A 72,089-nucleotide genomic window follows, 5' to 3' on the forward strand; every position below is an offset into this window, starting at 1 on the left:
ATTGGTTATATCCTTGTGAAATGGACTACGTACTGACCAAGGAATTACCTAATGTTAAGGAATGAAGTCACTAAGACTAATATGAGAAGTGAACATTTTCTAACCAGCAAACCACTTCTAAAAATTTGGTCACCCATAATGACAAGCAAGGTTTTGTTAGATCAACTTATTTTTTTAGGACATCTTCATCAAGATGGGAAGTTTGTATTGTTACAGTAAATACAAAAAGCTACGGAATGGGAATAGGTTTATGGTTAGCCATGGAGATGAAGGTAGTTTTCTATTCTGTAGAGGACCAAAACTGAGAACAATACCCATGAAGATCTGGCTCCTCTCCACACCGTTTATTCATAAAGAACCATTTATCTAAAGAGTAGAGTGTCATAAAATTTTCATTTCTTCATTCAAGTCATTGAAAATTTAGTTACTTCATTTGAAGGGTTACAATTATTACCTGCATATATAAAATATAAATTTGACTAGATAATTTTAACTGCTGAAACCTATATCATTTTTTAAGCATTTATAGCAACTGCCTAATAGTTCAAGTAATTTTATATAAAAATATGAAAATAAAACTGATAAAATTATCAAATCTAGGTCATTTTGTGCTAAATGGGAGCAGTCACAGACAAACAAAACAAAAAATATATAGATCAATATGCATTTCATCCATTCTACTTGCATTCCCTAGTTCCTAAAATCTTATTAAGGAAACTAAACCACTACATGGATACCAACAGTTCCTATATAGCCTTTCCTATTTCCATATTCTAAAAGGGATCTCTAAATCAATATCAATTACTAATCAACAAGAAGAGTAACATATACTAACCAAAAATATTTGAAGAAATGGGACGTGAATTTAAATTATAGACATAAAAAAAAAAATAACAAAAACTTTAGCACCCATCAACCATCAATATCATAAAAAACCCAAAAAGCTGAGTAATTTGGAATCTAAAAATCACCATTTCAAAAGCACTTATTTCGATCTCAAAAGAAATACATCCTCCTGAAAAAGTGTTCTTTTTGGTAATCCACTGCAAAGCCCAATCCAAAAACACAATCCAATAAATGGGTTTCACTAAAAAATGCATTGTTTCCCAACACCCAAAAATAGGAAGGAAAAAAAGGTTCATTTTTGGCAAATCAGTTCAAAATCCGTTTTTCCCAGTTCAAAACCACAACAAAAAAAAATGGGTTTTTCAGCAAAACGATTCCCAACCCATATTCTTGCCTTCATTTGATATCAAAACAGAAAAGTTTTGGGAATTTTCCAATCCAAATAAAACCGTAGAAACTGATAAAAACGCATGGAATTGAGAAAATGGATGATGATTCATTACGAATAGATTTAAAAACTGATTATGAACTCCTAGATGCCAAAATTTGAGTCACACCTAATTGAGAAAAAACCCAGACAAACATGAGATTTTTGTGATGTGAATGCAAATGCAAAAGAAAGAAGGAATGGGTTACCTTGGGAGAAAAAATCTAAGATGAGACAAATGGGATTAAGGGCTTTTGAACTGAAGTGAGAGAAATTTTTGAAAACTATACATGGTTCTCAGCTTCGCCTCAGTGATGGAGTGAAGAAACATGAGAGAAATGGGTATCAAATGAGAGAGAGGAAAGAAAGAATCATCGGCTACGGTGTTTTTGTGGGAATGTCAAATTTTGATTTTTGAGTTTTCAAGCGGTTCAGTTTCGGCCCGTGATGACATGGACTCAAAGATGTTGTTGACCTGGAGACCTGGGGGGCAATCTCGGCCTAAAATATGCACCCGACTCAGAGTGCATAAAAAATATATAACTTTCCACATTAAAGCTAGTTTTCATATTTCATAAATATGGTTTTGAAAACCATATATGTCCCAAATGGCCCCATCAACACACAAGTTTCCCAAGAAGAAAACATCTTTCCAATTAGCATTCACACTATGGTTTTCAAATAGGTTTCAGTATGCCATTATATCCTATGTCAATAATTCACCATTAGTGGGTATACCAAAAGATTCTTCCTATGAATCATACCTTCTTTAAAAAAATATAAACTTGACTTTTTTCATGCCTCTATTGATTCTACACAACATTCTGTTTGGATCAGTTGTCATATTTCTCTTGCATTCCTATGTTTCTGATACCAAGTATATCAGATAAGAGTTTTTTTTTTTAAAAAAAAAAAAAAAAAAAAAAAAGAAACCTCAAACTACCCTTGATTTCATGAGGGAAGAAGATTAAGGATGAAAATAGACCACAGTGTATTGCATAAAAAATTTTATGACTCTGAAGTGTTTGATTTCAATAATGCGCAGAACACTCATGTTCTATCAACAACTCCTAGTGGCTCAAGTAGTGGATCAACTATATTAACAGCAGCAAAATTAGCAGTAATGTCACCAGGGACGGAGACTGATGGATCCATCTTATGTCTATCTGATAGTAATTCAATAGTTGGTATCAAACCAACACTTGGTCTTACCAGCTGAGCTGGGGTGGTTCCAATCTCTCCTAGGCAGGACACAGTTGGGTAGGTAATGTTTCATCTTCCTCAATCCAAATACAAGACTATCATTTGTTGAGCAACCAAATAGAGCAGACTGGTCCATCTTATTGACGAACATAGAAAAGAAGAAATAACAATGAAAAGTTGGGATCTTACAATTATTTAAATTTCAAATGATGATTTTTAGTAGTGAATTTTGTGTTTATACTCTTCATCCAGACCGAAGCCAATCAAGCATCAATGAATGTAACTAGATTTTATTATATGCAATACAAGATCTTCACATGGTTCTGTCAATTTGTTAGGCTTTGATATAAATCTGCTTGCTTTATGATCATCGGCATGTGCTTCACTACTTTGTTTTTAACTGGAGAACTTCATAGTTTTGTTATATCCATTGATCTCAGAACTCAATGGTGTTAATTCTAGTAAGAACTCCTAACATGTTGGATGCAACAGGCCTATCTTAGGACAACCTTCTATTCTATAGAGATATTGGATGTCATTGTTGGTTTTGACTATAGGGATGAAGCAACTAGGACAACATCCAAGTACAAACCATAAGGTAGCTATAAGCAATTTCTCAATGCAAATGAGATCAGGGAGAAGAGATTGTAATAAGTACAAATGCTAAGAAACAAAACAGATCATGATCAGAATTCTTCCAAAAAAGAATAGAGAAAAAAAATGAAAAATATTGGAGAAAGCATTTCGCACGATCTTGCTTTGGATATTGAAATGAAAAACAATAGAGTCCCAACAGTTCACAAAACCTAAAAAACTCCAATGTAAATCTATAGCATTTCACATAATATTGCTTAAAATATTGAAAGATCGTGACCTTCTCTCAAAAGAAGTCCTTCAATAAATATGGATTAAGGGTTTTCCTCCCTCCTTTAGAGAAAATAGTGTTAGACCATAGGGTAGGGCAGGGCAAATGAAAGAGAAAACAAATCAGGGTTTTGATTAAAAGAAAAGGAAACCCATTGGAATCTTAGAATGCAAATCTTACCCCACTTCCAGTTGGTAGCTAGACTCCTTACTTGAGCTACTCCTCTAATCCCGACTACATCGACTGAATCTTTCACTTTTGAAATGAAAACCTCCAGATCTCAGTTCGTTTCTGGTTACTTCATGGAAGAGAAGGCCAAATAGCTCTATCTATGGAGCACTAGTGCATCATTAGGAAGTGAAGCTTAGAGTGTATGCTCTCAAATATTCCTACCACCATGAGATTCCAAGACTTTTGGAGGGAAATCCTGTAGAAGGAATGAAACTTTTAGCTAAATATATTCACTGTGTAACACTTTTAAGAAGTGATGAGGATAAAAAAAAAAATTTATATATATCAATGACACCTTTCAGAAGAGCCAAGGATGCAAAAAATGACGCTTAAAATAAGCGCCAAGATTTTTAACCTCTACCGTTCCATGACGCTTGTAGAGCGCCATAGTAAAGGAGCGTCAACGTCTAGGCATGATAAGCTAAATAGAAACTTTTCTAATAGCATCCAGAAAGAAAAAGTCATTGTTTTTGTGTTTTTTTTTTTTTTAGTAGTGCTAGTGATTATATTTGCATCCTTCAAATATCGTTACACATCTAATTAAATTTTTAAAAATTTAGGATAAAAATGGCCTTCTCCTTTAAAGTTAGCATTATGTGGAACTATACTTTAACATCCTTAAGGTTGTGTTTAGTTCCAGAAAATACTAAGGAAATAAAAAATATATAAAGAAAAATAATTTTTTCATATTTGGTTGTCATATGAAAAATATAGAAAAAAATAAAATATAATTAAAATTTCATGTATGTTTAAATTATTTAAATCTTTATATCGATGAGTTAAAATAAATAACATTAGTTTAAAGTAACAAATAAAAATAATTTATCGACTTTTAATTTATTTTTTATTTTTCTTCACTTTTTCTTTATATTTTCTTTCATTTGTATTTTCCCTCAAATTTTCCGGGAACCAAATATAACCTAAGGGAATCTAGAATATTATAAACATTCTTAAAGGTGTCCATAGCTAAACTTTTGAACACCATTAAAAACGTGAAAAACTATATTTTGGACATACTTCAGATGTCGAATCTTACTTTCAAGTTTGAATGCCATGAAATTGTTTCAAGATTGGGAACAATAAGACTAACTCATCATGTCATGGATCCTTGCATCCATATCAGATGCTCTTCTAACACGTATGGTAAATTGTGATACTTCAGCTCAGGTATAGAGGACTCTTGAACAACATTTTGCCACTGAAGTACGAGCCAAAATAACTCACTTCAAGACTCAACTTCACAACACAAAGAAAGGTGACCCATCCATAAGTGACTACTTTCTCAAGATCAAAAACATTGTTGATCACCTTGCACTAGTTGGCCATAATCTTTCTGATAAAGACCATATAGATGCAGTCTTTGAAGGATTACATCAAGAATATGGAACCTTCATCATCTCACTAAGCTCAAGAATTGACCCATATACAGTTGAAGAGATTGAAGCACTCCTTCTTGCCCAAGAAGCTTGTACTGAGAAAAACATCAAGATTCATGAATTCTCGGGTGATACTCGGGTTTTTAATGACATGTCAAATTCAGATATTAGAAAAGTTTTCATAAAATTGTTAATCAAATGGTAAAAATAAAAAAAATAAAAAAATTGTGAAGATCCGCATCTTAATTGAGAGAGATTTTAGAAAAGTTAGTTAAAAGTGAATAGTTTAAAAATCTTGCCACGTCATATGTAAAGAGTAGGAATTAAAAAAATTATTAAATAATTGAGATTAGGTTTTTGTAATTTTGAATATTAAGTATATTGTGAGAATTAATTTAATAATTATTAGATAATTATTAGAGAATTGTGGAGAAAAACTTGGTAAAAATTTATATTATATTGAATTGTTATAATGAATAATTAAACAGAAATTGAATTTAATTCTAAAACGAATCAATTTAACTCTTATACTTGGAATTAAACCTTATGGGATTATAAAACATCAAATAGAATTGAATTGAAATTAAGTTTAGATTAAATTATGATATATGAATTTAAGAAAATGTATAAAAGGGTAAATTAATTAAATGCGAATTTAATGAATTTAACTTTTGCAATTTTGATTCAATTGAGGAATTTGACAAATGAAATAAATTAAATGAAAGTTAAACTAAAGGTTGATAATTTGATTATTATATAAATTTAATGACTAAATAATTGATGAAATTAAGTTTTAAAATATTGCTTAATTTTTTGTTGGTGAATAAATATTGGTAAAATTAACGAGTTAAAGGTTATCATGAATCTCAACTTCTTGTATGTTGAAGAATTATTTTATATTTAAGACATTTTATAAAATTGATTTTTATTTTTATTTTTTATTCTTTTTAATAGTTAATGGAATCATGTCCTTAATGAATTTCAAAGTAAAAATGCGTTAGGTAATTAAATTCAAATTATATTTTTTGAAGAGTAGACTTGTAGTAAATTTAATAAAGAATACAATGGTATTTTTCATAAGAAAGAAAATCATAAGTTGAGTATAATTTATAATTGTGGAATGTGAAATAAAAACTAGTATTTTAATTTATTAAAAAAAATATGTGTGGTATTTCAAATTTGTTTAATAATAATAATAATAATAATAAAAATAATAATAATATAGAAGGAATGGAGAACATAATAGGGGCGTTCGTAGAGAGGAAAGTGTCATTGGCCTTCGACCGATCATTTGGTGGCCAAACGACTTTCATTTTGTGTGAGATTTTAGAAGAACACTCTATTCAACACGAGAAACATATGAACGTAGTCAGATTTTGATTTCAACAGTTAGATTTTCTAATTTGAGGTAAGATGGTTTAATCCTAAAACTTTGATTTAATATTTTATTTTGAAAAAAATTTATATATTGTGTTGTTGGGAGATAATAGATGTTATTTGTATTATTTGAAGTATGATTATGATTATTGATAATTTTATTTTGTGATTTACAGATTTTTTTTTTGGAATAATGATAATATTTAAAATGATTTAAATATAGAAAAATAGTTGTATTGAGTGTTACGAATTATATATTGAGACTGTTGAGAATAAATAAAATTAAAGTATAAATTGTGTTTCATTGATATTTGAATTATTGAGAATTTTCTTTGATATTTGGGATGAGATAATTGAAGAAAAATTGTTATGTTGGTTGTTGGAAATTATTAAGCTATTGGGAATAAATAAAATTTATGTGACTAAGGTTTAACCCATGTTTCGATAATATACGAATTATTTGTGAATTTTCTTTGATGTTTGTAGTGATTAAAGTGAAGAAAAATTGTTGTGTGAATTATTGAAAATTATAAAACATAATTGGAGTAAATGTAATTATGTCTTGGAAGAAAAAGAAAAATTGAAGAAATGGTTGAATTAGTAACTTTAATTTTATAGGGTACTTAAAACATTTCCAAGTTCACAATCTAAAAAGCTCAATCTGATCATTGACATTCAAAATATAAAGTGAAAGAACATTTTTTTAAACAATTTTCAAAATAATTGGTTTATATTGACTTATGCTAGTGTTTTATGAAAGAAAATACTAAATTATTGTAATATCATAAACAATATTTATCTCAATAATTTGAGTCATTACACTCTCAACGGGAAAATAATATATCCAACTCATAAGCAGATTGTTTTGGCACCTCTAGAGAATAAGTTCAGAATTTATTGTAATGCCATCTTCACACATCAGAGATGGACATGGATGAAGACCCTCAATGAAGAACTCAAGGCCATTTACAATACTAACATTGAGTAGTTGCATTTTTCACAAAAGATAGTTTGATCTATCTCATCGTATAGTTAGGACTTGGTTCAATGATGGAAGTGGTAGTGCATGGTAATTTTGAGAAATTGAAGATGAGGTTCTGATCAAGATTGAGGATGACGAAACCATTGCCACCATTGTTGAAGAGGTAAAAGTTTCAACAAAGGGCATGGTTGACCATTGCAGCGATATATTGTGTATCGGAAGGTATCGACACGATATTTCATGGAGAAATATGGATCGATATTTCGGGATAAATCCCGAGAAATCGGCGATTTTAACGATAAATCGTCAATTTTTCCCGATATATCGCATAGTCAACGAAAGTCAAATGCGCTAAAATGCTTTCTCCTTTTGCTTCTGAGGGGATTTGAACCCCAAACCTTTTGGTTTGGGGTACACCCCACTTGCCTTTGGTATATATTGTGCACTAAACTTATATATACTTAAACTCATTATATAAAGAAAATATTAAAAGGATATTTTAAAGAGCAAATTAATTATAATTATTTTATAATTAAATGCAAAATTTTCTTTTAATTGATTACCAAAAATATAAAAATTATATAATTTTCTTCATAATGTTTTTCATATCATTAATAATTAATTAAATATTTAAAAATTATATATATATATATATATATCATAATTTATTTTATATTGTTTAGTACAATTGAATTAAATGAATCATAATTTTAATATTAATATATATTTTAAAATTAGACATATTATAATCAAATATCATAATATTAAATGTAATTTAATAATAAATGTACACTTATAAAATTCATATTTTTATCGATGCATACGATATTATTATCAAATATGATAAATCATGTTATACATATATCAAATTTTTCAATAAAATAACTTTAAAATGTCTATTATACTTCTAATTATATTATTATGAGGTTTTCCTTACATTTTCATGAGTTTTTAACAATTTTAAGCTTACCGATTTTTTTTTTTCCAAAATATCTACCGATATATTCGATATATCCGTAAAATTGAAGTACCGATATATCCGTGATTACCGATATTTTCATTCTTGATTATACCATGTAAAATAAAAGTACAGTGGTTTTGGAAAATACAATGAAACAGAGTGAGTTTGATTTTTTATTTTTTAACAAAATAAAATGTTGAAAAAAAGAAGTAAATAAAGAAAGATATATTAAGAGTCAGTTTGACATTACTTTTAATGAAAGTGTTTTTATTGTAAGTGTTTTCTTCTACAACACTTCTGTAAAAAACACTTTTATAAGAATTTAAAAAAGTGATTCTAATAGTATTTTTAATAATATATTGCATAAGTATAAAAACATTTTTAATAATAATAAATTACTAAAAAAAGATATTTATTACAAAAAAAATTATAATAAATAAAAAATTTTATTAAAAAAATATATATAAATATTTAATTGTTAAAAAAACTCAAATTTATTTTTATGAAAATGAAGTGAAAAGGGAAGAGGAGAGTAAGAAGAAAAAAGAAAGTTAAAGGGAAATGGAGGATAGCGAGAAAATTTATTTTAGGAATATATAAAAAAAATTTGAAGTATTTTTTTTTTTAAAGAAACACCTCTCAAGTGCTTCTCTAAAAAACACTTCAAATGTTTTTTAAAATTTTCATAAGTGTTTTTCAAAATATTATAAAACATATATATATTTTATCTTAAAAAAACATTTAAGTGTTTTTAGGGCTAATTACACTTCTAAAAAACATTGTCAAACGGGCTCTAAATTCATATTTCCTTGAATTTATATTTTTATTTTCTCTCTATGAATTTTCCTTTATTTCAAATATAAACTATATTTTAAAAGGGTAATTTTATTTACTTGCCTTAAGGTTTTTGTTAGATACACTTAATTATCATTTATTTGAAATTTTATTAAATATCTTTCTTATCATTTTCGTTTCTTAATTGCCATGTACTCGATAAAATCAACTTGAAGGGAATTAAGCCAAATTCCCAACCTGTGAGAAACAAAAAATAGAGAAAACACACGCCAAAGAAAAACAATCACACGCACAAGACAGTATTTACGTGGTTTGGCAATTTGCCCACTACATCCACGGAGTTGTAGGGATACCATTATTATTATGGAAGAATACAGAGTACATCTTGCGGCTACAATATTTTCTCTCTATATATAACACAACAACCACACTACACTAAAAATCCCTAATTACAAAAGGTGGTTCCACAATGGGTTAAACGGGCCTATCAGCCCAAGCCTTCGCTCCATGGACTAAGCCTCAGTAAATCTCCCATTAAAAAACCACGCAATATTATTCGGGTCGGGTCGTCAAACCGGATCAAACAAAACTAGGCTCCACAAAGCCCAACAAATCTCCCACTTGGAGACTAGTTCAATCACCAACATCAAACCATTATCCTCCAAGAAACAATCCCTCATCCCTGCAACTCATCCTCCTATCCTCAAGCTAGAAGACCAATTGAAGTTGCGCACAACTTCAACTTCTCAACAGTGATACCCTTAGTCAACATGTCTGTCGGGTTCTTAGATCCACAAATCTTCTCAAGTATTACTAGTTTATCTTCAACAAGGTAACGGATAAAGTGGTATTTTGTTTGTATATGCTTCGACTTTGAATGAAAAACCGAATTTTTGACAAGAAAAATTGCACTATGACTGTCACTGTGTAGAATGCCCATCTCCTACTTCTTATCCAATTCATCTAAGAAACTATGTAGCCAAATCATCTCCTTTCCAACTTCAGTTGCTGCAACATACTCAGCTTCTGTAGTAGACAAAGTAACAATCTTCTATAGATTTGAAGCCCATGATATAGCTGTACCACCTAGAGTAAAAACAAACTCAGTAGTACTCTTTCTACTATCAATATCACCAGCAAAATCAGCATCTACATAACCCTGCAGTTTCAAACTTACACTTGTGAAGCAAAGACATGTATCTAATGAACCCTTCAGATATCTTGAAATCCACTTGACTACCTCCCAATGTTGCTTTCCAGGCCTACTCATGAATCTGCTCACAACTCCCACTGCATGTGCAATGTCTAGCCTTGTACACACCATAGCATACATCAAGTTGTCAATAGCTGAGGCATAGGGCACCTTGCTCATATGGTCTCTTTCTTCTTCTGTCTTCGGTGACTGTTCTTTGCTTAGTTTGAAATGACTACCCAAGGGTGTGCTCACTAGTTTAGCTTCATTCATGTTGAACCTGCTGAGAACTTTCTTCACATACTCTGACTGTGAAAGCTTCAATGTACTATTAGTCTTGTCTCTAATGATTCTCATACCAAGGATTTGCTTTGCAGCTCCCAAATCCTTCATCGTAAACTTTTTGGACAATTGCTTCTTCAGATTATTAATCTTCTCAATGTCAGACCCTGTAATAAGCATATCATCCATATACAACAGTAATATGATGTAAGAATTGTCAAAAGACTTAACATAGCAATAGTGATCAACTTCACATCTCTTGAACCCAATTCTATGCATAACATTGTCAAACTTCTTGTACCACTGTCTAGGAGCTTGTTTAAGGCCATACAAGCTCTTTCTTAGTTTGCAAACTAGATTCTCTTGTTCCTTAACAATGAACTCTTCTGGCTGAATCATGTAAAGGTCTTCTTGCAAGTCACCATGAAGGAATGCTGTCTTCACATCTAATTGCTCAAGATGTAAGTTTTCTGTAGCCACCATTCCCAGTACAAGTCTGATTATTGACATCTTCACAACTGGAGAAAATATCTCTGTGTAGTCAATGCCCTCCTTCTTCTGGAACCCTTTAACAACTAATCTGGCCTTGTAACGTTTGCTACCATCATGCTCATTCTTTGTTCTGTATACCCACTTGTTGTGCAAAGCCTTCTTTCCTACTGACAATTCAGTCAGTTCCCATGTCTGATTTCCCAACAAGGAATCCATCTCATCCTTCATGGCTAACTCCCACTTGCTTGAATTCTCATCTTGTAAGGCTTCATCATAACACTTTGGCTCACCACCATCAGTCAACATGAGATAATTTAAAACAGGTGAATAACACTGTGGAGGTCTAATGTTCCTGGAAGATTTACGAACTTCAGCTATAGGTGTACTCAAATCTACCTGTGAATTTATATTCTCCTTATCTTCTTCACCCCCTTTTTGGACAGTACTTTCAGTCAATTCATCTAAGTTGACAAACTCAGATTTCTTTTTATCTATCTCTGTAACATCTGACACTATAGTTGGCCTGTCCTTGTACACAACCTATTCATTAAATATCACATTTCTACTTCTGATGATTTTCTTGTTTGTTCATCCCAAAACCTATAGCCAAATTTCTCATCACCATAGCCAATGAAAAAACATATTTTAGACTTTACATCAAGTTTACTACGAGCATTAGAATCAATATGAACATAAAAAACACAACCAAAAACTTTTAAACGTGAAAATTTTACCTCTTTACCACTCCAAACCTCCTCGGGAAGTCTAAACTCCATGGGAACTAATGGTCCTCGGTTTATCAAGTAAGCCGCAGTGCTAACAGCATCAGCCCAAAAAGTTTTTAGTAGTCCAGCATGCAACCTCATACTTCTAGCACGCTCACTAAGAGTTCTATTCATGCGCTTAGCCACACCATTCTGTTGTGGTGTCCTAGGAATGGTCTTCTCCATCCTAATTCCCTCTACAACACAATACTCATTGAACCCTCCATCTATGTACTCTCCTTCATTATCTGACCTCAAACATTTTACTTTCAAACCTGTTTCTATCTCAACCATGACTTCCACTTCTTAAAAGTTTCAAATGCATCAGATTTATTTTTCAGAAAATAAACTCATACCTTTCTTCTTGAGTCATCAATAAAAGTGATGTAGTACCTTGAACCTCCAAGGGATGCAATCGGAGAAGGCCCCACCAAATCAGTGTGTACTAGTTCCAATTTTTCAGCCTTCAGTGTCCTGCGAGTTTTCAAGAAGCTCACATTTTTTTGCTTTTCTAAGATGCAACTTTCACACATGTCAAAATCAATGGACTTCAATTCTGGTAGTTTTCCTTTTGACAACAGCATCTTCATCCATTTCTCACTCATGTGATCAAGTTTGCAATGCCATAAGCTTGTATCAGTCTTTGCATCAGCAACTGCAATTGTGTCTCTTGGACATGAGGTCATATACAGAGTACCGGTCTTCTTTCCACGAGCCAATACCCTAGCTCCCTTTGTAACCTTCCAAGTACCACCAACAAATAGTATTGCATGTCTTTCATCATCAAGTTGTCCAACAGAAATCAGATTCCTCCTCAGGTCAGGAATATGTCGAACTTTCTCCAGTAACCAAACAGACCCATTGGGCAACGATATCCGGACGTCTCCCAAACCCACAACATCCAAGGCTGAACCATCAGCCAAATACACCTTACCAAATTCACTTGCAGCATAATTCTGTATGATTTCTCGGTGTGGAGTGGTATGAAAAGAAGCTCTTGAATCCAAAACCCAATCATCAAGTGGACTGTCTACTGCAAGAAGTAATGCATCTTGTACCTCTTCTGTTACAACATTAGCAAAATCATCTTCATTATTCTTCTTATGACTTTTGCATTGCCTTCTAAAGTGACCTATTTTCCCACAATTCCAGCATTGTACTTGTTGGCCTAATCTAGATTTGTTTCTATTCCGATTAGAATTTTTGGATTTTCATCTACCCCGATTTGAATTTCTGTCATTACCTTTGCCTCTTATCTCAAGGTTTAGGGCAGAACCAGATCCTGAGGTTTCGCCTGCATCTCTTCTGCGAATCTCCTCAGCCAGAATTAAATCTCGTATATCATTGTACTTGAGTTTTTCCTTTCCCGTAGAATTGCTTACTGTCATCCTCATTGCCTCCCAACTGTTTGGCAAAGAAGCCAAGACGATTAAGGCGCGAATCTCATCATCAAAATCAATTTCTACAGACGACAATTGATTTGTGATTGTATTAAATTCATTTAGATGTTGTGCTACTGATGCATTCTCTACCATCTTCAAATTGAACAATTTCTTCATTAGATGCACCTTATTGTTTGCGGACGGCTTTTCATACATACCGGACAAAGCCTTCATCAGATCTGCTGTGGTCTTCTCATTTACAATATTGTGTGCAACAGACCTAGACAGAGTTAACCTAATAACTCCTAGAACCTGTCTGTCAAGAAGCGCCCATTCCTCAGCCTTCATACTCTCAGGTTTTGTCCCCAAAAGAGGCAGATGCAATTTCCTCCCATAGAGATAATCTTCAATCTGCATCCTCCAATACGCAAAGTCTGTGCCATCAAACTTTTCTATTCTAGACGTCTTTTCTGCTTCCTCTGCCATTGCTCCCACTTAAACCTAACCCTAGGCTCTGATACCAGTTGAAGGGAATTAAGTCAAATTCCCAACCTATGAGATCCAAAAAATAGAGAAAACACACGCCAAAGAAAAACAATCACACGCACAAGACAGTATTTACATGGTTCGACAATTTGCCTACGTCCACGGAGTTGCAGGGATATCACTATTATCAAGGAAGAATACAGAGTACATCTTGCGGCTACAATATTTTCTCTCTATATATAACACAACAACCACACCACATTAAAAAACCCTAATTACAAAAGGCGGTTCCACAATAGGCTAAACGGGCCTATTGGCCCAAGCCTTCGCTCCATGGATTAAGCCTTAGTAAATCTCCCATTAAAAAACCATGCAATATTATTCGGGTCGGGTCGTCAAACCAGATCAAACAAAACTAGGCTCCACAAAGCCTAACAAAATCAACCTTATTATCATCCTTACTTCTTGAACCTTGGCTTAAAACTCCAACTTCACACAACATATGGTATAAATTAAGAAAAGACTTATTAAAAGTAGTAACGTTCTACTTTAGTTTAAAAATGTTAACAAAAATTAGAGGAGAATGAACTAAAATATACTGAATTTAAAATCAAGCTAACATATTAGAAACCATTTGAAATCTCACGTGATTAAATAGATTTCTTGTAGTTTGACAAAGGAAAGAAATTACTTGAAAAGAATGGCAAAATCGAACTGCATCTTATGACCTACAATCACATGATTTCCAGACTTAGTGCATCCATTGCCAAGAAAGATGACGATCATATCACCTTTTGTAATAATTCAATGCCTCTTTTTGTAAAGCCATATCATAAATATAATGAAATTAAAAGACAAATTAATCAATCAAATAATTAAAATTTAAAATTTACATGGCAGTAGGTGAGGGAATTGTTTAGTTAAGAATGAAGAGAGACCACACTCGAGGAAATATTATTGAGGGCATTGATGTTGACTTCCCATATTCACACCTAATTAAAAAGGTGATTAAGAAAATAAACAAAAACAACCCAAAAAGAGTGAAAGATATATTGCTAGGAAAGATTGTTCAAAATGATCCCAAGTTATAAAAATGAACTCTTTCATTAAGATGACCTTTTTGAATACTTTTATCCTTTTTTGTTTTTTGTTTGCCTTCAAAATTATAATCTTTCCTTTATTTATGTTATTTTATTTACTTTATCATTTTTTTTTTCTAATTTCTCATTTATTTCTTCTACTTACTTTTTCTCTTCTATGAAGTCTCATTATAACTTCATCTTTAACTTAATCTCTCTCTTACCCCATAATTTCATCTTTAGTTTAGTCATGTCTTATGAAGCTAATTGTATTTCCCTCCCTAGCTTACTCTCTAAGTTGTTAGTAATCCTCGATCTCAATTCTTTCTCGTAGTCCATTTTTATTTTCATTCAAGGTGATCATTAAAATTACACAAGGGCTAAATTTAAATTATAAGAGTTAATTTCAATTACATTCCCTCAAGTTTTGGCTTAGATACACCTTACCTCAACTGGTTTGAAATTTCATCAATTATCTCCCTTATTTTAAGTGAAAGGGGAGGTGAGTAAAATTAATAAATGAAAAGGTAAGGGATGTATTTGATGAAATTTCAAATCAATGAGCGAAAGTGTATTTAGCTGAAACATCATGGAAAATGAATTAAATTAACTTTATACAAAACTTAACTGAGATTAAATTCTTGTAAAGTTTCTCACTTAATCTATCATGAGATTAAGTTCAAAATCATAATAGTGATGAGATCTCAAACTTCATATCTTAACACAGTCAATTGAACTTATCTTGATGAGTTTGAAGTCTCAAAATTGTTTTGAGATCCCTAGCTAGAAATAATTGCTAAAGCCCTTAATTTTTTTATTAAAATGCCTGTGAGCTTGATTGAGATCAATTTGGATTACTTTTAGAGATTCTAGAGGAATTTAGAAGAATATATAAAGGAAAAAACTTAGGGAAGAAGAAAAGTGCTAGTTAGAGCAGCCTTCTATTGCACCAGAAGAAGTGGGCGCACCCTTCTACTATGCCAAAAGGACTTGACGCATCTGTATAAGTACGCTAGGAAGGAAAATAAAGCAACAAGCCGGCCTTTGACTTGAGAGATGGAGAACCCTCTCCCAGACTTAACTGGCGCACCTTTTAAGTGCGCCAAGGAAAAGAAAGAGTTGTGGCTCAACCCCATCAAGGATTGATAGGCATACTCTGTCCACTAAAGATTAAATGTGTTAGCACATCTCTTATCTCCCTCTATGAACAAATGGCGCATTTAATTATACATACACTGTAAGCATTGGGCTGCCTATCCGATGGTGCAATTCAAAAGCTGTGGCACGCTTGGTCAACGTATGAGAAGCATCCACTTGCATCCAACAATCTTGCATGGGTGGGGCACACCCAACCTAAGTGTTCTCGAAGTTTGGATGGTGTTGGAGCTGTTCTTTCCAAACTTCCAGCTTCTTCTTGTCTCACGTTCACCTGCAATGCAAGGTTTACCCGGTGAAGCCCCGGGCAGACCCCTCCGATGGTTAAGTCTGTTGGAGTGTGATAAGCCAACTTCTTTTTAATTTTTCTTCTTAGCTGTGTTCTTATACATCTCTTCACTTACCGCCGGGACCGGAGATAATGGGGGCATTTTCACCACATCACTACCCACTTTGCCCCCTTCTCATGGCAGCAACCTTTTGGGCTAACCGCTCCCACCATTTTTGGCGTCTAACCCCCTCAAGACCTTTCACATAAGTTCCCATATTTCTTTCTGGGCCAGAGACTCTGTCTAGTCCTCCAAATTCAGCTCTTAATTTTAAATGCTTGGGCCCAGGCCCATTGCTCCAAATCTGTGAGGGGTACCCACAGATGGCTACCACCATACATTCTACTGCAACCTTATTCATCAAGATGTGAACCAATCATGAAAACAAGGGAAGCAATTTAGAAAAAGGAATGGGGCCTCACAAGATATTTGGTGGAGAATTTGTTCTGCTACCATCTCTGAAAGGATCAAAGGTTGACTAATTTTAGGCTGGCAACCAGTAGTATTCTAGAAATAGAGAAGGGAAATTTGAGGAAAAGTCATCATTTTCCTTCTCAAATTTCCTTGGAGGGGTGTTCTAGAATATAGAATATAGAAGATATTTTTTCTTATCCCTTGGAGGGGTGTTTTTAGTTTTTCTTCTTGAAATACTTTGCAGGTACAAAACTGTATGAGCTTTTTGTTCATGGAGTTCTATGGGATTCTTCGAAAATGAATGAAATTCAATTTTAAAAGAAGTCTTTTGTTTCTTTGCTTGAGTAATTTTTTACCTTAAGTTTAATTTCCCTCGCATGTTCTATCCATGAAGCACTAATTTCAACTAAATCTTTGTATAATGGTTATGGGAGTAACTTTAAACCTTAAAATTCTCATTCAAGCTTTTCCAAATGAAATATATTAATATCAAGTTTCATTTAAATAATCTATTTTTCCGCAGATATAACGATGAGTTGAAATTTAGACTTATTTAATTTGTTTATGTCAAACATTCAAATCTAAAATACATATAACAAAAGATCATGGGAATTTGTAATATAAACAATTTTTATGCAAAGGGCCAAATTGTAAAGAATAGAATACTATTTTCAAAAGAGATCCAAATCAAGTCGTTGTTTTTAATAAATAAATAAATAAATACATTTTTTGTTTCATTTGGAAGATGGTGTTAAAGAGCGACTGAATCAAATAACTTGCTCAACCGGCAAAGCTGAGCTGGTCAACTGGACTTGCTTATATATACGTAATTGGGGAAAAAAATGTCAGATGAGGGGGCGGATTAGGTCACTTGGGGGGTGCCGGGTGTAGATGGAAGAAAGAAGTACGTATATAATAATAATAATTGGAGGGTTGACGTTGTCTGTGAGGCAGCTCGGGCTTTCCTTAAAACCCTAGACATTAATTTCTCGAACCGCCCGCCTAATGCCGGTGCAACACACTTGGCCTATGATGCCCAAGACATGGTTTTTGCGGATTATGGGCCAAGGTGGAAGCTCCTGAGAAAGCTAAGCAACTTACACATGCTTGGTGTGAAGGCTCTTGAGGACTGGTCTCGGGTTCGAACTGTTGAGCTAGGTCACATGCTTCGAGCCATGCTTGAGTTGAGCCAGCGAGAGGAGCCGGTGGTGGTGCCGGAGATGTTATCTTTTTCCGTGGCCAACATGATAGGGCAAGTGATACTAAGCCGCCGGGTGTTTGAAACAAAAGGGTCGGAGTCAAATGAGTTCAAGGACATGGTGGTGGAGCTCATGACCAGTGCTGGGTACTTAAATATTGGCGATTTTATTCCGTCCATCGCATGGCTGGACATCCAAGGGATCGAGCGCGGGATGAAGCATTTACATAAGAAGTTCGACAAGTTATTGACAAGGATGATAGAGGAGCACACGGCATCAGCCCATGAGCGCAAGGGAAACCCAGATTTTCTGGACGTAGTCATGGGCCATCAAGGAAATTCTACAGGGGAGAAGCTCACCCTTACCAACATTAAGGCGCTCCTCCTGGTATGCATAGTTAAAGCTCCTCCTGGTACGTTTTTATCAGGTAGCCATTTTAGGGGCACATCACTGTTCTTTATTTGGATTTTTTTTTGTCTTTTTCCACTTGCATGGCACAGGAAAATTGGGGAAAATGATTGGTTCTCTGATCAGACCTTCTGCACCAAAACACACTTCTCTCTATTTTATAAAATCAAGAACATTTATGGTTTACATGATTTTTCGAACTTGAACTTTTGCTAGGGCTAATCCATGGATCTCAATTTTCAATTGCGTTTGATTACATAAATTTCAAGTATGTCACCATATTTTTGTTTCCTTGGCTAGAATTTATTTACTGCAGGAACAGACACTTCATCAAGCGTAATCGAGTGGTCTCTGGCTGAGATGTTGAAAAACCCGAGCATCCTCAAGCGTGCTCACGAAGAAATGGATCAAGTGATTGGAAGGAGCCGGCGGCTCGTGGAGTCTGACTTACCAAAACTTCCATACCTACAAGCCATATGCAAGGAAAGCTTCCGGAAGCACCCATCCACCCCATTGAACCTTCCTCGTGTCTCAAACGAGGCATGTGAAGTGAACGGCTACTACATCCCAAAGAACACTAGACTTAGCGTGAACATATGGGCAATCGGGCGAGACCCTGATGTCTGGGAAAGCCCGGAAGAATTCAGTCCAGAAAGGTTTCTAAGTGGAAGAAATGCAAAAATTGATCCTCGTGGAAATGATTTTGAGTTGATCCCGTTTGGGGCTGGACGAAGGATTTGCGCTGGCACTAGAATGGGAATAGTGCTGGTTGAGTACATTTTAGGGACGTTGGTACATTCATTTGACTGGAAAATGCCGGATGGAGTTGAGATCAACATGGACGAAGCTTTCGGGCTTGCACTGCAGAAGGCAGTTTCTCTTTCGGCTATGGTGACACCAAGGCTTCACCAGAGTGCGTATGCAGTCTGAGCTCAAACCGCTCAGACCAAAACCCAGGCCTCGTTGCTATATGGCATGGATGCAGTTATGAAGAAAATATTTTCGGATGTTGTTTTAGTTTCCTGTGGCTTATAATAAGATGTATTAGCTCAAAGATTGTAGTTTCATTCTAACACCAAGCCATATGCATCTATGCATAATCTATTAATTTATGCTTGATTTGGTTATAGTTTTTGGTTTTTTTGTCTTCCAAATCAGTAAATAGTAGTAACCTTTATATAAAATATAACTCATACAAAATTTTGCATTGAGAAAGTAATAGTGTATAACTCATATGCATCTATGCATAATCGCTTGACCCCACCTCTTTTAATTTCTTTTTAAAATTTAATTTTAAAAAAATGTTTAATTACATTAAAAATAAATATATTTTATAAATAAAGAAAATAATAGGAAGCCGACATGCATGATTAAATAGTTGTGTTGGAGTCCAGCAACAAAAGGCAACAAGGTCCTTGATCAGAGCCATCATCTCTTTTCGATCACTTCTTGTGCATGAGTTGGCCTGCAGAATGGGATTGGCTTAGATGATCGTTACTGATGTTTCCTTTTCAACATCATAATTCAGCGCAAACCAAGTTGAATATTCAACAACAAATAAGTACAGAAAAATAAAGGAAGAAAAAAATCCCACTTTATCTCCGTAAAGTAATGCCATATTTTTCTTCAGACTTATCTTCTAGCTAGATTTTTGTTGGAGCTCTGAGCCCGTGATCCATTAGATGACCTTTAAAAAAATCCCATCAGCTATGGAAAAAGTTTTCATTAAATCTAATGATAAAAAACAAGAAACAAAAGGAGGCACATCTTCCAGGAACTTTCACCCAGAAAAAAATAAAAGACAATGAATCTTAATCAGCCATTAGCCGCTTTCAATTATTTATCATAATTAATGGCGTGCGATGAAAGCCTAGGAACCAGTCCCAAACAAAAATTCATAAAGCAAACCCTCGGTACGATCGGGGCGGACTGAAGTGAAGGTGGAACTTAGAAGAAGTCGATAAATAAATAGTCGGGTACCAGATCTGACCGCTACAATAAATTGGGGAGTAAGGATGAAAATATCGGTAATCACGGATATATCGGTACTTCGAATTTACGGATATATCGGGGATATATCGACGGATATTTTGGAAAAAAAATATCGATAGGCTTAAAATTGTTAAAACTCATGGAAATATAAGAGAAACCTCATAATAATATAATTAAAAGCATAATAGATATTTAAAGTTGTTTTATTGAAGAATTTGATATACATATGATATAATTTGCGATATTAGATGTAATTATATTATGTAGAACTATAAGAAATGTTAATTTTGTAATTGTTCTCATTATAAAGTCACATAAAATACTTCATTTCATTTAATATCAATAATTTGTACACATTACATTACAATGTCCCTTTTGTACCAAAATGAGGATCGATGTGGTTCAATGGGATTGATAGATGAAGGAACCCCGCCTTGTTGTTGGAGACAATATTAGTACTAACTCAATGAATCTCGATAATATTGGTTAAAAATTCTAACATGCCATGCATATATCTCTTGAGTCCTGCCCACTACCGCTACATGGATAGGGTACTCAAAGTTCACCCATGTGTTAATGTCAAATCCTCCTTCCATCTGATATGGAACTTGGTATGGCATTTGTCTGGAAAGGGAACAATGCGACATACCATACTCTTCATCGGTTGAACTTGAAGGTTGACCATAACTCATTACATGAGGAAGGTAGATGTTAGCCTCATTTGAGGAATCACTAAATTGAGTCCCTATACTCATAGATTCAAAACTCCCTGAAAGTAACTCTTCGTTATATGGTTCCATCGTTCATTCTCTTCCTCTATAGGGCTTCCTAATAGCTCCTATGCTTGGACCAGCTCTTCTAGAGCCATGGTCTTCATCCTGTGTGTAGTGTGTGAAATCATTTTCATAGGTAAATTGGCTGATTAGATATTGACTATGTTGATGTTCATAAATATCTCCTCCCGTATTATCACCTCCATCATTAGTTTCACCTCTTGAACCATAGTAACTAAAAGCAGAAGTACCTGCAGCACTAGGTCTACTGCTATGGCCAGCACTTGTGGAGTCAATCTCTTGGTGGGAATTCAATGCCGCTTGAACTAAATCATTAGTATCTTTGCTAAAACTTTCAGAGTGAACTTCTTCAGATAACACACGTTCAACATTAACTCCAAATTATTGAGCATGAGCGGCAATTCATGGATTAGGATTTCCAACTTCGTCATCCAAGTGTATAGGCCTAACCCATTGGAACAACTGATTATCTTCTTCTTCACCTACCTTAGCTGAAATGTCAAGAAGATCAAAGTAATCTTTTTCAACAACTCGATCATTTTCTGCCTCCATATCGCGTAACTTTAGCCTCATATTATAGTAACAAAAAACTAATTGCTCCAATCTAGGGTAAGCCAAACGATTTCGTTGCTTTGTGTGGATGAGAGCAAACGTGCTCCAATTTCTCTCACGGGCAAAAGATGACGCAGTTTGTGAGAGAACTTTGATGGCTAACTTTCTCAATGTAGGTGTTTGATTCCCATACATAAACCACCATTCAGTTGCAACCAATTTGATAATCATATAAATACTTATGTGGTGAATTTACAATAATGATAATCAATTTTTTCTTATAAAGACTCACCGGGTACCATGGTTGACCTTGTTGCAATCGCTGCTCGATTACTGAATCATTTTTTTGCATCTCGAAAAAGCACAAGCTATGTATTCAACATTTAATTTGTTAATATCATATTTGTTAGTAAACGTTCAAATAAATTGATAATTGAAATAATTGTTTTATCAACAAAAATAACAATTTTCTATTTACCTCATTTCCAAATTGACCAAGCGACTTAGTAGTTGGATCAAATTTTGCAAAAACATCATGGACCGCTTGAAGTAGTTCCGGATCACTACCAACTCCATGCCTATATTGAAATCTTGGATTTAAGAAGTATGTTACAATAAAATTAAGTAGAGCTAGTATATTTTTAAAGAAAATTAAATACAAAGTAAAAACTTATAAAGATAGATAGTACTTAAGTACCTGTTGCATGAAGTGGATGTTTTAGTGTTTTCTCCCAATGATCTTTTATTATTTTGAAGATCTAATCTCCAGCTCCTTGATGAATAAGGTTTCCTTTCATCACTTGCATAAACTCGTACACAAATGGCATTGTGGGAACAACTTTAGAATCCACAAGTTGAAGCACCACGTATAATGGCTCATATAATGAAACTATATTTGTCAATCTGTCCCAATACGTATGGTCAAACAATAATTGCTCCAATTCTCAGCTAAGTTTTGTTCGACTGAGTTTGTGGTGTGCCCATTCATCACTCATAAACATTTTTTTCAAATCAACCCTTTTTTTAAGAAGACTGTTAAGAACAATATAATTGGTAAAAAACCTTATAGCTCCTGGTCGAACAATGTCTCCACCACAATACTTTCTCATTTGTGCAAGTAACCAATCATGATTGTAAATGAAGTTAGTTATCTTGCGAGCATTGTTTATCACATCGATAACATTAGGTCTTTTACCAATGTCTTCAAAGATTAAGTCGATACAGTGCGCCGCACACGGAGTTCAATATAAGTTATACTTCTTCATCAATTGTTTCCCTGCTTTCATGAACGCCGACCCATTATCTGTGACAATTTGGACCACATTTTCTTTACTGACTTCTTTGATAATAGTCTTCAATAGCTCGTAAATATACTTGTGGTCTTTGATATAGTTTGATGCATCGATTGACTTAAGGAACACCGTGGTCCCTTTAAAATAAACCATGAAATTAATAATACTTAATTTCGTGGGCCTTGTCCATCAATCTGACATTATTGTGCACTCATATGTCTTCCATTTTTCTCTTTGCTGGTTCACATAAGCTTCCATTTCTTTGTACTCCATTTCCAAGTACTTGTTCTTTATTTCATATGGAGATGGAGGTTCGATTCCCATTCCTACACTTCATATATAAAAAATATGTAAAACATGTCACAAAAGACCATGCTTACTAAAAATGTGACACAATATAACATTTCAAAAATTAGTAATTAGTTGCTTGTTGTGCACCAATAATCATATTCTTGAAGTGATGAGACTTTGCTTTTGCGGGTGCGACGCTCTCATAAATGAAGAATTAGCTAATTAAGCGTCCCATCGTTTCTTTAATTGCACCACGCTTGAATATTTCTTTAATATTTTTTTGTCTTGCTGCAAAAGACTTATAAAGCGAAGGGGCAACAAGGGGTGATTGGTGCGAATGTCGCATACTTTGTGATTTTCACATCGTCGTCGGTATACCAGCAGACCGTGAAGACTTCCCCGTTTTGTGTTTGCTTCCTACAATATTCTCATGTTGTTCATGTTCCCATTCTGATGATTTTGAGGCACGAACTGCAGATCGATATGCATCCCGCTCATCTGGGTACATATCTGTTAGATACATATACACATCTTCATCCTCAACATCTTCATCATCATCATTTTCGTCTACCAAATGTGTATCATGAGTCCCCATTGTGCCACGTAATTGAGCACAGATGTCTTGAATATCAGCAACTTTCTTTGCTTTTGCTTTTTTTTTTTTTTTTTTGTCATACACCAACAAACATATCTTTTCTTTCACTTCGGGAGGCACTCTCGGACACTTTTTGGTGTTGTTATGCGAGTCGTTATGCGTTAAATGGAACTTGAATCGTGTGATGCCTCCACTTTTCATCAATAACCTACAGAAATTACAAATTGTTCCATTTATGTTCCCCCTCAATTGGTGAACAATACTTCCAAGCCGGATCTCGCCCTGGCATGACAGAACCACCTTCACTAGCCATGCTAAATCTATTGCAAAAGAAATACACTTGAATGTAATTTCAATGTAAACAAAAATTAAGTCAACATTTAAATTTAAATCTATGAGAAATCTACAAAATAATCATAAAAAATGAACATATTTGATATTCCAAATATCTAGTTCATGTTAATTAAACTAATTAAATAATTTAGCTAAGTTAATTTTTTGAATCTAAATGTAATTCTATGAAAAATTTAGTAAATATAAAAATTAATCATAATTGAATATGAAAATAAATCCCAATAATCATAAAAATGAACATATTTGATATTCCAAATATACTAGTTCATGTTCATTAAATTAATTAAATAATTTAGTTAAGTTAATTTTTTGAATCTAAATGTAATTCTATGAAAAATTTAGTAAATATAAAAATTAATCATAATTGAATATGAAAATATATAGCAATAATCATAAAAAAAAGTTCATATTTGATATTCCAAATATACTAGTTCATGTTAATTAAACTAATTAAATAATTTAGCTAAGTTAATTTTTTGAATCTAAATGTAATTCTATGAAAAACTTAGTAAATATAAAAATTAATCATAATTGAATATGAAAATAAATCACAATAATCATAAAAATTAACATATTTGATATTCCAAATATACTAGTTCATGTTAATTAAATTAATTAAATAATTTGTCTAAGTTAACTAGTTGAATCTAATTCTAACTAGAATGAATGTGAAAAAAAAAATCACAAAAAATCATCTAAAATAAACATATCAATTTATAATTAAATAATCAAATTAACCTAAGTTAATTCAATAAAAATATACAAATTAGTTACAATTGAATGTAAAAATAAAATTAAATCATCCATATTGCAAATATACTAATTAATTGAACATACATGAATTAATTACAATTGAAAACAAAATTAATTACAAGTTAAAACAAACATACCTTAAAATGATTGAATAATTGAGCAACCTTCGAAAAAATTGGAATAATGAGAGAGCAAATCAATAATGAAATCAAATATGAATGAAATGGATGCAAAATGGGCTATTTATAGGAGAAATTTGGGCCACAATAGCCGTTGGAAGATTATTTTACCATTGAAAAACAATTTTGGCTGTTGGATCAAAATCTGGGCAAAATCTGACCGTTGGATCATGATATTACTGTTGGAATCTCATCCTAACCGTTGGATCAAACCTAGATTCAATTTGGAGCATTGGATATATGACTGTTGCAAGCAGACGTGGCGGGCAACATTTGGACCATCGGATCAACATGGGTGTGATTTGGGCTGTTAGATCATGTTGGAGATATGAGTAGACATGTCACCAAAAAATCGGCGATTTATTGCCGAAATATCGACGATTTTCCTCCGTCTGGGCTGACTTTTCGCCGATATATCGCCGACAAATTGGCGATATTTTGACAATTTTTTAGTGAAATTTCTCATTCTTGATTTTTCTCCACATAATATCGTGTCGACACCTCCTGATACATGATATATCACTGATATATCCCGACATTTTCCTCTTTGTTGGGGAGTAGGTGATCTCGATATTAATTCAATAAATAAATAAATAAATAAAATCAGAGTGGTGTGTGATTGAGATTAATTGTATGATCACCGAATTATGATGGATCGGACGTACAATATCAAAAAGTTTTGATATCGTTTTGATATTATTTTTTTAATAAAAATAATTATTTTTAAAAAAATATGTTATAAATATTTAAAATAATTAAAAATATTTAGATCAAAAATCGACTATTTTTCAAACAAAAATATGGAAGTGATAAATGTGCAAATATGGGGAATATTTAATCCTTTTAATCCATTATTTCATTAATAAAGTGGGTATAATTAATGATGAACGCAAACTTGGTTTTGCTAGGGCATGCAAAGGTTTTGCAAGAGAGAGAGATCATTTCTCGACTTTAAGAAATCAATCTCCTTTTGGCCTGGAGGCAGACTCCAAGTTAAGCCTTGAAAGAGCATTGCTAATAGCATCACTGCTATTGCAGACCCGAATGCGATCCCTGTGCACCCACACCTTCCAGCACTGAAGGAAATGAAACGAAGGTTTGGCTCGTTCAACTCCACTGCTTGACTGTACTAGCATTCAGATGCTACCCTGGATTGAAATTTAATGGTTCTTCCCATATTCTAAGGTTCCGGCCAAGCCCCAAACGGCTCAGAAGGACATGACTGCCTTTGGGGATAAAGTAGCCAGCAACACTAGTCAGATTCTTGAGCTAGTCTATCCTTTCCAACCACTCCATCAATTTCTTCACTGCTTTGCTCAAAACCCCTAGTTGATTGACCATTGCCTACTCAATTGCATTTGATGGACTATCCACGCCTGCAAGCATCAACTCCTGTAAATTATGGAAGGATCATAATCTGATGATTGATCAAGTTATTTGCTGGCTAGGAAATGATCAACACATAATATAGATCAAAATGTAAACACAACACTACTAAAAAATAATTTATGGTGTTACTATTTATGGTGTCACTTTTAAAATAATGACACCATAGGGTTTATAATTAATAAAGGTGATACATCATATAAAAATTCTTCAATTGAGATAGTTAGATGATGTTAGTTTTATTTTTATAATGTCATTTTTTGGTAAGTTACATCATATAAAATAAAAAAATTTAAGTATTATAACTCAATGAGCCTATTTGAGCCCACTTTTAAAATTAATAATGAGGGACAATGTATAAAAAGCCAATTGTTTCCACATGCCACCCACAATCCAAAAAATCTCAGTATACAAACCTTATATATCAAACCATAATCTTTTTCTACCTTTTCTCTCACCCATTGTCAACACACTCACAACTGACATTCTCCACTTTGTGAACTCCCAGGTAACCCAAATTCTCTTAGATCTATCATATTTTTTCCTTTATTAATATCATTATATCGATTGTTTCAGCATCTTTGCATTATGATTTTTGTGAAATGCATTTTCTTGAGTTGTAGGGAAGAAAAACTTAAGTTTAAACTTCTAGCATAGAAGAAGAAACCTATAGATTAATTGATTTTTTAATCTGAACCAAACACATGGTCGAATCCTTAGAAACAAGTGAAAAATAAGAAAAAATGAATGATTTTTAATATATATTTGTGTGAGAATGACATGTACATAATTTTGTTGAGATATACTGTCACATAATCTTCATCCCTTCCCAAAAATGAGAGAGAGAGAAAAAAAAAAAGGAATAATTTTTTTGTGTGTATCTAAGTGGGAATGAGAGATATAGAATTTCGTTGAGATGCAATGCTATCACATGATCTTTATCCTCCATTAAACCCAACACATTAAATCCACTAACTCTCTCCTCAAAAACGAGTAAAAAAAAAAAAAAAAGAATGAGTTAAAAAAGAGGAAAAAAATGATTTTTTTAATGTGTTTCTAAGGAGAATGAGAGATACAGATTTTTGTTAAGATGCACTGCCACATGTTCTTCATCCTCTCCATTAAGCCTAACATATTAAACCTAATAGCTCACTCTTTTAAGCATTCCAATGAAGTGCCTACAGTATCCAACTCAAAATAAGACAGACAACTTAAGCCCCATTAGCCAACAACCCATATTTTGTGCACATCTTCATGAGATTATTTTGTGAGAAAATGTCATGAAACAATCCCAATTTGATAATCTAGGCATGTATTTGACTTAAAAATAAATTTCTATTCTATATATTAAAGAATAAAATCATGATTGAAAATTATTCTTAAAAACTTATTTAGAGCAAAAATTGTTTTCTAACATAAAAATATTTTTTTAACTTAGAAAATATATTTGAAATTATTTGATAGAAAACTGGGCATGTATTTGACTTAAAAATAAATTTCTATTCTATAGCTCAAATAATAAAATCATGTTTGAAAATTATTCTTAAAAACTTATTTAGAGCAAAAATGGTTTTCTAACATAAAAATATATTTTTTAATTTAGAAAATATATTTGGAAACATTTGATAGAAAACTGGGCATGTATTAAACTTAAAAATAAATTTCTATTCTATAGATCAAAGGATAAAATCATGTTTGAAAATTACTCTTAAAAACTTATTTAGAGTAAAAACGGTTTTCTAACATAAAAATAAATTTTTAACTTAGAAAATATATTTGAAAACATTTGATAGAAACCTTTTTTTTTCTAATGTCAATAAGTTGTCTTTTTCTTAATTTAATTGCAATCAATTTGCCTATATGCATTTAAAAATATATATTATCATATTTAGCAATATTTTGATTGTTAGGCAAATTATCATTTTTGAGAGGAATTTTTGTAGCTCTCATAATTATAATTGTATTTTAATAACCATTTCCAATATAAAAAAAAAAGAAAAAGAAAATAAAGTTAGACAATTATCAAAATCTGATTTTTAGGATTTTTAAAAAATCTACAAGCCAAAACTATTTATAATTTTGACCATGTGAGAACAATTCTTTTTCTATACTTTGAGTTATTTTGTTTTTTTTTTCTTAGCATTTGAAAGTATAAAAGAATTTCTTTTATCATATTATATATGTGCATATGTGTTCTTATGGTTGTTTATGTCATGTTTTATCAAAGAATATAGTGAAATTTCCTTTGAGTGGAAGGTTTTAGTCCACGCTAGTGAGTGGACATGGTATGAATAGTTTGGGTGGGTTGTATCTATGGTAAAAAATAATAAGACACACCTTTTGCAAGTCTCCAAGTTGGTTGAGACCTACAGACATGGCATCATGTTGACTAGACCTTGACTTTTGCAAGTCTCCAAGTTTCCAACTTTTTTTTTTTTAATATTAAGGTGTGGGGTCATGAACACCTTTATTTCCTTTTTAAATAACAAAAAGGAAGAGAATTTGATCGTGAGAAGGCTATTGCTATCAATTGTGTTCACCTGGAGAATTTTTTAATGTATAGAGGCCATATATATATATATATATATTTATGTCTAATTTAGGAGGGTAATTTGGGTTTGTCTAATCTATTCCATTTAATCTTACTATACAATCATTTTTATTATTTGAATTATTCTTGTATTAAATTTCTTCAACCCAAATTTAATTAATTGATAGGATGAAAGAAAATGTGAGAATGTGAGACTAGAGGTGGCCTTTGTTTGATTGATAATTAATCATTTTTTTATTTTACATATATCTATCGACATATAAAGAGCCATAAAGTTAATATCATAATGGAATTTCATAAAACCCATTATAGAATTTCATGCTTGAAGTCATTACTTTTGAAAGTATTTATTATAATGAAAGCTACTTTTTGTAAAAATTATTATTTTATGGTTGATAATTCATTAAGTGTCTTCTTATTCAACTAGTTGACTTCTTGCCATGGAAAAGTATACCCAAAAAAAGGTGACTTCTTGTAGTAGAAAAGTATACCCAAAAAATGACTTGTTGGAGTGCACCCAATGTGTATGTAAATTTTGTGGGTGAAAAATTTAGAGGTAAATTATTGGGTACTTGTATACATAGATAACTATGAAAACATAATTTTTGTTAAGTGAAATAAATTAATTTTAAAATAACAAACAAACTGCCAATAAATTAAGTTAAACATGTTGATTAAAGTTAAGAGAAAAATATTAAAACATAAAATGATGAAAATGATAATAATTATGATAATGGTGAACATAGTAAATGATAACAATAATTGTGGTTGGTAAATGATAAAAATAGTTGCCGGAAAATTTGTTTAGATAATAGGTTAATTTTATAATAAATTTATGGCATTTTAAGGTTTTTTTTTATAACATATTCTTTTAGATTTTAAAATTTCAAAGGATACTATTTGTTTTTATTACTTATAACTTTTAGTATTTATAAATTAAAATTTTAGTACTTAAATTTAATATTTGTAAGTTATATGAATGACTTGAAGCATGTAATATATATAAATACACATATTCATACTTGAAATATTGCATTTTTTTGGATTATTAGTTTAATTTAATGGAGATGAGTATTTTGTTGAAAAGTTACAATGTATTATTGAAAATATGACTTGATAGTTGATTATGAATATGTGTCATTTTTAGTAAAAATAAATAAAATTAAATCTATAACATTTTATATTGATAGTATATTATTCTTGTAATAGGTTCAAATAATAAGCAAGTCATTATCAAAGAAGTTATTGGAAGTGTAAGGGTACGTTTATTTATTGCATGCTCTTATATAGTATCAATTGTAAGGAAGATAAAATTACTGATTACTACTCAAAAAGTGCTATTTGATAGCCTATAATTAATCCTTTTAAACACTTTTGAGTAGTAGTTTAGGCCTTTTAACTCAATTGGCATGTTAAGGACCCTTGAAAGCAATTTTAATTACTTTGTGTAAGTTTTGGTGTTTTTGTTAGTATTTTGATCACCAAAGCAAGTCAAGACTGAGGAGAGTTATGAGGAATCTTGGGCAAAGCTTAGAAGTCATTTGCCAAGAGTGAATCCAGAATGCAAGGAGAAAAAGTAAAGAGAATCTGCCATGAAGCATATTCTTGATGACAGTCATAGCAGCCACTTTAGGAGCACTTTCTGAAGTCCAATTGATACATGCTATATACCATTTCAAAGCTCAGGAAGTCAACAATCCACTGCTTCAAACGGTGTGCAATTCGGAGTTGAAACGAAGAAGTTGCAGCCATTGCAAGCCAATCACTCCAAGCTGAAGGAAGCATTTTTGCAAAGTGTTGCGAAATCACCCTTTTGTTGCGAAGTGATTCCACAGCCTTTTTGTACAGTAGGGTGTATTTCCTCCTGAAGATGCCCGACATATACCGCGAGAGGGAAGCTGGGAACCTCAAGGTGGAAGCCAACTTCGCAGCCCTGCGAAGATAGCATGTTGTTGCGAAATGATTTCGCAGCCCTCTTGAGTGTCTGCGAAATCTCGCAGACACCATTTTCTCTTGCGAAATGGTTCCTGGAGCATCCCGATATCTGCTACCGATATTGGGAGATATTTTACATTAGATTTTTGTTGTCTAAATACCAAAATACTCCTTGTAAGCCACCAATTACAAGATTCCTTAGCTTTTAAGTTAGTAAAAAAGAGAAAAATATCTATGTAATAATTAGTTTTATATTATGTTCATATATACCTCTCGGGAGCCTGTTCTCAGAAGGATCCTTTTGTAAAGTTTTGGGTAAGCAAGTAAAGTTCAGTTCTTTGTTTTGCCTTACCTTCTCACTTTGTATTTTTCTATTTATTACTAAGTTATGAACTCTCTGAGGAGTTTTCCCCAGAGAATGAGTAACTAAACCTCTAGTTCCTTGGAGCTAAGGTTGCCGGGGAAGGTTCCAAGTGCAAGAATGCAAAGCTTTGTGGTTTTAGCTAATAATGAAAAGGAAGTGAAATCCTTTAGTGATTTCTATGTTTTTAGTTAACTTAAAACACCTTAGAGTCACCTGGGCCAACACTTGGTAAGGCAAGTGATTTCCAACCATGGAAATGCACTAGTTTACCCCTTGCGAGCCTCTGGGAGGTGACTTTAGGGTAGGATTTTCTAGAATAGCCAACACTTGGTAAGCTTTTGGACTCCAAGGAGACATCCATTAGTTATCTCTTGCGAGCTTTTGACGGGTAATCCAAGGTTAAAGATCACCTTGAATGGTTACGGCTTAGTGAGAAGCTTAAATCATTGCAAGTTGCATCAGTGAGAGAATTAAAGTGAAATCTAATTGAAGGATGTATCTATACAACACCGGTTAGAGAATTGACTATAGGTTGAATCTCTAACGCGAAGAAATGAACCATCTGACCGGAGCTATGTCTTTTGCATGAGGAACCACCCCAGTGAACCTAACTCTCCAAGGAATGTTTTTCTTCCTAAGTTATTCCCATTACCTGTTGTGTTAGTTAGTTTAAGTCTAAATCTTTACAAATCAAAGTTTGGGTTTTATTTCTTAAGCTAACCTTGAAATGAAACAAGACCAATTCACTTTGAATTGGTATCATTGATAGCTTGTTAATCCTTCCCAGTGAACGATCCTAGAGCCACTATACTATAGTAGTTTTTTCTTTGCTACCCTAGTATATGGTGTTATAGGTTATAAATTTTGTTGATTACTCCCTCAATCAAGGAGCACCAGCTGGACACGAATCAACTGAGACACCAACTGGGCATGAATCAAATTACCTTGTAAAGGTAATTAAATATTTATATATTTTAAAAACTTTTTTCCTATATACTATGCTTTTGAAACTTGTTTAATTAAACATATTAGTTATTTGACAAACTTTTCACAAATGTTTTGTATACTTATGTGTTCTATTTCGTTCCATAGTTTTATTGCATAATACTTATGTATATTTTTTCACAAACTTTTTACAACTATTTTGTGTACTAATGCATATTAAGTTTTGTTCTTGCCTATATAAGCTACATTTAGTTATTTAAATATATCCAATATTATGTTGAAGAAAGATGTATTTACTTAACTTTTTTTATTCTTCATATTAACAAGTTTTTTAGTTCTCTTGTCTCGAGATTGGATGTCAAAAGATAGAAGGTCAGTTGAGTATGATGAAAGAGTTGAAAACTTTATCAATTTTGCATTAGCACATTCAATCAACCATACCTCTATAAAATGTCCATGCTTATGTTGTGCAAATCTGTTATGTCAAACTCTTCAAGTCATTAGAGAGCATTTGTTCTTTAATGGAATAGATCTCAGTTATTGAGTATGGTATTGGCATGGAGAAAAGGGACCCAATGGAGGATTTTCAAATGTCTCACCACAACATTATGACAAATGCAACTATAATGATGTTGTTGACACAATAGATATGGTTAATGCTGCACAAGTTAATTATATGAATAATCCCCAAGTGTTTGGAAGGTTACTTGAAGATGCAGAAAAACCTTTATATCTCGGATACATGAAATACACAAAGTTGCCAGCATTGGTAAAACTTTACGACTTAAAAGCACGTTATGGTTAGTCTGACAAAGGATTCTCATAATTGCTTCAGTTGCTTGGAGATATGTTGCCATTGAATAATGAGATGTTGTTGTCCATGTATGAAGCTAAAAAGGCTTTCAGTGCACTTGGGATGGAATATAAAAAAATTCATGCATGTTCTAATGATTGTATTTTGTATAGAAACCAGTATAAGGATGGTATTACATGCCTAACTTGTGGAAAGTCAAGGTGGAAGATAAACGATGAGGGGAAAAAGATTAAGAAGGGGGGTTCCTTCAAAGGTTTTTTGGTATTTCCCACCAATCCCTAGATTCAAAAGGATGTTCCAATCCTCAAAAACCACTAAACATCTTATATGGCATGCCAAGGATAAAGAATATGATGGTAAACTACGCCACCCATCAGACTCCTCAGCATGGAAACTAGTTGACCATATGTGGCTTGATTTTGCTTCTAAACCGAGGAACCTTAGACTAGTACTCTCAATAGATGGTATAAATCTTCATAAGTCTATGAGCAGTAGACATAGTTGTTGGTCTGTTATACTGATCATATACAACCTTCCTCCTTGGTTGTGCATAAAAAAGAAGTTTATGATGCTATCATTATTGATCTCAGGACCACGACAACCTAGTAAAAATATAGATGTTTACTTGAGTCCATTGGTGGATGACCTTAAAACTTTGTGGTAAAAAAAAGTTGAGACTTATGATGCACACTTGCGTGAGGTTTTTTACTTTAAAGGCCATCCTTTTATGGACAATCAATGATTTCCCTGAATATGGAAGCTTGGCCAATTGCATTGTGAAAGGATATTATGCATGTCCAATATGTGGAGGAGGAACATATTCCGAAAGATTAAAGCATGGTAGGAAGAACTCGTATATGGGTCACCAACGATTTCTTCCACATAACCATCCCTATTGGAGACAAAAGAAGGCATTCAATGGTGAAGAAGATTTTAGAATTCCTCCTAAAATTTTGAGTGGGGAAGAAATACTTGAAAAAGTTGATCTCATTCCTATTTCTTGGGAAAAAATGAAGATAAAATCTCTTGAATCTAATGTGAACACAAATTGTTGGAAAAAAAAAAGTCCATATTTTTTGAGTTAGAATATTGGAAATATCTTCATGTCCTTCACAACCTGGATGTTATGCACATCGAAAAGAATGTCTGTGAGAGTATTATTGGTACTTTGTTTAACATCCCAGGAAAAAAAAAGATGGACTTAATGCTCAACTTGACCTAGTTGAAATGGGTTTAAGGTCTGAACTTTTCCCAAGAGTTGACTTAAAGCAGACCTATCTTCCCCCTGCATGTTATTCACTATCCAAACATGAGAAAAAAATTAGTTTGTCAAACATTGTCTAATTTGAAGGTCCCGGAGGGGTATTGCTCAAATTTTAGAAATCTTGTCTCCTTAGAGGAATTGAAGTTATTTGGTTTAAGATCCCATGACTATCATGCACTTATGCAACAACTGTTGCTAGTGGCATTACGTTTTGTTTTGCCAAAGCATGTGAGATATACTATATCAAGATTGTGTATCTTCTTCAATCAATTACATACAAAAGTGGTTGAAGTGTCAAAATTGGATGAAGTACACAATGAGTTAGTGGTCATGTTGTGCTTACTTGAAAAATATTTTTCACCTTTATTTTTTTGATATTATGCTTCATCTAGCAGTGCATTTGATAAAGGAGGTGTGACTATGTGGTCTAGTTTACTTTAGTGGATCTACCCATTTGAGAGGTATATGAAAGTTCTTAAAGGATATGTTCACAATCATAATCAGCCTGAATGATGCATTACTAAGTGCTATTTAGCAGAGAAAGCTGTCGAATTTTGTACTAAATATTTATTAAGGATTCATGCAATTGGAATTCCAAAAAGTAACAATTATGACAACAAATTTGGTAGACCTATAATTGGTGGTCATTCTACCAACATTGATCATAAATCGTGGTTACAAACACATCATTATGTGTTAGAGAATACAACTATTGTCCAACCATACACTGAGTAAAAAAAAACATACCTTTATCTTTTTATAATTTTATAACATAATGATGAAATCCTAAGTTTGCATTCCTTGTCTATAATGTCATAGGGAACACATGAATTGGTTGAAGTCTCAATACCCTTGACAATCTAATAGACAAATTTGGTTGCAAGAAGAACATATGTGTTGTTTTACATATTGACTGAAAGAAAAGGTAATCTCTTAGTTTTTAGAAAAATTTTCAATATGTTGAAAACATCACAAGTTTCCAATATGTTTTGATTATACACAGGTTGAAGAGGCTATCCATAATGGGCAAGATATTACCGACACGCTTAGGTGGTTAGCACATGGCCCTACTCTCCAGGTAGTCAAATATCCTGGATATATCGTTAATGGGTGTCGTTAACATATTAATGAACACGATATGACATGCATCACCCAAAATAGTGGTGTTAGCATTTTAGTAAGGACTATGCAAATTCCCAGTTCTAAGGATAAGAACCCAGTTTTTGGTGAACTTTGCTTTTATGGGGTCATTATTGAGATATGGGATCTTGATTACAACATGTTCACAATTCCAATTTTCAAGTGTGATTGGGTTGACAACAAGAATGGTATAAAAGTTGATGAACTCGGGTTCACATTAGTTGACTTCTCCTAAATATGTCACAAATCGGATCCATTTATTTTAGCATCACAAGCCAAGCAAGTCTTCTATGTTGAAGACCAACTTGATCCTAAATGGTCAATAGTTCTCTCAATTCCTCCAAAATATTTCAAGAACATAGAAGGACTAGATGACTTCACCGATAATTGCATGGAACATCACCCCTTTATAAGTTCAATGCCAAAAGTTGAATCATTTGATGCTATGGATGAATCAGAGGCAATATACATGAGGGAAGACTATGAGGGCATATGGATTGAAAATAATTAAATAATATATTGTACCCTTGACATGAGATATAATAAGGCATTTCACTTATTAGTTTTCATGAGTTGCATATTACCTTAGCTTCTATATATTGCTCATGATATATATATATATATTGATCATCCTAAATTTCTTTCATGCATCATAAACATATGTTATTCAAAGGTACCACTTCAATCTTCATTCAACTATCTTTTTGTTGTCCATGGAACTAGATTTATATTATTTTTTATTATCATGTTTTGATTTTATGCTCACATAACTTGAAACTCTCATTCCTAAATTTCTTTTTCATTAAAACTATAAATCATAATTGAAACTATGCACTAATTTATTTTATTATTATCCTCACAAATAAATTCTTCATTATTGATAAGAAATCAAAAAACAAGACAAACTTTGAAAGAAAATTTCAAAAAATGTATTTGTGAATGACCAATTTAATTATAGAAAATATATGCAAGGCTATACTAATCTTGCTTTTAAGTCATTTTACAGGTTTGTTGGTGAAGTACTAGTTTGCACATTTACTTGATATCTTCCACACAAATATGGATCTGAAAGAAGAATAAATGCCAAAAATAAAGCATAGAGGTAGTACATTGAAACCAAAGATTGCAAAAAATCAAAGTAAAGGGATAAAGCTCAAGATTGAATACAATAGCCTTGGTAGTCACATTGAGGAAAATTCAGTTGAACTAAGTAGTTATCTTAGTACAATAACTAGAACCCATGTGCCAATAATTATTGAGAGTTGGAGGAAAGTCCCTAAAGAGACTAAGGAGAAGTTATGTGATTTGATCACGGTAAGTCTATCTATAGCTTTAATATATAATTATTGTATACATTCATTAACATGAGTTAACATGGGTTACTATTTTGTAGACAAGCTTTAATGTGAATAAAAAATCCAAGAGGAATTGTTTCATACTAATGGACATAAGGTTTTGAACCTTTAAGACAAAGAAATATATATTGTCTTTCAAGAATGACCAGAAAAGCTGAAAAAGTCACCTCCTATCTACCCATTCATACAAGAGGATCATTGGAGACAGTTTGTTAAAGATAGACTTTCTGAACATTTTAATGTTAAGCATTATTCTTATTACATCTTCAATTTTCACATTTACGTAGTTTCACCATGTACTAATTTTGTGTCTATATTTTGTAGGAATATTGCAAGGTTCAGAAATCAAGAAAAGATAAACACATTTACAATCATTATCTTAGAAGAAAAAGAAAATGATATGCACGTTTTGAGCAGGATATAGTAAGTTATCAACATTCATAAAAAAAAATGAAGTATATGTTTTGTTTATAGGAAAATGATTCCAATTTTTAAATATCATTTATGAACTTGATCATATTGAACTAATGAGTTTTATTGTTAACAATTTTATAGCTACAAGCAGAAGGGGCAATTGGTAGGGTTGATAGAAGTGTTTTATGGAAGAAAGCATGTGAGAAGAAAGGAAAGTTTAATAAGATTACAAAACCAATGATTAACATGATAGTAAGTTAGCATATTTATTCCTTTTAGAGCCTATAGTGTTAGTATGTCCATGTGATTATGGTTTGTGATGATATCGTTAGGTGTTAATAGGCAAGAGGCTTAATGCTATCATTTTTATGAGTAGTCATGTTAGACTAGTGCAAATATAGTAGCCTAATTTGAAAATTAATTTTGAAACAATATACATTAATTTATCTATTATTCTTTATATTAAAACAATTCATTTTCTAGCTACCTTGAATTGGTTGTCTTTGATTGATATGTTAATCATCTTCATCAAATTATTACTAATATATGTTTTGTTGTAGGATGAATTACTAGAAAAGGCAAGGAGACTGGACTACCTCCACTTGGTCCAAATGACATATTATGTCAAGCATTGGGTAAACTTGATCATCTAGGACATGTGGTAGGTCAGGACCGTTTGGTTAGGCCCAACTCATACTTTTATCAAACATTTGATGACATGAAAAAAATCAAAGAAGAAATATGGGAAATGGTGTGAAAGAAGATGCAAGATGCTGCAACAAGACAAGCTATGTCTCCCCCCACACCCCATTCTGATATGGGTAGTAATAACATGAGACAACAGCTTGTTTTACAACTAGTTGTAGCAAAAAAACTGATGTTTGAAATGATGGAAGAGCCCCAACCACCAGAACCACCACTAAAACGTAAAGTATACATTTACTTACTAATAATACAAGATTAATATAAGTGATATATAGCCTATGTAAATGATATTATTTGTTGTATTGAAGGTAATTAAATATAAATTAGCAGTGGAAAGAAAATGAAATGTTGTTGCAACCGGTACACTAATGAAATGCTGAGCTTTCCATTGCTTTGCCATGGATTCCCAAGAACTCTCCTCAATCTCGGATTGCTTTGGTGATAAAAAAGTTATCAAAACACCAAAACTTGACAAAATTTGATTAGAATTGATTGCAAGGATCCTTAATATGTTAATTGGGTTAAAAGGTGATAACTACTACTCAAAAGTGTTTAAAAAAGTTAATTACAAGCTATGAAATAACACTTTTTGAGTAGTAATTACTCCCCCCAACCAACATATTGCTAGTCCCTTAGCAATGAAGGAGAGAAAAATAAAAATAAAAAGTATTATAATTTATAACATCATGCTGATCAAAAACCAATTTCCAAGTGGCATGATGATTTAACTCTCACATGGAACATTAAAGAAATAAAACTCAAATTTCAACAAGAGTTATCAAATAACTTGTCTAATCACAATTCTTAAAGAGAAGACATTATGTAAATTTAAGCTTTAAAAGAGTTTCCACTCCCAAAGGGCCAAACCTTACTTTTCCACAAAAATCTAAGTGTTATTTATTAGCTTCCGAATATAGTATGTTGAACTAATCTCTCCCCCTAACCTAGTTCTTTTTCAAAGCTTAGCAAACTAATCAACCTCAAATAGGTTAAGAACGCACCTCTTTTCTCACAATTTTTTTTTTCATTGTAGGAGTACAAGGCTTAAAGGTATTCTTTTTTTAAATTGTCCATGTAATGGGGGTCCATTGATGACTCCCAACCAATTAAGGTTTAGGGCATCAAGCTTTAAAGATCTTTCAACCACTAACTCCTCGGATTTTACCCCGGACTTTTGAGAATGAATTTTAATACCCAAGCACCTACAGTATGTTAGACTCCACCTTTTCACCCTTGTAACGAGCATTGAGGTCGGTGACTCCCAACCAATTAAGGCTTAGGGCACCAGGTTTTAAAGATTTTCACCATATACCCCTCAGACCTTGCTCGAGTTTCAAGGCAAGTAAACATTTTTTCTTTTTTCTTTTTTTTTTTTTCCAAAGGCTCATTGGCCTTTTATAAGGTGTCCCAACACTATTAAATGAGGTCAAAGGTACCAAGTCTAAATTTTCCTAAGTCAAGAGGGAAATAGTTTTTCATCTTATAATCGGAACCTATTGTACACAGTGTGTGAATAGCTTAAAGTGGAAGAACTGAGGTTGAATTCAATAGAAGTTTCAACAATTCATCAACTTTAGTAAGCATAATACAAAATCTAAGTCAAGTAAAAAGACAAAAATTCAATTTCTCCCTTTTCATTTTGAAAATTTTTCCTTAATAACCATGGAGAGTAGAATAAAAAACTTTAAAAAATTTTAAAATTAAGCAAAAAGCAACTAAATTACCAAAATAACTTAGCATTATTAACAAAACTTACTTCCTCAACTCTCCCCCCAACCAAGCTGAACATTGTTCTCAATGTGACAAAAGCGATTGAAAAATAGGGAGGAAGTGGTACCTCCTGTGTGACATGGAGTCTGAGTCATATAAGAGAAACCACATGTTTAAAAAAAAAACATAAGAGTTAGTGAGTAGAGGAAATAGGCTGATCAACAAAAGGAGGGGCCTGTGATGGCTCTGATGAGCTGGGAATGGCATGCTCAGGAGCTGATGTAATGCCGAGATGATGCTGGATCTGCCTCAGGATGGCAGTGTGTTGGGCCTGACTGGTAAGCCATTTGATCTAGCCTAACAACCTGGGGAAAAGGAGTGGAATGGCATCAGCTCGGAGTAGCTTCTTTCGATTTTCTTGCAATTCCTCCTGATTTTAATCATTAAAAAAAAATAAAAACTATATTACATCAAAACAAAGTAAAATTAAAGCATTAAAATCAAAATTAAAGCATTGAAATCAAAATTAAAACAAGTAATAAATAAAACAAAAAGGTATGGACTAGCTAGTCTTTAAAAAGACTAAGTCCATTAAAAAAAATTTGATCCTGATTTAGCTTGCCCGGATCCCATATGAAGCTTGCATCCCTCACTTGAGACTTGCTCTGTATGATTTTTCCATACAAAGCTCGGGGGAAAAGTGGATGCATGTGTTTCTTCATCATTTCTTCCTTGATGACTATTTTCAGTGGTTCTTCATCTATATAGTCATCTTTCTCTATGCTTTTCCCCTTTTTCTTTCCTTTGATTTCCTCCCTCTTTTCTTTCTCTGTTTCACTCTCTTCATCATGCTCTAGCTTGCATGTGGGCAGATCAACCTCTTTATCACTCTCCTTAGCCTCCATTTCATGGATACCCTTTTGATTTTGATGAGGTTGAGAAGGAGAGTTTTCTTTCTCTTGCATTGTTTTGAGGTTGGCAAACCTTGAGATTGAATCTTGGAGATTATCTATCTTCTGAGATAGATCATTTTGCACTCCATCCATCCTGTCAATTTTTTGACTGAGCTGAGCATTGATGGATTTCTGAGCTCCAACAAAGTCTCCCACGACCTTGCTAAGATTCACCATAACTTGTTCAAGGTTTGAGGCTTGCTGTGGTGCTTGAGCAGGTTGCTTGTACTGAGGTGGCTGTGGTTTCTAAGAGAAATTTGGATGGTCCTTCCAATTGGAATTGTAGGTGTTGCAATCACCAAACATTTCCCTCATGACTGGAATGGTAGGACACTCTTCCACCAAGTGCTCATAAGATAGACAAATGGCACAAGACATAGCTTGCAATGGTGTTTGAGAGATGGCTTGCACTTTTTGCATCTTTTTCATTTCTAACTCTTCCAATCTCCTTGCCATAGCTGTAATCTTTGCCTTCATGTCTATGCCGTCATTCAAAATATACATCTCACCCTTAGCATTAGGTTGAGACGTCATTCTTCCCATATCTCTAGCATTTGGTTCATCCCATTCTCTTGAAACTTCAGCCAGATAACTCATGAAATTCATGGCTTCCTCTGCTATCTTGTATTCAATATGGCATGCACAACTAGCAATTTGTGAATTAAAAACAGAGAAAACAAAAGAAAATAAAAGAAAAACAATTCTAAGAAAAAAAATAAGGTAAACTAAAAACTAAATAAAATGTATTCTAAAATATGAACAAAGGAAAATAAACAAATAAAAAGAGTTAGTAAAAGGAAAAGAAAAGTCACCAAACTTGTGATGAAGATCACAAGTACTCTAAAAAGGTCATATCACTGTAAAGTGGCACCATCCCCGGAAACGGCGCCATTTGATTCGTGCCCAATTGGTGTCTCAACTGATTCATGTCCAGCTGGTGCTCCTTGATTGGGGGAGTAATCAACAAAATTTATAACCTATTACACCATGAACTAGGATAGCAAAGACAAAGCTACTATAGCATAGTGGCTCTAGGATCGTTCACTGGGATGGGTTTTCACTTCACAATTGATATTAATTCAAAGATGAATTGGTGCCTTTTCATTTCAAGGTTAGCTTTAAAGGAAAACATAAAGATGTTTGAATGAAAAAGGTTTGGTTTTAAACTAACCAAAAATAGTAACTGATTTTACTTACAAAGAAAAGTGTTTCTTGGAGTTTAGATCACTAGGCTCAGGTTCCTTATACAAAAAGGGAGTTCCGGTCACTTATTTCTTTTCCTCGCATTGGGGATTTAACATATAGTTATTTCCCGAACCGGTGTGGTACAGATGCTTCCCATTAATGGGTTCAAACACTAAATCCCTCTCACTGATGCATCTTGCAATGGCTCGGGCCTCTCACCTAGCATTTGCCATTCAAGGTGATCTTTAACCTTGGACTTCCCGTCAAAACTCGCAAGAGATAACTAATGGATGTCTCCGTGGATCCAAAAGCTTACCAAGTGTTGGCTATTCTAGAAAATCCTACCTTCAAACCACCTCCCAAAGGCTCGCAAGAGATAAACTAGTGCATCTCAACGGATGGAGATCACTTGCCTTACCAAGTGTTGGCCCAGGTGATTTAAAGACGTTTTAAGTTAACTAAAAAGATAAAAACCATTAACGGGTCACACTTTCTCTTCATTAAAAACTAAAACAACAAAACTTCCAATTCTTGCATTTGGAAACTTACCTAGCTTTCTTCATTCCAAGAGATGAAGAGCCTAGCCTCTCATCCTCTGAGGAAAAATCCTCAGAGTTTGGTTGGCTAGAAATAAAAAGAACGAGAAAACAAAAATATGTATGAAAAGCAGAGCAAGTGCTCTGTATTTTACTTCCTTCCAAAATTGTACAAAGGATGCGTCGTCTTTGAGAACAAGCTCCCGAGATTCTACATATATATTTTTTATGAAAATTACAAAACTATATATAAGAGGTTATTCACCCTTTTTTCTTACTTAAAGACTAAGGAATCCTATGATAGGTGGGTTACAAGGAGACTTTGGGGATTTAGACATCAAATATCTAAAGCAAAATATCTCAAAATGTCGGTCGCACATTGGGGATTTAGACATCAAATATCTAAAGCAAAATATCTCAAAATGTCGGTCGCACATATCAGGAAGCTTCAGGAGAACACTACGGCACTGTGTAGAAAAATATCTCAAAATGTCGGTCGGACATATAGGGAAGCTTCAGGAGAACACCGTGGCACTGTGCAAAATGGATGCGAAACTCTCTGGGTAAGCGCTATCAGAGGATCCGGATATGTCTGACCGGGGAAGTTGAAACGCCCTCTTCTCCCATCCGGCATCAAGCGTCGGATGCGAAATATCCGGATGGAATGTCGGCAGAGCAAAATTCCGAATGTGAGACATCCGGGTGGAATGTCGGCGGAGCAGAATTCCGAATGTGAGACATCCGGGTGAAATGTCGACGGAGCAAAATTTCGAATGTGAGACATCCGGGTGGAATGTGCGATGCCACAGCCCACATTTTGCCGCCCTTCGATGGTGTGTCCGGACGGATCCCATACTCCTTGCATTCCGGATTTGCTTATGGCAAAGGACTTCAAAGCTTCGGTTCTTTTTGTTTTTGAGCTTTCCATTTCTTTACCATGGATTCCAAAGAACTCTCCTCAATCTCGGATTGCTTTGGTGATAAAAAAGCTATCAAAACACCAAAACTTGACAAAATTTGATTAGAATTGATTACAAGGGTCCTTAATATGTTAATTGGGTTAAAAGGTGATAACTACTACTCAAAAGTATTTAAAAGAGTTAATTACAAGCTATGAAATAGCACTTTTTGAGTAGTAATCAACTTGTTAATGGTGTTCATAGCCTTCCATACAGTCTTTTCATGGCCATCTAAATTCAGCACTCTTAGCCATGGGAAGTAATAAGATAAAGACAATACATATAGATGAGAAAGTACAGTAAAGAAGGATTCAACATGTTGCTCCTCTTCAACTATAGGGCTTCCATCTTTTTTTCGTTGGCCAAAGTATCTTGTGTTGAGGATCATCTTCTAGATGACATTCCCGCTATATTGACAGACTGTATTTCTATCACACCCCAAATACTGGGCAACGCAGAACTTGACTCATGACCCCAGGTCAAAGGTTTGACCCTAAGAGTTACAATTATCCATGTTGGCAATCAATCAAAACATCCTGAATTTTTTTTTTCAATAAAGCGTTTAATCCTAAATAAATTTATTAAGTTAAGATTTACTGTAACATATTATTTTATTTTTCCAAAACCAACCATCACATTATCTCCTATTCACAAGTATTAAAAAAAATAAAATTCCACCGATCATCTTCCTACCCAAAAGCTCAAATATTTACAATAATCTCTAAGTCAAAAAGAATATTTCCAAAAATGTTTTACAAACTAATAAAATATAATTTAACTTACAAAAGTCCATATAACTCAAATTAGTGGATGTCAAAAAGGTATTAAAAAAAAACAACCATTATTATGGTTTTTTTTTTTTTTTTGCTTTTTGAAACACTTCATGATCTTCCTATGGTCCCTCAGAAACTATATCTGCATCTAAAAATTTTATAAAATAAAGGGATGCACATTTCCACGTTACTCTTTAGACCTAAATGGGTTAGAAATTCTAGGTCAATAAAACACAACCATATGCCAAAATATAATATTACATTTACATTATACACACTAAAAGAACCTCAACCATACATATTTAAATCAATCAAAATTATCATTTTCCTTATTTAATCATATGTCTAGCATATCAATAATTTTAAATTTACAAAATAAATAAGTCACTTTAGTCTTGAATAATATATTCAAACATACACTTGATAAATAATACAAATTCTTCTTCCAAATGCAACCATGATGCAAATGATTACACACAATCACACAATGCATTGTCATTCTCGGGTTTTCACTGAAGGATACACGTTTGTACCTAAATACACTTCCCATTCGGAGTCTTCCTAGGGTAAACTTTTGAGTTTTTCACCCTAAGGATCTCACTTCCTTCTTAATTCGCCCTCTCTAGGGTCATTCAATTTCTTATTTTTCTTTTCTTTTCATTTTTGCCATTTTCGGGTCTTTTTATTCTCATTTCTATTTCACACAACCGTTTCTTTAATTTTTCTTTTTCTTCACACAATCATGATGCATATGAAATGCAACTGAATCATATTTTAACATCCATAATTTTCCAAGACATAATTCTATTTACTCCCATTATGTTTCATAATTTCCAATAATCCACACAATGATTTTTCTTCACTTTAATCGTCACAAACATAAAAGAAAATTCATAATTAATTTGTATAGTATTAAAACATAGTTTTAAACATTGACCACATAAATTCTATTTATTCCCAACATGCTTAGTAATTTCCAAATCCAATATAACCATTTTTTTTTCAATTAAATAACCAAACATATCCAAGAAAATTCCCACTAATACAAATATCAACAAAAATGTAATTTATGTCATAATTTATTTGTCTCCAATAATTTCAAAAATTTTAACACCCATATGACAATTTTCCACAATTAAGCCACCCTAACATTCGGGAAATTTTTTTCAATAATTCAAATATCAACAAAAACCCAATTTATATCATCATCTTATTTATTTATAAAAACATTAATAATTTTAATAATCAATACGACACTTTTCCACAATTAAGCCACCGCAACATTCTGGGAAAATTTTCCAATAATTCATATATTAACAAAACACAATTATACCTTAATTTTTCTTATCTCCAACAACATCAATAATTCTTAGTACTCAATATAACTATTTTTATTTTTTCATATTTAATATTCTCAAGCACTACCAAAATTCCAAGAAAAATCCATAAATCACGAAATAAAATTATTCACAACAATAATCACACTTCAAATACCACAAATAACATCTATTATCTTTCAACAACACAATATATAATTTTTTTTCAAAGAAAATATTAAATCAAAGTTTTAGGGTTAAATCACCCTACCTTAAATGTGAAAAATTTAACCGTTAAAACTAAAATGGGACACCGTAGGAGTATTCCTCGCATTGAATAGAATATCTTTCTAAAATTTCACGTGAAATGGATGTCATTTGGTAGGTCCACCAGCGTCCTAAAGCTGGCGACCCATTTTTCCCACTCTCTATCGACGACTCCCCTACATCTCTCACTCAATTTCCTTTCTTCATTTTTTTTTTCTTCTTTTAAACTCCCACGCCAATTTCACTTTATATATATATATATATATGTGTGTGTGTGTGTGTGTGTGTGTGTGTGTGTGTGTGTGTGTATTATTAAAACAAATCCTAAAATACCACGCACATCCCTTTCTCAATAAATTAAAACCATTATTCTTAAATTCACCTTCCGTAATTATGAATTATACCAAACTTATGATTTTCCATCTCACGAAAAATACCACCGTATTCGTAATTTAATTTACTACAAGCCTACTCTTCAAAAAGTATAATTTGATTATAATTACATGAAACATTTTTTTTTACTCTGAAATTCATTTAAAACATGATATAATTAACTATTAACAAAATTCAATTCCATAAAATATTAAAAACATAAAATAATTTTTTGGCAATCAAGAAGTTGAAATTTGTAATAACCCTTAACCTGTTAATTTTACCCATATTTATTTACCAACAAAAATTTAAATAATATTCTAAAATTTAATTCCATAAATTAATTAGTCATTCAATTTATAAAAATCAAATTCTCTACCATTTGGTATAACTTTTATTTAATTTAATTCATTTGTCAAATTATTCAATCGCATCAAAATTTCAAAAGTTAAATTCACTAAATTCACATTTAATTAATTTATCATTTTGTATTTTTTTCTTCTAAATTCACATATCATAATTTAATCTTAATTTAATTTTGATTCAATTCTGTTTGATGTTTTGTAATTTTATGAGGTTTAATTCCAATTATAAAAATTAAATTCAATTTCCTTTTAATTATCCATTATCACAATTTGATATAATATAAATTTTTATCAAGTTTTTCTTACTACGATTTTTCTGATAATTATCCAATAATAATTAAATTAATTCTTGTAACATACTTAATATTCAAATTTTCAAAACTTAATATCAATTATTTGATAGTTAATTTTTTTCTCCAAATCTAAATTTAATTTATGAAATTCTCACTCCTTACATCTAATGTGGCAAAATTTTCAAACTATTGACTTTTGACCAACTTTTCCTAAATTTCTCCTAATTAAATACTAACATGTGGATTTTCACCACTCTTTTTGACCTTTTGACCCACAAATTTATGAAAGACTTTATGCTTGGAGAATCTACAAAAACGTGGGTATTACAATTTCTCGGGTTGATAACAGTCGTGGTTAAGAAGCCACCACTTGAATACTCAGTCGCCATTGTAATGGGTGTGGATGCAAATAGTACATCATGTTTCTTCAAAAGTTCTCTGCTAATCTCTAGGGAAGTCACGAGAACGAGATGAAATATTGCCTAATTGAATACATGCAATTTCATTGTTCATTTCTTTCATAAAGCCATGTATCCACCGGAAAGTTGGCTTGTTGTTGAGTAAATGAGGTAGATTTCGCACTAGTGGCCATGGAGCTAATCCTGGAGGAAGTTGTATTGGCTTGCTTTTGGTACTTGTTTTGGATTTTAATTTAGTGAAGATGAGAAAGATTGATGTGATGAAGAGTAGCAAGAGGAAGTTGAGATGAGACAACACATCGTCTATGGTAGTAGAAGAAAATAAGGCTGAGTTGCTGCTACTACTCTCTACAACAAAACCATTTACACGTTTTTTTATTGCAAAACCATGTTTGTCCTGTCTTGGGTCTGGATGCACATTTTTAATAATGGGGAAATCATGCAACCAAACGTCACATACAAAGAGAGAGAGAAAAAAAATATTACCCATTCTTGAACTCTAAAAGTAAAGTTATAAAAAGCTTAGTTTTTTTTTTTGGTTATGTATGATTGCATGATTTCCCCCTTTTAAGGTTTTATCTCATAATTTTTTTTTCTAGAAGGTTCAAATAAGTTTGATGAATATTGTTTATTTTAGTAATTTGATGAAGATTTTTTATTTTAGTAATTTTAATTTTATGGGGTACTTAAAACATTAGAAGGTCACAAAAAGCAACATTTATAAGCTACCTGTCTAAAAATCTTGGCCTAATCATTGAAATTCAAAATATAAAGTGACAACACACTTTTTAAAGCAATTTTCAAAATAGTTTTTAAAAACACATTTATGATATTTTTAAAATAAAAATCTCAAAAATAACTTGTTTATATAGCGTTTTATTAGACAAATAGTTGATCTTTACAAGATCACCCTAATTATAGATTTATGAACATGTAACACAACAATTATCTATATATATATACTTAAAATTATTATATTTTAAGTTTTTAACTACATAGGACATCATGAGTTCTTCCACCATTTATCTTATAATAAGTTTATTTAAATATGATAAAGGATATATTATCTCATTTTTTATTATATCTAATGTTATATATATATATATATATATATAACAAATCAAATACAATTTAAAGATTTTAATTAACCATCTATTAGCAACAAAGCAATCTCTTAATCTCATTCATAATATTAGGATAATTTAGTATTCCCTTTTATAAAACACTAGCATATAAATCAACACAAATCATATTAAGGGTGTATTTGGTATTGATTTTAGAAAACATTTTTAGTATTTCTAATACTTGAAAGATAAAAAAATTCAAGTTTTAGAAAAATCAAAAACGTTTTTTAGAATGACTATCAAATACACGCTAAATATTACTTTTGAATATTTATATTTTTAAATAACTTTTAAATCTTTTAAGGCAAGTCTCTACTATTTCTATAAATCCCCTATTATTTTTAATTTTTAGAAACAAAAAATAAAGAATAGGAACTCCATTTAAACATCACCTTATTATTTCCTATTATAAAATAGCACAAATCAAATGAATTATTTAAAAATAAATAAATATAAAATCAAAGTTGAAGAGAAAAAACTCTTGTGCATTAAAAAAACATCAAAATAAATAAATAAATAAAACATCATCAAATAAATGTAAAAACAAAATAATGTTATGGAAAAATGAGAATAGACAACAAGAAAATAAGAACACGTAGATTTACATGAAAAGTCCTAGACGGGAAAAACCATGGATAGAGGAGAAGAAATTCCACTATATTAAAATTTTGGTATAAAATGTGAGAGAATCAAGCGAGTATTGTATAGGCATAATCACTACGACCCTAAATCCTATACATCATCGCATAGGTATGGTGTATGCGATAATATTTGTGATAATAAAAATATTGTCACATAAAATAACTATGGAATGTAATATTTGTAATAATATTCTTTACAAAAAAATATTTTTTCTTTACTTTATTCACTTTGATCACAACTTGAAATAAGACAATAAAAATATTTTCTTAATTTTTGAAAATTAATTGAGGACTTAGAGCAGCTTGTTACTGAGTGAATTTGCTGAATGGTGAAGAATGCGAGTATAGTAGTTTTGCAATTTTTTAGCCTTGTAGACATATTTTGTGAAGTCTTTTTCTCTTTGTAAAGCCCCATTTTCTATGTGAAGTTATTTTTTTAATATTCTCTTTGGAAGTAATTTATCATTAGTTATATAGGTAAGATTAAGGAATTAAATTTGGAATTCTTAAGATTTGGTTGCTTAATTCAAAGAATTTGGTTCAAGGGAAATTTGCCAACAAAATAATATTTATTTTTAATTCTATGATGACTTTAATTATTTGATATAATTTTATTTTGAAAGACTTGATGTGGGGGACTCATCACTTATTGAGTCCAAATTTTGTTGCACCCAAATTTTTATGAGCTAAGAAACCATAATTTTAAAGACCAATTCAATGGTAAGTGAATCCGCTAAAATCTTCTATGTACAAATGACCTCACTTCAAGGTGCAACACATACATGTATTATTATGTGTATGGGATGAGTCTTGAAGTTAGTCTTCATTCCTCTTTGATTTTTTTTTCTTCAAATAAATAAATAAAACATCATCAAATAAATGTAAAAATAAAATATGTATCGGTTAATTGGAGAGGAGAGCTTTAAGGGCATTTCTTCCATGAAATTCTATGCTCCGCGTACCATAAATTCGTACTCAACCAACAAAATTGCAGAATGGGCCCATGCACAAACAAAAATAGCCCAAATGTAAATATCTAAAAATGTATAAAGTTCACAATAGATGATCAAGCCCAAATTTAAATTTAAAATTAGTCCAACAGGTTTCATCAATCAAAATGGGCCCAAATTAGCAAATATAACCCAACAAAAATATCTCATATGTCATAGGCCCTAATCTAAAATTTTCAAATTAATAGCCAAAATATAAGTTCAATTAATCAAACCTAAAACATAATAAATTAAAATAAATCTCATTAGGCCTAAACTTAATATTCCATAATTCAAACCTAATTTAATATATAAACCTAAATCCACAATCAAAATCAACCCAATTTATGCTAATCCCAATTTACAATCAATATCAAACACAATTTAATAAGTAAATAACTAAATAGATTAAGCAAACTCAAAACACCCAAACCACTACGGCATAAATCAAACAATAATAAATATAATGACAACAATAATAATAATAATAACAAAATAAAATAAAAATTTTAACTCACGTTGGAGCCAGTTTAAATGTCGTGGGAAAGAAAGAAAATAGGAGAAAAGTGAGAGATGATTGACAACTGATAGAGGCTTGCCGGCGGCGACTGGCCGGTGGTCCTGTTGATGGTAGTGAAGATTGATGGGTTTTTGGGAAAAAAGAAAAAAGAAAATGAGGAGTAATAAAAAAATGGAGAAATGAGAGGAATGTAGGAGAAGAAAGGAGATAGAGAATGTAGAAAATGGGCGAAAAGAAATGGGGCTAGCTGGAGGAGGAAGTGGTAGTGTGTGTGAGTTAAACTAAAGAAGAATGGAAGAAGAAAATGGAGAAAAAATGGAAAATAAGGGAGAAAAAACATTCGGCCCCCTAAATGAAGAGATGTGGGTAGCCTAAAGAAGAAGAAAAAATAAAATAAAATGAAGAGAAAATGAGAAGGGGTCGGTGGTCTTGCGAATGAGGTGGTGGTATGTGTTAGAGAGAGAGTGGGTGGGATTGTTGGGAAAGGTATGGGAGAGAGATGAGAGAGAAAATAAAAAAAAGATAATATAAATAATAATAATAAAAATAAAATAAAATAAAATAATATATAAAATAATAAAAACTAATAATTAAATAGTGAGTGGGCCAAAAATATCATATGTAATCGAGATTTAATTTTAAGAGTAAAATTGGGCTAAAAATTAATGTAAAAATAAAATTAGGACAAATTTTGGGGTATACAAATATGCGCCTCTTTAGTAGAGTCCACGAGTAAAGCAAGTGTATATGTGGGCGAAACAAACTGGGCTCTACTGAAAAACAAGAAATACCAGCAAATTTGTCTTAGTATGACACGAGTTCTCCCAAATTAAAACAAAACAAAAAGAAATTTTAAAACCCCACACAAATGGCAAAAACGGAAACTCCTAAGGTGTCTCTAAAGTTATACTATGGATCTAGACTCCCTTAGAAAAGCCTCCAAAAATGGCCCAAAAATCGGTGTCAAAATCGAGTAGCAATTAGACCACTAAGGAGCGTATGAACGAATGTGTACAAAGGGAAAAAAACCATACAAGGACAAAAGGCATAAGGTATCCAACAATATGACTGAATCACATGTTACAAGCTCAAAAGACTTTGTCATGCACCATGGAGGAGGGGAAGCTCTAGAATAATGTGATGAGGAAGTTATTAGCACAATGTAACAGAGTGAGAAAAAAAGCAACGAGTGCAAAGCTGTGAGGACAAGGTGCACAATGCTAATGAATATGAAATGAATAGCACTGGGCTATGATGCAATGAATAGCTAAGGGTTGTAGCATAATGAACAAGTCAAGGATGTGTAAAGATGAGGAACAACTCAAGGTTGTAATGCAATGAACAACTTAGGGCTGTGATTGCAATGAACAACTCAATGCAATTAATGCAATGAATAGCTCAGGGCTGTGAATGCAATGAACAACTTGAGGTTGTGGATGCAATGAACAACTCATGGTCATGGATGCAATGAACAGCTCAAGGCCGTGGATGCAATGAACAACTTAGGGTTGTGGATGTCATGAACAACTTAAGAATAAGGGCACTGTACACCCAAAAGGGGAAATCACGATCTACGATTCCAAGTCAAACCACTAAAGGGTGACCAAGATGAGGGTGATCAACTCACTAAAAAAGAGGATCAAAATGTCTCAAGGGAAGGGGGATGCCCCAAATGAAACTTAAAGGAAATGAATAGCACTAATGAAACTAAAAAAAGAAAATATGTCACAACTGAAATTGAAAAAATAACAAAGTTAGATTAAAGTGCAATGAACAACTTTGGGTTGTGGATGCGATGAATAGTACCGTGCTATAATGAAATGAATAACTCTAAGATATGGGCATTGTACGCCTAAAAAAGGAGATCGTGGTCTAGAAATCCAAGTCAAACCACTAAAGGGCAACTAGAATAGGATGATCAGCTTACTGAAAATGAGAATGCAACTATCTCGAGAAAAAGGGTATGCCCCAAATGACACTCAACAGTAAAAGAATGACACAAATGAAACTAAAACAAGAGGATGCCACAAATGAAACTGAAATGATAACAAACTCACAAATAATGTGCAATGAACAACTTTGGACTGTGGATGCAATGAATAGCACCAGGTTGTAATGAAATGGACAACTCTAAGATGTGGGCACTATACACCTAAGAAAGGAGATCACGGTTTACGACTCCAAGTCAAACTGCTAAAGGACGACTAGAATAGGATAATCAACTATCTAAAAATGAGGATGCAACTATCTCGAGAAAAAGGGTATGCCCTAAATGACACTCAACAGTATAAGAATGACATAAATGAAACTAAAATAAGAGAATGCCACAAATGAAACTAAAATGATAACAAACTCAAAACTAATGTGCAATGAATAACTTTAGGTTGTGGATGTAGTGAACAACATTGGGTTGTAATGAAATGAACAACTCTAAGATGTGGGCATTATACGCCTAAAGAGGGAAATCACGATCTACGACTCCAAGTCAAACCACTCAAGGGCGACTAAAATAGGATGATCAACTCACTAAAAATGAGAATGCAACTATCTCGAGAAAAGGGGTATGCCCTAAATGACACTCAATAGTAAAAGGATGACACAAATGAAACAAAAACGAAAGAATGCTACAAATGAAACTGAAATGATAACAAACTCATGACTAAATTGCAACGAACAACTCTGGGTCGTGGATGCAATGGACAGCTCAAGAATAGGGGAATTGTTGGCCCAAAATGAGAGATTGTGGTCTGCGACTTTGAGTCAAACCACTAAAGGGTGACTAAAATCAAAATGATTAACTCACTAAAAATGAGGATCTAAACATCTCAAGAAATGGGATATGCCCCAAATGAAACTCAAATGAAAGAGATGCCACAAATGAAACCGATAATAGAGGGATGCCCTAAATAGACTAAAGAAAAAGGGGTGCCCTAAACAAACTAACGGAAAATGGATGCCTTAAACAAACTGACGGAAGTGAAATGCCCTAAATAAATTGACCAAAGAAGAATGCACTAAACAAACTCCGAGAAAAAAAAAAAAAAAAAAGTATGTGATATACAATCGAAAACACCTAAAGCAAAAATAAGAAACAAAAAATGTGGTTTACAACTAGAAACACCCAAAAGAACCCTAAAGAAGTGATTGGGATAATGAACTCAATGAAAATGGGGTATGCCACAATAAAAGACTCGGAAGTATCAGCAAATGGGTCAAACAACCATGAAATCAATAGGAGATATGATGAACCCAAAAAGGGTGTATGCCTCAACAAAAGAACACTAAAATAGGGGTATGCCCTAGTGTAAAATAGTGACCAACATAAGACGCAAAATGTCACCATACAAGACACTCTAGGATATGCTCAATGACAATGTAATGAAAACATATAGCCTCAATTAACAAATGTTCAAGCAAAACCATGCATCACATAAACTAAAATAATAGGCTAAACAAATGCTAACTAAGACTCTCAGTCTAAAATATAAGCAAGTTAAGACATGACATGTCAACCATCAACATGAAAACATCATCACAAATACATCAACAATCTAATAGTCCCTGTTATCATGGAAGATGTAGAACCTAACGTCCAAAGGCATGTGAAAGCTCAACCAGAAAACTCAAAACTAGTCTGTATCCTCCTCTAATCAAGAGAATGGGACAAGGTTATGTAAGATGATGAAATAGGCAAACTCAATATCGGTCAGGCTCTGCCAAGATGGATGTAGGTATAATAGTGTCAAAGGTAGGATGTTTGGATGTCCAACGAAGGAAACTAGGTATCCAAGTCGAACCAAGTATATTGAGGAAACTGAACCCAGGGGTCAATAACTTTATGATCCATTGAAAATAGCAATCATGAATAGAAGGTTGAGTCTCGATGTCAAAATCAACAAGGTGGCTATGCCCCAGTAAGAATACATCTTCTCAAAATGGGTAAACCCTCAATGCAAGATAATCTCTAGAAAGTATGTGTCTAGTATAAACCGTTATCTCACAAAATCTATCACTAATGAGTGGGCTATGTCCTAGTGTAAGCATTTCCAAAATCAAACATCAATGAGAGGAGTACAACCAATCATACATAATTTGATCAAAATGAATCTCCACTCCTCAAAGTCATCATGGTAACGTGAATAGAGTATCTATCCGCATTTAAAGAAAGATCATGTCCCAATGTGAAAAAGATCAAGCAAAGTGGTATGCCTCAACAAAAAGGCAATCTAACATGATCATGCCTAGATGTAAGTTGGTATCTTTAAGATCAATTGCCAATGAAAGGGTTATGCCCCAATATAGGGCAATATTTGAAATGACTAAAATCCGTTGCAAGCTCTCACAAGTGTCTATGTCATGAACCAATCATCTCCAAAAAAAAAAAAAAAAAAAAATCTATCAACAATGATGAGAAGGCTATGCTTCTATAATCACATCAAGGAAATCACCCAGTCATATCTTGTACTCCAATGTGAAAGGAAAATATGATCACCTCCAAAGAATGGCTATGCCCCAAAATACATCATTGATTGAGAAATATGTCCCTACATAAAGTACATCAACTGAAATATGTCAATCATGCCTCATGCTCCAATGTGAAAAAGGACGTATAATCTTCTCTGGGGGATGGTCATGACTCAAAATCCATCATCAATTGAGAGAAATATGCCCCGACATAATGGTCATCTAAAAAATCAATCCCTGACCAAGAAATGTGTGCCTTGATGTGATGTATCAAGCAAAATGGCTGCATACCCCATAAAAAACTCTCTAAGGTGGCTATGCCCTAGTGTAGGATCATACCACATCTCCTGGTCTATCATAATCAAAATGCTCTCCAACCAATCCCAATTATCGCTCACATGAGAGCTATCAAACACAATGTGTGATGTCATGGCCTCAAGATGGTCTTAAGATTTAGGACGTAACGTAGGCTAGGGTAATAAGGTGAAGAAATGAAGGGAAACTAGGCTCAATAATCCCAATGATAAAACCCCATACCTTAAGGCGAATGAGATATCATGAGAAGAACAAATAAATCGAAGAAAAATGAATGAGCACTAATCCACTCAAATGAAGTCATGGAGAATAGTCAAATCACCAACGTATGTAATGATGGAGAAGACAATGATTCGAAATCCCTAGGAAAATGTCACTTGTCTGTCACACATAAAATACATAACGAGATAGACACAAAAAGATGAGAGCCTCTTGAAATTTCACATACGAACTTTCATAAGCAACTAACTCGATAAAGCAACCTCAATGACCAATATAAACACTTAATAAAGGATGACATTGTATACATGCGCTTATTACTTTTTTTTTCTTTTTTTTTTCTTTTACCTGCGCATACTCTGAATATCAATAAATGAACTTTTTTGAGAATACATAATGAAATGGATATACTCTCAAACAATGATGTAAGCGAACTTTCTCTGCCAAGATGACCCTCTAAATTAAGGATTTTTGAACTAACGTCCATGAGATAAGAGTGGAGGAGAATATAGCCATCCTTCATGCACCGAAATGTGAAAGATCATCACCCATGGCATAAAAAAATGTGATGAAAAAAAATAAAAGATGAAACAGAAGATATAAACAATGAAGTATGATGTTGGGACAACAAAAAAAAATAGTGAAGAAGGTGAGCTAATAAGTCCACAACTCATGAAACTCTCGAATAAAACATATATAACCAAAAGACCCCTATCCCGGTGTAAAATGTGAGCAAGGATATCAGAAAGAAAAGACTATGATGATCATGTGAGGTTCAAAGGGCTAGCAATGGTCCAAATGTCAATAAAGGTAATAGGGTGTGAGCTAACCGAAATGAAGGTCACCCATCCTATGACCATGGTCTCAAACATCGTGCTCTTAAGCTTTCAAATGATTAATATTGAAAATCGATGTCCATTTGATATAAACATGTCGACCTTTTGGAATTGTGCGCCAAACCATACTCCAAATGCTCCATAATAATCTCAAAGATAATCCTCTCAAAGCAAAGTAAATGGCGATCTCATAAGGCACAACTACTCATCATAAGCCAACTCTCATCATGCAAGATCAATCTTTATTTTCATGGAAAAATAAGTGACAATCTCATCAGGCAATCAACCAATTCTCACATCGTAAACCAACCAAAGATCATAAGTCATTCATCGCCATGCAAGATTAATCCCGGGTTCAAACTCCTCACACTCTACCTAGTTGGATTAGAGAAGAAATGGACAAAACTAGAAAAATTGAAGATGGAAAGGTCATATAATGGTGTCAAGGGTGATGTTGTGCAAAACTCACAATGGATGGATGTAGGTCAAAGCAAAGTCAATGTGTGAGAGTGAGTAAGGCACTACTCTGATCATAAGAAGATGGGTCACAATCTCAAACTCCCTAGGTCAAATCTCCGATCCTAGGCTAATAAGCTCAATATCCTCCATGATAGGTCAGCCCCCAAGATCACAATGTGCAAATGAATACATGTCTCAAGTCAAAAGTACAACACGTCATATGATATATGGTCCTGCGATGGCAATCTAAAACTGGAAATATGTTAGAAACTCTAAGGTCATAAAGGTGTCCACTGTGAGATGACTACAAATGTGACTAAAGAATCTTTATAAATAATCTAGAAAATGAATGAGGTGTGAAAAACAACACTATCATGAGATCGATATCCCATCAATAACAAAATATCTCTAATTCATTTTCAATCTAAGCTCTATAAAGAATAATAATAAGGTTATAAAGACAAACCTCTCAAAAGTGGTGTGAATGTGAAAACATGTCTTCACCTTTCTGCAATGAAAATATCAGGTTGAAAATAGAAATATGCAAATCAACCAAAAAATGAAGTACCGAGTCTATGACAGGTGAAGAATGTAAAAATGTGAACATGATCAATGAACATATCCCAAAACATCAAGCAGAATGTGACAACAAACCGAAAGAATGTGTCGACTTAAGAAAAGAAGACTATCTGAAGCCCTAGGGAGAAAGTGTGCTAAACTCAACAAGTGACAAGAAGAAACTAAAACCATACAGCAAGAGGTGGTCCAACTGATACTCAAACTTGCACCAATATCTAAGCACTCTCGATTAGAGACCAAAAGATGGAGTATTGGATCCATATTGTGACTAAAGCGGCCTTGAGGGCTCTCAAATGCACCCACGTGTAGGAAAGGAAATCTTAATAAAAATATCTAAGGCTTAACCTACAAGGTCAAGGCGGCTCTAAAAAGAAAAATTGAGTGGACTTTAAAGGATCCCTAGCAAAAACGATCACACCCTCCGACGGTACGCAACCTCCTACACGGCTTCAAAGATACGGGAGTGATTCCATGCAAGGTGGTCATCACCTCCACACATGCACTATCTCATATCCTAGAGGGTTTTCTAATGATGAAGGCTCTTACATCTCTCAACATTTAGTGGTAATCTAAGGTGCATAGTGAATAGTATGGGTTCATCCGAAAATCCTATCAAACTAAGTAGAGAGAAAACACACTGGTCACACAAATATCTTGAAATCTAGCTCTAGGCTATACAAGTCTTCAAAGATTGGATTCCAATTAGCATTAATGTGTCGGCCTTCTCCAGAATGCTCCTAAACATAGATATAGCCCATCACTAAACCCTACTCTGAATCACTAGCTTGGTCGAAAAGCAAACAAAGTAACAAGTCTCATATCAAATACGAGATCAAGGGGAACACGATCACCCGAGACTAAGGAATTAGAGGTAAGGGGATAGATGTGTATCCCACATAGACAAGCAACACATGCATCACACAGAAGAAGAATAGTCATGCAATAGACAACTAAGCAAAGAACAGGTATATCATTCATATCTACACACAAGCTAAACAAGAAATAGGTATATAATAAGAATAAACAATATCTTGAGATAAACAAGATAATATACAATAAAGAGAATCAATCACACCAATATAAATGAGATATACAAAAATGAGAATATGCATGTGTGGACCCTCACCCGATCCACCAACCGGTGCAATTTGCTATTCAAAAGGTGAAAGGGAAAACTGGTTTTCGAGTTTTGAAAAATTTGTCCCAGTGAGGAACGGTTTTGTTTGGAGTCACCACTTACTTTTTATTTTTATTTTCAAATTGGGAAAATTTAAGTAAGAATAAAAACCTCAGTATGACTCCAGTTAGGAAAAAGCGGTCTGCGAAAACTAGATTCTAGGTCCGGGGATCAGGTTACCTATCGGGAAGGTACCTCATGCTAGGTAGCACCCCTCTAGGCCCGAAACTTGGTCTTTACTAATGAACTGGGTATATGGGAGCATATGGGTCAAAGATCAAACAAACCTTGGGCTAAACAAATGATATGAATCACATAGACTCACCTAGTATTTAGCATGCACATACACTCAACAAGTCAAAATCAGAGTGCATACCTGAGGTCCCCAGCCAAACATTGTATAAGAAGTCAGTCAATAAGCTCAAACACACAACAAATATACATAGCAATCATGCACCAAGCATTCATGTGAATTTCATTATCCAAAGCCGAAGTGTATACTTGTGGTCCCTAGCCATGCATTGCAAGGAAAATGTGAGGCAAGTAATACAAGCATACAACATACACTCTCAATCAAGCATCAAATCTCATACCCAAAAGAGAGGGAAACGGGTTGAAATGAAATAAATGGTTTGCTTTCTTTTGCACACATTCCTCTAAATTCCATCAAACCAAACCATGCTCGCTTAACCCATATTCTTCTCATCCATGAAATGAGCTCACATAAAATCTAACCAAACCGAACTCTGACCCTAAAGGTGGCCCACAAGTGCCTTGGAGCCTAAGGGCTCAAGCCACAACAAAAATGGGGATCAAAACATGTTAAAATTGGGGTTGTCTAGTAGAACTTGTTGAACTGGTTCCCAATTGGTACAACTGATTGAGAAAAATTTTGAAACTTTACCAGCATATTCATCGAAGAATAAGGAATGCAACAAAAAAAATGGCACTCAATTCCGAGCCCGGATGAGGGAGAACCGGCCGAAACAATGCAATGTGTTTATAAAATGGGGCTACCTAACATAACTTGTTGAACTGGTTCCCAACTGATTCAAACTATTGAGAAAAATTCTAAAACTTTACCATAAGATTCCTAGAAAAATAAGGAATCCAAAAAAAAATGGCACTCGATTCCGAGTCTGGATGAGGGAGAATCGGTCGAAACAATGCAACGTGTTCCTTATAGAAGGCCAAACCCGAGCCACCCAACCTTTCTATAAAAACCGGAAAAACTTCAAAACAGAGTATTCCCCCTCATTCTCTGAAAAGACTCCAAGAAGTTCTCACCAATCAAGAGCTCCTTGCTCCCTTCTCTCTTTCCATTCTAGCTTTTTATACCAGAACCTCTGCTCCTATGTATCCTGACGAGGGGAGGGGGCCACAAAAGAGAGGCGCCGCCCATGCCATGGTGGCAAAAGAAGCCATCCCTTTCGGCCCCAAAACCTTCTAGAACTGGACATGCTAATATCTTATATCCAAGCCTTTGTCATTCTCCAATACAGGCAAACACATAGACAAGGACTCTAACACCATAAAAAAATGAGTAGAAAGCATAGATAAAAACATTAAAGAAAAAAATCCCAGGGAATGGTGAGCAAAAGATGAACATAAATAACCTCAGTTCAGGGGTAGATTCATAGGCAAAAATAGGGAAACGATTCAAAATAGATTTTTAGCATGAACAAAATCAAATGGGATCAATGGCATCAATTGAATGAAGAACGTAGCTAACAGACAAAAAACCAATTTCAACATAACAATTTGTGGCCTTTTTCGTCCACACCAATCAATAAAACATTAAATATTTTGAAACAACCAGAAGAAGGAATTGAATATAAGCAAGAATACTGAGAGTAATTAGAATCGTACCTTGAAAGGACCAGCCTTTGAGAGGTGTTCCTCAGCTTCAAGTGAGATTGATTCTCCTTCTACAAAATCCACTCAAGACCAGTGATCACGATTTCTTTTCCTTCTTTTCAAAGCCAACAAAAATTCTTTTTTTTTTCTCAAGATTTTTCCCTTTTCTCGTTCTTTCTGTTTTTCTTTAAAAACTTTTCCCATTTCTCCCTCTCAGACCTCCGTTTTTCTTTTTCTCTAGGTGCCAAACTCTTAGAGACCCCTAGACTCTTCCCCCACTCTTTCAGTTTCCCCTCCTGCAGAGTCTCTCTCCCAGAATCTCTAAAAAAAACCCTCTTTTTCCTCTCTAAACATCTCATCTTTTTTCTTCTTTTTCAAACTTCTCTTCCCAACTCTCTTTGTTCTCTGTTTTCTTTCTCTCTAGGTGCCAAACCCTCAGAGACCCCTAGAATTTTCCTCCCACGCTTTCAATTCTCCTCCTACAGAATCTCTCTACCCAGATTTCTCAAAAAGTCACTTTTTCCAAACGTCCCTCTTTTCCTCAAAACCTTTCAAACTTCCATCCTTAGCATCCGCACCACCCCATTTTCTTTTCCCTTCAACTTTAGAAATCCTCACCTTCAACCTTGGAACCCCAACTCATTTAGCTCTCATCTTCTCGAGGTGAGCAGCTGCCCCTCATTACTTCATAATTCCTTGCCCGCCAAGAATCCACATGGATTCAAGGTGGGTTGTAATCAACCCGAAAAATGGCCTAAATTGGACATAAAACCATCCTCCTAACCCATCTGGAGCACCAAGGCTCGAACCAGCCTAAACAAGGGCACCAAAAATGCCAAAAACAGAGTCGTTCGCAAGCAGCCTCGACGAACCAATTGACCGCCTAAAAAAAACCTTGACGAACCGGTTGACCATCCAATCGAACAGTTGAGAAAAATTATCAAAATTTGAACAATATTCCTTGAAAAATAAGGAATCGAACAAAAAAATGGTGCGCGATTTTGAGTTCGAATGAGAGAGATATGATTGAAACAAACCCAAGTGCTCCGTATTCGAACATGCTCATATGAACTCCAACTGAGTTGAAGTTTTGGGGAGACCTCACTTCCTTTCTTTAGCACGATGTGAAGAATTAGGGAATTGACCATGATGGCACTCCAAAATGAACTACACACTCGCACTACATTGGATCGCAGATGAACTTACACAAGGCTCAAAAACCGATCAAACCCAAAAGAGGGACCATAGTGGTGCCATACGGAAAAAATTGGGTGCATGTGACACTCCTAAGATAAATGCAAGTGTCGATGGACAAAATTGAGGGTCTACAACATGTTAAGGAGAGCAAGATAATCATACAACAAAAAGAGTCTTATATTAAAGCAAGCAAGAGAATCAATCGATGTAGTTAACATGTCAATATCGCAAATGAACATAACAACCAAATATGCATCATAAAGAAAAAAGGGCAATCATGCAACACACAGTCATACAAAACAAATACAGACAAACATAAGCAAATAAATGTAAACACACATGATAACAAAAATCAATGTATAGTAAGACACATGCAATATATACATAAAATAATCATCAAGTCAACACTCATATACCTTAAAACATGAAAATATACAATAAAGACACAACAAGAGAGTATTCACTGATCAATTAATCAAACGCTACCTTTTCCTTAACTTGAGTTCAAGTTTGATCCTCTAAATATCCCTAGTGGAGTCGTCATTTTGTGGACCCGCATTTTTCACATGCATCCTTACATAACAGCGAGACTCATTTTTTTATTTGGTGAAAATTTGATTTTTAGAAAAAAAAAAAAAACTTTAAGTCGTCACTTATTTTTATTTTTTTAAGGGAAAACAAAATAAGAAAGAAAACCTTGTGTGACTCCTTATTTGGAAAAGACATGTATGCAAAAACCAAATTTGGATTTGAGGGTCAAGTTACCTATTAGGAGTGTACGATGGTGAGCTGTAGCACCCCTCTAATCTCGTATATGTACGGTCTCAACTAAACGAATTAAGAGAATTGTGGTAATTAATTAATTAGTCATGACTACCAAGAAAAAGAATCGCACAAATGAGTATGTACAAATCATGATAAAAAAAAATCAAATTATAAGAATAGACAAAATAAATAACAAGAGAACTGTGCAAAGTGATTTATTGAACTAAATAAAAAAGAAGATATTAAAAAAAATAGTTTTCAATAAATTTCAAAGGATTTTATTAAAATGACTTTGAATTAATGATTTTAATTTATTTATTTACAAAAAAAATGTCAATTTATTTTCTTCAAGTGATTTGGTTCAATTTCATTTATATTCAATTTTTTAAAAAAAATAATTATTTACACTCATGGTTGTTAAAAGAATTATTAACAAAATTTCAAGTTGACAATAAAAATGATTTTTACTTGCTTTTACTCGAAAACAATGAATTTTTACAATTTTATTAACAAAAGAATTTCAATTTAAGAAAAGTGATTTATACAAATGATTAAAAAAATTTAACTTTATTTGCAAAAGAATTTTTTAATTAAAAAGAAAAAATTTAAATCCTCTATTTCTAAAAATGACTTTTAATCCCATTTTAATTAAGGAAAAAAAAAGTTATTTAAAAAACATTTTTTGGACAATTTGATTAAAAATTAATTTTTGGGACAACTTTATTTACAAAACAATTTTTGGACAATTATTATTAAAAACAAAATTTCAAATTCTATTAAAAATAATTTTTTTGGATTTTTCTAAACACATTTTTATGAATTTTTATTAATAAAAAACCTTCTTTTATTAAAATGAATATTTTTTGAGCTATTATTTTATTAAAACATGTTTATTGAATTATTATTCTTATTCAAACAAAATTTTTGATTTGTTCGATATCCAATTCTGTACACAACAAGTAAATATATACAAACAAATATTTTTAGAAACCAATAAAAATAAAACCAAATAGAAGTGAGAAATAAAACATGTACTTAAACAAACTTACAACAAGCTCAATGTCTTCCTACGACTTTTCAAGTCTCACTTTCTTTCATTAAATTTTATGCTCCACGTACCATAAATCTGTACTCAACCAACAAAATTGCATAATGGGCCCATGCAAAAACAAAAATAACCCAAATGTAAATATCATAAAATGTATAAAGTTCACAATAGATATTCAAGCCCAAATTCAAATTTCAAATTAGTCCAACAAATTTTGTCAATCAAAATGGGTCCAAATTAGTAAATATAACTCAACAAAAATATCTCACATGTCATAGGCCCTAATATAAAATTTTCAAATTAATAACTAAAATATAAGTTCAATTAATCAAACCCAAAACATGATACATTAAAATAAATCTCATTAGGCATAAACTTAATATCCCATAATTCAAGCCTAATTTAATATATAAACCTAAATCCACAATCAAAATCAACTCACTTTATGCTAATCCCAATTTACAATCAAAATCAAACACAATTTAATAAGTAAATAACTAAATAAATTAAGCAAACTCAAAACTCCCAAACCACTATTGCATAAATCAAACAATAATAAATATAATGAAAACAATAATAATAATAAAAATAAAATAAAATAAAAATAAAAATTTTAACTCATGTTGGAGCCAATTTGAGTGTTGTGGGAAAGAAAGAAAATGAGAGACCAGTGGGAGATGATTGTTAGCTAGTAGTGGCTTGTCGGCGGCAATTGGTCGATAGTCCTACCGGCGATAGTGAGGATTGATGAGTTTTTGGGAAAGAAAAAAAAAAGAGGAGTAATAAAAAAAATGGAGAAACGAGAGGAATGTGGGATAAGAGGGGAGAGAGAGAATGAAGAAAATAGGGGAAAAGAAATGAGGTCGGCTGGAGGAGGAAGTGGCGGTGTGTGTGAGCTAAAGTGAAGAAGAATGAAAGAAGAAGAAGGAGAAAAATGGGGAAGAAGGGGAAAAAAATACGGGCCCTAAATGAAGAGAGGTGAGTAACCTAAAGAAGAAGAAAAAATAAAATAAAATAAGAAAAATGAGGAGAAAATGAGAGGGCCAATAGTTTTGGAAATGGGGTGGTATGGGTGAGAGAGAGTGGGTGGGGTTGTTAGGGAAGGTATGGAAGAGAGAGGAGAGAGAAAAGAAAGAGAAAAAAATATAATAATAATAATAATCATAAATAATATATAAAATAATAAAAATTAATAATTAAATGATGAGTGGATAAAAAATATTATATGTAATTGGGATTTAATTTTAAGAGTAAAATTGTACTAAAAATTAATATAAAAATAAAATTGGAACAAATTTTAAAATCTATAAATACATTCTTTAATCTTTCCACAACATCAATCTGATCTAAATGAAATGCAATAAATTCTAAAAATGATACAATCTTTAATCAATCCACAACATCAACCCAATCGAAACTCAATGCAATATTGCTTAATGGAGAGAATAGTAAAATCCTTTAATGAGAGGAAAACAAAACCCTTAACAGACCTTTATGAGAGGAAAATAGGAAAACATAGAACTAAAAACCCTTAACGTCTTCATGAGAATAAAAAATCCTTAACACCTTAACAAGAGGAAAACAAAGAATTTGAACAATCCTTAATCCATCAAAAGCTCTTAATGTGAACAAGGGAAAACATAACCTTTATTTTTCAGAGCGTCTATATAGGTGAATAAAAAATCTAAAGAGATAGAATTTTTAGCTATTAAGGATTTTTTATAGATGTCTATTGAAAGTTTAAGAACTTTTATGGATAAGTGTTAATTAAGAGACTGAAAGGGTACTTAGGATTTTCAACTAAAAAAGTTATAACAATATGAATGGTAAGAACTTAAAAACATCACCCATCCATCATAGGAATATGGAATGAGAGGTTTTTTTTTTACTTATACAATAATAAATTTTTTTGGAAGAGGTTTTTCTAAGTACAAAAAGTTATGAATAAAAAACCATTGTTACGATGAGTTAACTAAAATAGAATTAATTTATAAAATATCAATAAAGTTGCATGAATTATTAATTTAAAATAATATGGAAATCAGTTTTATATTTATTTATTTAAAAATATTTTAAAATACATATATTTTTTCATGACTCAAATAGTCATTCCTCAAATGCTAATTTTACTTGTTATGTTAATAACACTAGTTAATAATTTTTTATTGTGAAAATCGATTTGAGATTAATAAAATAAGAAATTTTTAAAACTAAAAAGACAATTTAAACTTAAAAAAAACTTTTAAATTAAAAATATAAAAATAAAACAATAATTTTTCATTTAGTAAAACTTGTCAGTAAAAAATATAAATATAAAGAAAAAGTTGGAAATACAATAAGAGTTAATATTTTATTTTTAAAATTTTATGTTTTTTTATTTTAATTGTATTTAATTTTTATTTATTTTAGTTGTAATTTTATTTTTAATTTTTTAATTTTTTAATTTTATTGTTGATGTAAACTAATAAAATTTTTGTTCAATTATATATATATATATATATTTTAAATTAGTGAGTAAAACCCACTTTTTCTAATTTATAATATATTTATGGGATTTTATAAAGAAAAATCAACATTTCAATTTCCCTTCATTATTATTATTATTATCCAATTTGGTTGATTATGAGATTAGTTGGTATCATTACTATATCCATTTGTCCTTAACCCTTCATTAGAATAGTATTAGGAGTTGAACGTCAGTTGGAATACAGGCTTATGGAAACAAATCTATCCGATTAGTAGGTTCTTATTATTTTCAATATAGACCCCATAAAATAAATAGGAGATGGGCAGCCCGTCCCTTTTGTCTGGAGGCTTATGGAAACAAAGTATCTTTGGCAGGATACTTTGCAGAACAACTTTAGGAGACCCCTATCTCAAATTCAAGACTATAAATTAAAGCCTAAAATCGAAACGGAAGTCGTATAATACAAATAAAAGAATAAAAGGGAGTGAAGTAAAATTTAGTATGGAATGCATGACAAGTTCCACCTGGAAGTGGCTTATAGAGAAAAGGAAACGGAAAAAACAAAAGAACTGGAATTGCATAAATCACAATAAATGGATTCTTATGCAGTGAGAGCAGCGTGTTTTCTCATTCTCCTTGCTATTGTTTTCTTCTCTTTACTCCAACCTCTACCAGTTTTTTTCTCATTTTTGAACCCCTTTAAAAACCAGTTTATTTTTTTATTTTTTTATCTTCGCTCTGTTTTTTCCTTTTCCAGAAAAAAAAAACGGCAAACCTCACTCGCCCAGCTGCCCTAAGAACCCACACTCCATATTTTTTTTTTTTCAAAAAAAATCTTTCTCCTGCTCGGTTTTTCTTCCTTTTCTATTTTTGTTCTCCCCCGAATCTGTCGCCACCCACTCTCTGTTTCTCTTGTTTAGTTCCAAAAATCCTCGCTCTCACCCCCCGTTAGCTAGTTTTTCTCTATCTACCTTCATCTTCGGTCCCCAGCTCTCTCTTATTTTCCCGTTTTTCTAGCTCTCTCTTTTACCCAACCTTTCCCTCCCCCTCTAGAACAAATTTTCTCCTCAAATCTTCACCCGTGAGCCACCCTCTTCCTCCCTCGCTTGCTCTGTTTTTCTCTCTCCGGTCTTATCCCCTTTCCCGTTTGTCCCCTAACTCCTCATTTTTTTCCTCCTAAAAAAAATGAAGACCCCCTACCAACCTTCACCTGCCCTCTGTTTATCCCCTCTTGCAAGTCTTCCCTTGTTCCAACCATCAGCCAGTCTCCATCCTCAAGCACCACCATGGCAAGGTGGTGGTGTCCATGGCCACATGTCCAAGCATGCTCGGCTCCTCTAGAAACCAGCCACCCACTCTTCCAAAAATGCTGCCAGCTCTCCCGGGATTGTGACACCTAGAAAAAGAACTGCATGGAAGAAGAGCCCCAAATGGGGGTCTAGAAATATGCCCCTCTTCAGAAGAGCTCACGAATGTAAGGAATATGAACACTGAAGTGAAAAGAAAGTGTGAATAGTGAGTGGAATGAAGTGAACACTATCGAAGAACAAAGGAGACCCCCAAAGGACACTAGTGAAACCCGAACTCACTCAGGCCAAGAGGTGAACACAAACAAGGCTCTAAAATCCTAAAAGAAAACAATGTGTCAAAATGTCTCTAAAGCCACACTGAGGACTCAGGCCCCCTCTAAGACGTCTCCAAAAGTGACTCGAAAGACCGTATCAAAGATGAGTAACGGTAGAACCACACTGAAGTACAAGAAATAATGTGTCCAAAGGAGACTCCCTTTGTGAACTACATGAGAATACTAGGTGTAGGGTGCCCAACAACATGACTGAAATATGCATCGTGAACCCAAGGGCCATGTCATGTGCAGTGGAAAAGGAATCTAGAAGAACAATGATGAATAGGCGATAAGCATAGGGTAATGAGTTGAGGAAAATGAGAACAAGTGCAAAACCACGAAGGTTAATGTGCAATGCCAATGGATATGAATACTAAGAACTGTGACTTTGAATGGTACAACTGAGGAAAAATGACTCTGAACATAAAAAACACGGAAAGATGGTGACTCAAGGTGCCTAGATGGATATGTATGATGGCTCTGAACGCCATAACTAAAGAAAGATGGTGACTCAAAATCGAACAAGACTCAACTATGCAAGCGTAACTCGGAGGCGAACAAGACTCAACTTACTCTGACAAAACAATGATCGATCGATATAGGTGCGGTTCTGACTCAAATTGAACACAAACGGATAGGAATATGGCTGATCGATACGGGTACAGCCTCAAAACGCAAACTGACACGATGATGACCGATCAATATAGGTGGGTCCCAACCTAAACTGAACACAAAATAATAGGAAGATGGCCGATCGATATAGGTGCGGCCCTGAAAACTCAAACTAAACTCTAACTGATAGGATGAATGATCGATCGATATGGGTGCGACCCCAAAACACAAACTGACCGATCGATATAGGTGCGGTCACGACTCAAATTGAATATAAGATGATAGGAAGATGATCGATCGATATGGGTACGGCCTCGAAAACTCAAACTGACATGGAAAATGAACGATTGATATTAGGTGCGGTCCCGAAAACTCAAATTGACATGGAAATGATAGGAAGATGGTCAATCGATATAGGTGCGACCCCGACTCAAACTTAAACAGACAAGATGATGACTGATCGATATAGGTGTGGTCCCGACTCAAACTGAACACAATGATAAGAAGATGGCTGATCGATATGGGTGCGGCCCCGAAAACTCAAATTGAAACGAAAAAATGACCGATCGATGTAGGTGTTGTCCCAAAAACTCAAACTGACACGATAATGACCGATCGATATAGGTGCAGTCCTAACTCGAATTGAACACAAAATGATAGGAATATGCCCGATCGATATGGGTGCGGCCCCAAAACGCAAACTCAAATTGACAAGATGATGACCGATCGATATAGGTGCAGTCCCGAAAACTCAAACTGAGATGGAAATGATAGGAATATGGTCGATCAATATGGGTGTGACCCTAAAACGCAAACTCAAATTGACAAGATGATGACCGATCGATATAGGTGCAGTCCCAAAAACTCAAACTGAGATGGAAATGATAGGAATATGGTCGATCAATATGGGTGTGACCCTAAAACGCAAACTCAAATTGACAAGATGATGACCGATCGATATAGGTGCAGTCCCGAAAACTCAAACTGATAGGACGATGACCGATCGATATAGGTGCGGTCTTAACTCAAACTGATATGAAAGATAATCAATTGATATAGGTGTGGTCCTAAATCAAACTGACAGAAAAATGGTCGATCGATATAGGTGCGACCCTAAAATGCAAACTGACAAGACGATGACCAATCGATATAGGTGCGGTCCCGAAAACTCAAAATGAACTCAAACTAACACAGAAAGTGATTGGAACATGGCCAATCGATATGGGTGTGGCCCCAACTCAAACTAACACGAAAAATGATAGAAACATGGCCGATCGATATAGGTGCGGCCCCAACTCAAACTAACATGAAAAGTGATAGGAACATGGTCGATCGATATAGGTGCGGCCCCAACTCTAACTGAAACTGATAAGATGATGAATGACTGATCGATATAGGTGCGGTCATAACTCGAAAACTCAAACTCAAACTAATAGGAAGATGGTCGATCGATATAAGTGCGACCCCAACTCAAACTGACATGACGAATGACCAATTGATATAGGTGCGGTCCCGAAAAAATTAAACTGACACAGAAATGATAGGAAGATGACTGGTCAATATAGGTGCGACCTAAACTCAAACTGATATTAACGAGATGAAAGAATGACCTGATCAAGTGGCCCAAAGCCAAAGGATAACTCAGATAATGATGCAAGCAAACTCGACCAAAAGGGATATGCCCTAGTATGACAACTCATGAGGATCGACAACTAGGTTGAAGGATACCAAAGCCTAGGAAAGGTTTGATGATCCTAAGGAATGAGGGTATGCCCTAGTATGCGACTCGCGAGAGTCAACGACTAAATAAAAAAGTGCATGAAGTCTATGGAAGGTCCGATGATCCCAAGGATGTAGGGTATGTCCCAGTATGATAACTCGGAGGGGTCAACAACTAGATCGAAAAATGAATGAAACCTATGGAAGGTTCGATGCTTTCGAAGAAGGAGGGTATGCCCTAGTATGACAACCCGGAGGAGTCAACAATTAGATCGAAAAGGTGAATGAAACCTGTGGAAGACCCGATGCTCTCAGAGAATGGGGTATGCTCCAGTATGTGATGATGAACAAACAGAGATGCAAAATGCCTCTAAACCACTGTACTATAAAATATGCTCATCCATCATGTAATGAAAATGTCCAATCTCAGATAGGTAATGCTAAACAGGACCATGTATCGTGACACCATGCTGACAAAACAAAACTAACTAGTGAATAACAACAATAATGATTAGTACTCAAAATGCAAAGAGAAAACAAATCAACACTCAACATGCCAACTATCAAAATGAAAGCATCATCACTAATAAATCAATAATCTATCAAGCCCTACCAACATGGAAGATGTTGAACCTAAAGTACAAAAGATGTATGAAAGCACAACCAAAGTGATCGAGGATTGATCCACGTCTCCTCCTAATTGAGAGATGGGTGTGAGGTCATGTGTCATGGTGAGATGTGTAGGATAAAAGAAGGTGATGATCAGGCTCTGGTAAGATAGAAAGCATGAAAGTATCAAAGGTGGAATGTCTGAGTACAAGCTGAAAGGTATGTAGGTAACCGAGATTATCCAAGTATGTCGAGAAGACTAAACCCAAGGTATCAATAGCTCCATAATCCATCAAAAACAGCAATCACAAAATAGAAAGTCAAGTCTCGATATCAAAACATCCGACTAGGTGACTATGCCCCAGTATGCAATGAAGACAACATGAAATAATCCAATGATCTCTATATCACTCGGTAGATGCTCCAATATAAAGGATCAATCTGATCTCCCTCCAAAAGATGGATATGCCCTAGTGTAAAGGATCTGATAGGATGACTATGCTCCAATGAAACATGCTCTCCATTCTGGCTATGCCCTAGTGTAAAGTAGTGTATTCGAGTAAAAAAATCAATCAATTTCTACTCCTGGTGTTAAAAATGGAAACATCTCAACATAATCCATATGAATTAGAATCCCCGAGCTCTATGAGTATGAATGAACTAGCTATGCCCCAGTATAAACCATTTGAAGTGACTATGCTCCAAGATAAATCAAAGTCCATCACCGATGAGAGGGCTATGCCTCAAAATAAATTGCCATCTCAAAAATCAACCATCAATGAGTAGAATATGTCCTAATGCAGAGTATCGAGTAAAGTGACTGTATCTCTAATAAAAGCGTTCTCTGAAATGGCTATGCCCTAGTGTAAGGTCATCCCACAATTCCTAATCCATCATAATCCAAGTGAAGAAGCGAACTGACTATGCCTCAGTGCAAGGCATCATCTTGAAAAAAAACGTCATCAATGAGCGGGGTATGCCCCAGTATAGATCATATCATCTCCGAAAATCCATCACTGATAAAAATGGTATGCACCAATGTAAATCCATCGCCTCAACTCCCCATCCATCATGCTCCGAGAAATAATCTCCAACCAAGTTCGAGTACATCATGTGTGAAGCGATAAAGGACTACAAACGACTAGACTCTTAGCATGAACTATAAACAACGAATCTGAACCAAACTGGACTCAACAAAGCAACTCTAATGAACTAAAGACTGGACCCGATAGAACGGGAACGGCTCAGATGACGACCATAAATCAAAATGAAAGGTGCTCTGAGCTAAACCACTGAAAAATGATGTACCCATGTCAACTAAACCAAGTCCTCAACTCGGAATATCCCAAAATACCATATGACCATCAATATCATCAACATCTAGATCAATCTACTGAAGGCTAGGAGGAGGGGGAACTGCATGTGTAGAATACGTAGGTAAGGGATTGGTGGTCACACTTGGCCCAGACAAGTTGACCAACCCTGAATCAATCAAGTCTTATTTCACATGATGGAACGCCGAACAACACTCAGTATCGTGTCCCTAAATCTGATGATATAAGCAATGCTCATGTGAGCGGAAATGAGGAGGAATGGGATATGGCAAGGAGCGTGGCACCAAATGAACAATCAAACCAGCATCTCTAAGCTTCTCAAAAGCTCTAGTCAAAGTCATGCCCAATGGAGTGAACTGTCTCGCGGGTCTCTGTGCAAATGGTTTAGGTGGTGGGTGAGTAGCGACTCTTAGATGTGATGGTCATGATTGTAGGCTAGTTTGAGAAATGTAAGGCTATTGAACAT

General features: G+C 33.5%; 1 protein-coding gene and 1 pseudogene across 1 annotated transcript; one reads left to right on the forward strand and one right to left on the reverse strand.

The window, feature by feature from the left end:
* Nucleotides 1-16,634: 16,634 nt before the first annotated feature.
* Nucleotides 16,635-19,240, forward strand: LOC100242945 (flavonoid 3',5'-hydroxylase 2). Its single transcript, XM_019220452.2, has 3 exons — nt 16,635-16,697; nt 17,589-18,224; nt 18,546-19,240. The coding sequence occupies exons 1-3, from the start codon at nt 16,635-16,637 to the stop codon at nt 19,173-19,175; spliced, it is 1,329 nt and encodes a 442-aa protein (XP_019075997.1). The 3' UTR covers nt 19,176-19,240.
* A 4,284-nt stretch (nt 19,241-23,524) lies between these two features.
* Nucleotides 23,525-26,433, reverse strand: LOC132253889 (phenylalanine N-monooxygenase-like; annotated as a pseudogene).
* Between the last annotated feature and the right edge of the window lie 45,656 nt (nt 26,434-72,089).

This window comes from Vitis vinifera, chromosome 6 (assembly GCF_030704535.1).
Source record: "Vitis vinifera cultivar Pinot Noir 40024 chromosome 6, ASM3070453v1".
In the NCBI taxonomy this organism is placed as follows: domain Eukaryota; kingdom Viridiplantae; phylum Streptophyta; class Magnoliopsida; order Vitales; family Vitaceae; genus Vitis; species Vitis vinifera.

Excerpts from the sequence above, each read along its gene's own strand:
- LOC100242945 (XM_019220452.2), top strand. The coding sequence starts at position 16,635 with ATGGGGCCTCACAAGATATTTGGTGGAGAATTTGTTCTGCTACCATCT. Across the intron at positions 16,698-17,588 it reads CATCTCTGAAAGGATCAAAG|GCAGCTCGGGCTTTCCTTAA; the intron begins GTTGACTAATTT and ends GTTGTCTGTGAG. Across the intron at positions 18,225-18,545 it reads ACATTAAGGCGCTCCTCCTG|AATTTATTTACTGCAGGAAC; the intron begins GTATGCATAGTT and ends TTCCTTGGCTAG.